The 72,089-nt window shown below is 39.0% G+C and overlaps 3 protein-coding genes, 1 long non-coding RNA gene and 1 other non-coding gene across 6 annotated transcripts; 2 read left to right on the plus strand and 3 right to left on the minus strand.

The window, feature by feature from the left end:
• The first annotated feature begins 7,540 nt into the window (after positions 1-7,540).
• Positions 7,541-10,196, plus strand: LOC110930606 (50S ribosomal protein L3, chloroplastic). Its single transcript, XM_022173943.2, has 3 exons — positions 7,541-7,984; positions 8,099-8,351; positions 9,755-10,196. Exons 1-3 carry the CDS (start codon positions 7,658-7,660, stop codon positions 10,042-10,044), a joined length of 870 nt encoding a protein of 289 aa, XP_022029635.1. The 5' UTR covers positions 7,541-7,657; the 3' UTR covers positions 10,045-10,196.
• Positions 10,197-11,994: 1,798 nt separating this feature from the next.
• LOC110930605 lies at positions 11,995-16,868 on the plus strand. The gene is made up of 9 exons (XM_022173940.2): positions 11,995-12,153; positions 13,321-13,477; positions 13,698-13,800; positions 13,880-13,939; positions 14,161-14,217; positions 14,302-14,505; positions 14,603-14,711; positions 15,685-15,899; positions 16,367-16,868. Exons 2-9 carry the CDS (start codon positions 13,362-13,364, stop codon positions 16,457-16,459), a joined length of 957 nt encoding a protein of 318 aa, XP_022029632.1. The 5' UTR covers positions 11,995-12,153; positions 13,321-13,361; the 3' UTR covers positions 16,460-16,868.
• Positions 16,869-17,745: 877 nt separating this feature from the next.
• Positions 17,746-20,962, minus strand: LOC110930603. The gene is made up of 5 exons (XM_022173939.2): positions 20,754-20,962; positions 20,634-20,683; positions 19,095-19,200; positions 18,950-19,008; positions 17,746-17,993 (listed from the first exon to the last, which is right to left on the minus strand). Exons 1-5 carry the CDS (start codon positions 20,847-20,849, stop codon positions 17,945-17,947), a joined length of 360 nt encoding a protein of 119 aa, XP_022029631.1. The 5' UTR covers positions 20,850-20,962; the 3' UTR covers positions 17,746-17,944.
• A 9,222-nt stretch (positions 20,963-30,184) lies between these two features.
• LOC110928290 lies at positions 30,185-32,811 on the minus strand. Of its 2 annotated transcripts, none has more exons than XR_002586267.2 (3): positions 32,642-32,811; positions 31,544-31,631; positions 30,185-30,316 (listed from the first exon to the last, which is right to left on the minus strand). It is a non-coding gene; the product is annotated as an uncharacterized LOC110928290 (long non-coding RNA). The 2 variants fall into 2 exon arrangements; XR_002586268.2 differs by having other exon boundaries at positions 31,544-31,626; positions 32,642-32,808.
• Positions 32,812-38,360: 5,549 nt separating this feature from the next.
• LOC118489422 lies at positions 38,361-38,467 on the minus strand. Its single transcript, XR_004887442.1, has one exon. It is a non-coding gene; the product is annotated as a small nucleolar RNA R71 (small nucleolar RNA).
• Between the last annotated feature and the right edge of the window lie 33,622 nt (positions 38,468-72,089).

The raw sequence follows: 72,089 nt of genomic DNA on the forward strand, positions 1-72,089 counted from the left end.
GAATGGAACATGACTATTCAATTTGATATTATGATAGGTACATGACTAGGTGATGTTATGCAAACGGGTTAGGTGTATGATCAAAGTGAAATGTGTACACGTGATTTTGTTTACTAGAATATGTAAAGATGTGTGACTGATTGTTCATACCCAAACTGATTGTTGCATGATAATCACATTAGGATTGGTCGATTGAGTTGGATCATACGTAACTAACTTACCGAGCAAACCAAAGGTGAGTTCACTGCTCTTTTCTAAGCATGCATCCCGGGAAGGGATATTGGGTAACGTTCCAGGGTGGAATGCAGGTTATTGGGATGTTGGTTATTACTCAGTTTCTATCATATAAGACCCCTTACATCTACCGACAGTTGCCGGGAAGGCAACGAGGTTATTAGTTGATAGCGCTATTAGGTTTGGCACCCTCACACCGTCTCAGGGAGGTCGGGCGTGAACTAATTTCCTTAAAGCATGACCAATGTTTTGATAGAGACATTGGGGTTGGGCAAACACATCTTGTAGCCATTTCGGTAATCGAGTTAATAACAACATCAAATCAAATTATTGAACTATTGAACTGTTGAACTGTTTTATACACATACCTGGTAACTAAACGCGTTAACAAAACTTTGAACTCACCAGCGTCGTCTGACACACTTGTCTGCATGCTTGTAGGTCGTTAGATGTCTTGGATGGGAACTTGCTGTCTGGAGTAGCTGGAGTGGTCATGGGTCGACTGTAGGGATTCATGTGATTGAACTATTGATATCATACATTGGTTTTTGAAACTGTTTATCATTGGTTTACTATTTGCTTCCGCTGAACATGTTGGTTTTCATTTAAATTTGTTGATGATATTTTACATTAATAATTAAGGATTTTATTTGCAACTTGTACGCGTTCAATGTAATTAGTGGCTCATTATTGGTACGTCACACGCCTAAAAGGGACATTCCCTAGGTGGTATTTTGGGGGTGTGACAAATTTCTTCAAAATTAGACTCTTCTTGAATTTTAACGTTATCGTCCTCACCTTTTTCGTTGTTTAACTCATGTGTCGGTTTTTCACTTATTTGTTCTTCCATTTTTACATTTTCAACTATCTCTACATTATTATTACAATTTGATTCTTCTCTTGCGCGGGACTCCTCTTCCCTTGTGCGAGATTCTTTTATGCAACGTTCGATAGTTTTAAGTTTTTCTATTATCCTATCGGCTATGTCGGTGATAGAGTAAGGATCGGGATCCTCAAAGCTTGAATCCGGTTGTTCGATCCTTGGTTCCTCAAAGTACCCATATGAAGTAGATGGTTCGCACCATTGTCCTTCATCGTAAGCATATGATGGATAAGGGTCGTAATTTTGTTCTTCATAGTACTCATATGAGGTGGGTTGTTCATGCCATGGTTCCTCATAATAAGTGTATGAAGGTGGTGGCTCATATCTTGAATCCTCAAAGTATGAGTATGAGGGTTCATACCTTGGTTCATCAAAATATGAGTATGAGGGAGAAGGTTCATACCTTTGGTCTTCATAAGATGTGTATGAAGTCGATGGCTCATACCTGGGCTCCTCATAATAGTTGTATGAATTGGATGGTTGAAATAAGTTACAATATTGTACCGAGTGCGGGTCACCACAATTAGTGCAATAGTCTCTCATATAATCATCCTCCTCATAGTTGTAGTTGTAGCCTCCTGAGTATTGATCCATAGGAATCACTCAACAGACCACAACTGAGTCTCGGGATCAGAAAACAGAAATAAAGACGGAAACAGAAGCTGGGCACGGCCCCGTGTTCAGGGTCTGTATCTGGGCGTTTTAATAAAAGTTACTGGTCTCGTTGAGCACGGGGGCGTGTTCAGTGAGTACGGCCCCCTGTTCAGACTCTCTATCTGGGTATCTAACTAAAAATATGCAACACGGCCCCTGTAAATGCAAACTAAACTAAAATGTAGAAAAATGTGCGCGCGTTTTAAAAAGGTTTTGAAAAACAGATTAGGCCGTCGATTTTAAACTTTCTTAAAATCCTTGTGTCCCCGGCAACGGCGCCAAAAACTTGATGTGCGTAAGTGTGTATATATTTTAGATGTATATTTTAAGCCCTTTTTACACTTTTAGCCAAGTTTTAAATTTATAAAACACGATATTTACTAACACTAAACACACATATGGGCAAGTGCACCCATCGTGGACGTAGTATAGTGTTGGTAAGATACCGAGGTCGTCCAAGGACACAAGAGCTTTTAGTACCGGTTTATCCTCAACGTCTAATCAAATCAAAATGTTAGAAAAGATTTTTAAACTAAGAAAATAAAACTAACTAAAATGCTGAAAATAAAATAAAAATAAAAACAGATAGACAAGATGAATCACTTGGATCCGACTCGTGTGTTAGGGTAACCTTTGATTATTTTCGCACTTTTGCACTTATTTAAGAGATTATCTTAGTTATTGTAGTAGGCCCCTCTTTTGAAGGTGACGTTACCCTCAACCCAGTAGTTTGAGTCAGCAAGGATACAATCCTAAAGGGTCGGATTATTGAAAGATAATTAATTAAGTTATTAATGCATAATGTGGTAGGCCCCTTTTTTGAAGGTGACGTTACCCTCAGCTAAGTAGTCTAAGTCAGCAGGGATACAGTCCTAAGTAGCTGAGTTAAAGTTTTAAAAGTAGTTTAACTTATGAGGAGATCAAAGAGTTTGGACCCCCGCCATCCAATACCTTTGGGTATTGAAGGAGGTCCTACTAAATTTGACCCAGGTCCTTTGCAGGATCTATACACTGAACAATGGCAAGACTCTTACCAAACCGTTCCCTTAACCCCCGACCAGGTAGCCAACATACCTCCATATAGACCGTGGAGATATGAATGGTGAAAATCTTTTATTTTATATAGACAGTAAAATAATGCCAAGACACCACGGACAAATGATAAGGAAGAATCACCTTCAACATAAGAAACTAGTAATTAAAGTCATTAATACAAAACCAATTAAAAATTGCAAAAGATTAAAAATAAAAAGTATTACACTAAACACTTGTCTTCACCAAGTGATGTAAGAGGCTTAGGCAAACATGGCCTTTGATTGTCAAGAACTCTTACGATCAATCTTGGATCCTGAGACGACTCACACACTCTATGATGGACAATGGATGATGGTGGTGGATGATGGTGTTATGGTTGTGGTGGGTGGTGGGTGAAGTGTGAGAGAGGCGGTGTGCCAAGGGATGAGTTGAAATGGCTCCAAACACTCCTATTTATAGGCTGAACAGAAGCTCGGGCACGGCCCCGTGGCCATCCTCGTCTCTCTCTTCATTAATTTTAATTCGCAATTACAATAAATGCGCCTGCAGGAAGTTGACCACGCCCCCGTGTCCGCTGGGCACGGCCCCGTGGTGAGCAGTAGAAGCTACTAAAGGTTTGTCTTTTCTGCTGCTACTTGGGCACGGTCCCGTGCTCGCTGAGCACGGGGCGTGTTCAGTCTTCTGTTTTCTTAGTTTTGCTTGGGAAGATATTGTTGAGGGGTCGGGCATTCCACTTTTGTTCCTTTTCTTGTATTTATGTTAGATTTAGCTGTCTTTTTGCTTCTTTTGTTAATTTGAGCTCATTTAATCCTGAAAATACAAAAGGAAGACAAAAGCACACTTTTTCCAAGATTAGTACTAAAAAAGGGTTAGTTTTATGCCACAATTGATATAATTTATATGTTGCATTTTGCGCATATCAATAAACGATGTATAAAAGATTCGTTTCATTACGATCAAAGTCTCGGATTTTACAACGATACAACGAAATACGATTACAAGGAATACAAGATTTCCAAAAATAGAAATACAAGACGAGACTTTCTAAATATGGAAAGTACGAAGAAACAGGGCGTTACAGTAAGGCCTCATGGGCCGTCATTTTCGTTTTGTACTCATTTACCTTTTATTATTTTTTACTTGACCATGATAGCATCACGTCATTTCTTTTATTCGTGACCCGAGGGTTATTTTGGTCCCGTAGACCTTTACACTGCTTATAACCCGAAGGTTATGGTGATCCCGTAGATCATCCCTTTACTTTTATCATTCTTAAAATATATTTTTGGTGTCAAAGCACCCTTTTGATGTTTAAAAGTCGTTTGTTTTCATGTTAAAATTCATTATCTTCAACCGTAGTTCATGACTACATCCGTAGTTCTTGACTATAATTTATAAACATAATAGGTCATTACTATAATAATACAGGATTCCAGGCTAGGCAGTCGTTTCCATCAACTGAGTAAAACCCTAGTTAATTCGTGCTTCATTAATTTAGTTAATTAATTTACTTTTAATTTGCAAGTTTAGGATATTTAGAAAACCCCCCAACAACTATAAAAATGTTTAGTGCCGTGTCTGTGCCAGTCTAGGTCTAGATAGAGTCTAGTTAGCGTAATTAGAGCGTCTCGTGGGTTCGATACTCAGACTTACTTTAGCTATACTGCATTTATCGGTACACTTGGCGGTTGTGTGATCTAAGTTTAGAGAGTCTGTCTTTATAAATTTAAAACTTAACGTGTCTAGTTTAGGTTAATATTAGTATTCTTATTTGAAAACTTTAGCACATCAACCACCAATGCTCCACCTCCTAAACCCATACCCACCTCCACCAAATCACCACAACCACCATAACAACACAATAGCAGGACCAAAACTCCCTATTTTCCTCCTTCCCTCCTATGCCGACAAACCCACTCCCACTCCACCATCACCAAGCACCACCTACGCCACCGAGTAACACCACCATACGCACAATAGCAGCAGACGACGACGGTAGTAGCCGGAGCCGCAGATGACAGCAGTATTTGGAGGTTGTGGTTAATAACCAATGGGGACGGAAGTCCAGTTGTCACCGGCGGCAATAACCAAAACGAGGTTAACGTTTGTTGCAGATTTGTGTGAATTTTGTTGGATTAAGTTGATTTGAATGTGTTGGTTTTTGGTTTCCGTGTGGGGAGGTTAACGTTTGATTCGAACATGTATAACCGGCATCACGTTATTGATAACTGTATTTTAAAGTTCTGTTTTTATTGGTTTTATGTAGTTGAATTTGTGGAAATGGAATTGGGGTTGATTCGGGTAAGGGTTTCTAGTAATGGTGGGGTGGAAGTTGGTAATGTTTGGTGGTGAAAGGTGGGATGGTAGTGGTTGTGAAAGGTGGATGGTGGTGGTAAAAGGTAGAGATGGTGGAGGTAATGAAGAGTGGAGAAGATGAAGTGCGTGGGTGGGGTGGGTCCCGCATAAATTTCTAAATATTAATTAGAGTGAATTGCCAAAATCGTCCCTGAGGTTTAGGATCGTTTGCTATTTTCATCCAAAATGACTTTTTTGTATCATATCGCCCTCCACGTTTGCAACTTTTTGCCATTTTCATCCAATTCACTAACATGGTTTATTTTTTTGTTGACTGAGATTTTTTTTATATTTATTCTAACAATTAAATAAAAAACAAAAAAACAATAATTATAAAACCTACCCCACCCCACCCCACTCCCCCCCCCTCTCTCTCTGTTAAGCTCTGCAACTCTCTCTCTCTCTCTCTAAACCTCATCATTATTTCATTTTTCTCAACAAACCTTCCACAAAAAATCGTAAACCACCACTTGAATCTACTGGAAACTAACCAGCACATCCACCACCATAAATTGACCACCTCCACCACTAGAAACCGACCCTACCTCCACCTCCATTGCCCACAACAACCATCAACAAACCCTTACGCTCTGTTCCCGAGTTAACTTAATGAGGGAAAAGATAAGAAAGTAAAACTGAGAAAGGAAAGGACGAGAAAGAAAAAAAAAGATGTCTTTCTCCCCATTTCCTTCCAAATCGAAAGGAAAGAAAAAAACCAAAGAATTTAGCCTAGTTTTCCTTTCATTTCCTTTCTTTTCCTTCCTTAAATGAAACTTGGGAACACGACATGTTTTATTTTCCTTCCTTAAATGAAACTCTGGAACACAAAATATTTTTACTTTCTTTTTGTTTCTTTTCCTTACCTTCCATTAGTAAACTCTGGAACACAGTGTTAAAGACTCATTTTTAAGTGGGGGGATTTTTTGCTACATGAAAATACACGCCATTCCGGCTTCCTTCTTCGGGTCCATAGAGCTCGTTTTTGACCCCTTGCCTTTGTGATTTTTAGCACTGTTGTTAGGAGACAGGATTTGGATTTGGGATTTTGTGAAATTTCCCCATCGGTTAGAGAAGGAGACGCTCATCCATCTAAATTAGGTTCAAATTAGGGACTTCATTTTTTGAAATCTGGGAGACGTCATCCTTATCGACCTAAGAATGCCATAGATTAACAGTAGGGGAGGTGGAGACATTCACAATTTTGCTTGCAGGAGAAATCGCACCATCCTCGTTCTTCAATACTTGGGCATGCTCCATAATTGGGGTCGATAGACATCCATAGTACACACCCGATTGTTGTGCAGGTTGGATTAGTGAAGTAGCAGGAGGGATAAGCAGATTTGGTAGTGAAAATTGAGGGATTTCTTCCTTAGATGAAGAATTTTCGGACATGGAAAAGAGAGGCCGCTTGAAAGAGTTTTTTTTTTAAAGAAAGAGGGTCAGAGAGAGAGACAGGTGGGTTTCAGTTGATGATGATGGGTTTCAGTTGGTTAAAGGTTTAAAAATATAGAATGGAAAATAAAAAACAGAAATAAAAGTTAAATGTTCAAATTGCCCCTTGATTAACAGAAAAAATAAACCATGTTAGTAATTTGGTTGAAAATGGCAAAAAGTTGCAAACGTGTAGGGCAATATGGTACAAAAAAAGTCATTTTGGATGAAAATGACAAATGAGCCTAAACCTCTGGGACGATTTTGACAATTTACTCTATTAATTATGTTTCTTTTTAAGTTTTTAGTTATTAATTTAACAGTAAGAGTATTTAAGTTATTTCACACCCACTTTTTTTTTGAACGGCAAATTTGGATCACTGATGGACCACTGGAGTATCATCGTGCCACCAACGGAACCACCCGATCATATCCATCTCCACTAGGCATAATGCCTATACACCAATTCAGGAGGAAACCCAATAAATATGGGAAAAACCCCCTTGTGAGAATCGAACCCAGAACCTATTGGTCTAAAATCTTATCTCACCCCCAAGATACCACTAGACTATAAAGCCATGGATATTTCACACCCACTTAATACTAAAAACTAAGTTCATCCACACTAGAGCCTATTCAAAAACGAATATGTACAAGTTAACAACTATAACGCTGTGTTCCCGAGTTAAGTTAAGGGGAGAAAAGAATGGATTCTCTCATTTTCTTTTCTTTTCTCTCCATTTCTTTCCAAATTGGAAAGATTAAGTTTAGGCAAAAAACATCTCATTTTCTCTTCTCTTCTCTCCTTTAATAAAACTCTGGAACACAACTAAAATTTTTTACTTCCAAATCTTTTCTTTTCTCTCATTTAATCAAACTCAGAAACACAGTGTAAGTGTAACTTTAAAAGTGTTCTACCTATAAATAGAGCAAACCACAAACCACAGGACTATTCAAACATTTTTCACTATTTAACAATTATATCACAGTGGATAAGAAAAGCCCATCCTTTTTCCTTCTGCACGGAAACGCTATCTCTATCTCTATTCGTCAAAACCGGTAACAATGTCCATCGTCGCCGGCCGGATTACTCCCATCAATGCCACCATGTCCCCCCAGTTCCACCGCCCCTCCCCCACCGCAATCCTCCCTCTTCGCCTCCACAAAACCCACATCTCCCTCCACTGCTCCAACTCCTCATTCCTCAACCCTATCCGTCTATCACCCGTCACCCGACCCACCACCCGGAAACCCACATCCATCCAAATGAGCATGGAGGCCGGGGTGGGTTTGATGGGCACCAAACTGGGAATGATGACGTTCTTCGAACCCACCGGAAAAGTGGTTCCGGTGACTGTTATAGGGTTTCGTGAAGGGAATGTTGTGACACAGGTATGTATGTATTAGGATAAGTAAATAAACTTTATATATATATATATATATATCAAAATATTATTATGTTTATATATACACAGAGTATACATAAAGTTTATTTATATCTCTCAGGTGAAGACGGATGAGACAGATGGGTACAATGCCGTTCAAATCGGGTACAGACGGGTCCGGGACAAGAAGCTGACTAAACCCGAGATGGGTCACTTGGAGAAATCTGGGGTGATTCCATTGAGGCATTTGCAGGAGTTCCGGTTGCCGTCAGTTGATGGGTTTGAGCCGAATCAAAAGTTGGTGTTGGAAGAGTTGTTTAAGGAAGGTGATTTGGTTGATGTGTCTGGTACCACCATTGGCAAAGGGTTTCAAGGTTATTTCTTTATCTCAAATCTTTTGTTTTTTAATTAAATTGTTTATAGATTGTAACCAATTTTGGAAAAAATTGAGGGTTTAACTGTTAATTGATCCTAAATTTACCTTTTGAAAGCCTAATCAAACGATTAGTTGCTAACAGCCTATGCTTTGATCTTTAGAACACAGTTTATATGCTGTAATGTTTTGATCAACAATTCACTTATTAAATGATGAGAAACAATTGTGGGTGTATCGGAATAACTTTCGTCAAAACCATCCAAACAGGACCGTGATCACCCCTGATTAGTACGAGTATTTGACTACACATTTGTGTAAAAAGTTGCAATTTTATGAGACAGAAAGAATGATATTTACTTGCTATTTAAGTTCAGTCACTTCTATATTTCGTTACTTTGTGTATGAGTTTTTTTTCAGATATCGAATCGTGCATTAACATCTCTGGCAATGAGTCTCGGTAGTTTGTGCTAAAGGTGGTATTTATGACCCGTTTACTTATAAATGGGTTGATTTAGGCTACGTTTTATCGTGTCCATAGTTTTAAAAAACGGCTGAGGCGTGCGCCTCAAGGCGCGCCTCGAGGTGAAACGCCCAAAAAACGATTCTGAGGCGGGGTTATGTTGTATGTGCGCCTCAGAGGGGCTGAGGCGCTAAAAAGGCTGCGCCTCAGGTGCGCCTTAGGGGTTTTTGATACTTGTTTTTGATGTTTTTGAATTTTTGTGTCAATTTCAAGCAATTTATGTCTTTTTTGTGTGTGTTTTTGATGAATTTGATGATGAATTTAGTTAGTATTATTATTTTTATAAGATATACAATTTTTATATTTATTTTTTAGTTCCACCTCGGGCTTACGCCTCGGTTCGCCTCGAGGCTTACGCCTCATGAGGCGAAGGGAAAACACCCCAAAACTCGTTTCCGTTCTTTTAAACCTTGATCGTGTCAGATGGTAAAAAAAGTTAGATAAAAATCATAAAACATGTCAAACGACAAGCGCACAAATTGCTTTATTTAAGAAGTTAGATTGACCGTAACAATATAGATTTTGTAACCATATTTAAAACACTACTTGCAAAAGGGCTTGCAGCCTAACGCTATCACGGTGTGTACTAATGGTGTTCTTCCCCGAGTGGCTGATAATTTTAGTCCCCACGGTGGACTGATATGTGTCATGCTACTATTACACTCGTGCAATAGTAGTTAATTGCTTTCAGTTAGGAGGATCTTGCATAAGTTATTTATATTATAGGTAGCGGGTCATGTTTAGTAGGATACTCCTTTTCTCTCTGAATTTTCTTTGGAGCGTGACCCCCTCTGAGGGTTGCCGTTTGCTAGGACCATGACATGTATGATTGTGTTTATTGTATTCTTATCGGGCTGGGCCTTGGTTATCTTGTTTTCCAGGTGGTATAAAGAGGCATAACTTCAAAAGAGGTCCAATGACCCACGGGTCAAAGAGTCATCGGGCTCTTGGTTCAATCGGAGCAGGAACAACACCCGGGCGCGTGTACAAAGGGAAGAAAATGCCTGGTCAAATGGGAGGAACAAAAACCAAGATCCGGAAACTTAAGATTGTCAAAATCGACACTGATTTGAGAGTTGTGATGATCAAAGGGGCGGTTCCTGGTAAGCCCGGAAATCTTATCCGAATAGCTCCTGCCAAGATCGTTGGCAAGAACATCCCAAAGAATTAGTTTGGTTTAATGTTCTCTTCGGTTTGTATGATGTTATTATTGTGAAGTTCTGTAATGTGAATTATGATTTCGAACAAGGATATGACATTGGAGTAGGGTTGTAACTGAATACTTTGAAAATTATATAATTTGTTAGAATTCATGTTATTTTATGTTTGTATTACTGGTGGTTTCTGTTTGTTTGTGAGTTTTATGTTAGGTTTCTTAATGGTTTAAATAGGTTTAGCTTAAGTATTCAGCCACAACCAAAAATATCTATTTTATCTATTATCCAACCCATCTAGTCGAATGTTTTATAATAGTTTAGTTATTTATTCACATAGTACAATGTTGAGTGGTATATAATAAATCGTTTTTTTTATTGGTGAACTTCATGTATAAGGTTACCACACTCTCCAAATCAGAGAGCCCCGTATTGCTCCACTTTGGCCAGACTACGTGTCTTCAACGGGCACACGCTGGCTTCAAAGTTTGAAGTGTAAATAACTCATATTGCGTGTTGCAAGAAAAGATACTATCTAGCGTTTGAGGGATCTTGTGTGCAAGTAAGTAAGTTAACGAATATCTTTTGCAAAATTACATAGTGTAGTATTCAATGTGATTGTGAGGGATCTTCCTCACAAAATAAAGTATTTGACACGACAAGAAGCTGCCTACTACTATAGCAACAAGGAATGTTTCACAGTGATCAGTGATTTATCACCAGGTAATGTGTGTCAGGGACACATAAGTTTTGTTGTACAATTAAGCCACCGCCTTTGTAACATCAGAGTACATTTAATGCATGCCAGGCTCAATTCTCGACTTACGAATATCTTATGTAAGTTCAGAACATGAAGTACTTCTCAGCTCTACCTAATCACAACCAATGACCAAAATTACATTACAAGTCCTAACCTACAATAATTCAAACAAGAATTATCCCATCACTACCTAATACCTATTTCTACATCATGTTGAAATACTTTTAAAATCAAAGCAATGAAATCTATGTTAAAACACGTGTAAATTCGACAGATTAGGGGAAACACATGTAATATTTTTCAAACCTATTTCTTTTTTTTTTTTTGGTATTGTTTGATCCATTAGACAATGCCTATATGTATCGAGAATATGAAATTGGAAGCTCTATAAGTAATTCTCAAGTTGTGATTGCTTCTTTTCTCACTAGAAGTTACCATTTTTCAAATATAAAATAATTCGAAAGCTTTCACTTTTGAAAACTAAGAACACAAAAATTTGGATGCTACTAAAAAGAATAGCACGATACAATAATTTCATAATGATAATTTCTGGATCAAAATAAGTAGTGGCTTTGCTCTGCCTGAGATTTACTAGGTGTGGCTAGGGCTACAAATGAACCAAACGTTCGGCGAACCGTTCGGTGGGAAGTTCGTTTGTTTATTAAATAAACGAACACGAACAAGAAATTTCGTTAAATGAACAAACATGAACATAGGTCGTGTTCGTTTGTTTATATTCGTGAACGTTCGGTAACGTGTTCGTTTGTGTTCGATAGTTCATTAGTGCTTTTGGTTTTTATATTTACTTAAATACTTCAAAATTTCGACAAATTAAATATCTAATAAGTGTCGGTGCATTATATATTCTGTTTATGAATGATTATTTGTGTTCATTTGTTTCCATTTGTGTTCATAAACATTAGTTTGTGTTCATTTGTGTTCGTCAATGTTCGTTGCTTAAAATTAACAAACGAACACAAACATAAAATCTCGTTCGATAAATGTTCGTGAACGGTTCGCGAACACATATATTTCTTCACAAACGAACACGAACAAGGTATTGTTCATGTTCGTTCGGTTCGTTTGTAGCCCTAGGTGTGGCTGATGTTATTGTTGTTTCTAAGCAATGGATGTTATAAATCAGGGGAGTATTCCGAATAATATTATACAGTAGGGACCAAATTGAAACATTTGTAAATCGGTACAAAACATCGTTTCGTCCAGTTTCCTAACTGCATCAATTGAATGGCGGAGAGTTTCTGAAAACCGATTCACGATCTCATCATCTGCCGGAAAATCGTATCCGATCTTGCAAGATCCACCTTCCTCCGTCCATCGCCACCGTATCCTCTTCAATCACCGTGAGGTAATTGCGCATCTAGATCTCCATCTGATATGAAATGTTTATGTTAACCTAGGGTTTAAATCGTATAAATTTCATCTGTTGATGTTCAGATTATTAGGTTATTTGATTGTAATTATTCAGATTATTAGGTAATTTGTTGTAAAATTGATTGTAATTATTCAGATTATTAGGTAATTTGTTGTAATTTGATAACGTCCAGTTGGCAGAGAGTGCATTGATTGGTGGATTGAGTTCTAGATTTGTTATTGAGAGTCTTTTGCTTCAGATTTGAAGTTCAGTAATGTTGTTCATTTAACATGTTGCTTTTGTCTCATGTGGAATTCTGTAAACAAGGGTTTTGATAAACTTAACCTTTGAGCTATGCTGTTATTGATCCACACTTGCATAGTTCTTTTGGATTTGCTTATAATCAATCATTCTTTTGGTGGTGCTATTTGTTGATTGTTACTTTTGGGTCTCAAATATGTTCTTTTTGGCCATTTCTTGGTTTTATACTTGGAAAATGCTATTTCAGGTTTATCTTTGCTACTTTATTATCATTTTTGTTTGCGTATTGGCATTTATATTTGCAATGCTTGATTATAGATTGCAAGAGCTAAACGCCGGTATATTTATGTGACTTCACTGAACTAAGCTGGTTTTAGCATTTTTTTTGGATGAAAATTCTCCATTCCTCCTGTTATTACAATTATCGGGTAGTAGCCATTTTAGTTTCTAAGCATCTTCTTTTACAAATAAGCTTGCTTTAAAGTTATTGCATATACTCGTTTATACTATACTGTCAGCGTGTTCTTTGCATACGAAATTTACAGCCAAGTGTTTATCAAGTACGAAGACAGAGGCCCATGTGTTAATGCCCATATATGCCAACACATTCATGCATATAGTACATTATATATACTCTAGGTAGAGAAATAAGGATTAAGTGTTGGTAAATCTTTTGTGAATGCTTGGGTCAATCTTCACTTGGGAATCTAATACATCTTAACGAGCACTAGTCACGTTTTATTTTCCTATATGTGCTGTATCCTGTATGTATGCTTGTGTTAACCCATGTACACACTCAGTAATATCTCTATTGTTATTTGGCTTCTGAACATGGAATCATTTACATCCTAGTGCTGCATCGGAATCAGCCTTGAGATTCTAATTATATATGTTTTTTAGGTACGCTCAGCTGGTCATACCTTTGTTACCAAAAGAGAGATATGAAGACAATTGCAGCAGTTCTTGTGGCGATCTTACTTGTGGTGTCTGAACTGCCACATGGGCTTACTTTCTCATCTACAACCCCTGCTTTTTTGTGGTCAAACGTCCAAGATGGGTACGCATACTTTTTTTGAAAGCATTGAAAACCATTCAATAACGTGTGTCTTGTTGAAAGTCAAACTGATCATATATTTGTTCGTCATTTTACTTTGACCATCATTGCTGGTCAAGTTTCTTAATGTTAAGCACTACATTCGTTCAATTATCTTATTCCTTTCTTATGAACCAAGTTGGCTTATGCCTTGTTATAATCTTTTACCGGTATGGAATCACAGATTGACTTCTAACAAAGTTAAGGAAGCTGTAAGCTACCAAACCCTTTCACCAAAGGAATTGGCGAAATCTGTCATGTCAGAAGGTGGCTGGTCAAACTTACTGGTAACGGTTTCTTATCTAGTTGGATTTTCCCTTATAAGTGTTTCATGTTTGCAAGCCTTATGCAGTTCTGTTTTTTCAGTGCACCAATCAGAAACCTGAAGAATCCGTTGATCTTGCAATTGTTTTTGTTGGGAGAGAGGTAGGAATATATGACAACTTTATCCTTCTTTTAGTGTCATTTACTAAACTTTGAATCCAGATTTTCATTAAGAAATGTTCATTTGCTCTCAAGTTACAAATGGACACATTTGAAATCAGTATCTACAACTATATAACTTGATATCGGGTTACTGTATTTTCGGGATTCTACCATAATTAGTAGAGTTGAGTACTTACGGGTTAGCCATTTTTTAATCACAGTCTGTTGACATTTCTGGGCGTAAAAATGAAGATCAATCGCTTCTAGACTTGCTTAAGGTAACCGCTGCATGAGTAATAAAAGTTTAATTAACCTTTGTTCTACATTCTTTTCTTGTATAAACCCTCAACTTTAATGAACAGGCCTCATTCACAAAGTCAACATTTTCTTTAGCATACCCTTATGTCTCTGCATCTGAAGAGAATAAACCTCTACAAAGTTCATTAGTTTCCGAGTTGGCAGAAACTTGTGGACTTGATGCCGGATTAAGCAAAGTTGGTATTCTGGAGTCATGTGCTGCAGAGGGTGGAAACTTTGAGAAACTTGCTGACATCAGCTCTGTCAATGTAATGATTTTTGTCTTGCTGGAATAAATAATCACATTTTTCTAGTTCTCCGTACATATTTAGTAAATAGTAATTAACCATTCATTTACAATGACAGGAATATGTAGTTTCAAGTATGGAAAAGAAGTCCAAGGGGCAGACGCCACTGGTTGTATACTGCAATGGAGCTGACTCACCGAAAGGAAGTGAGCAACCACGTTCCGAGGGTATGTCACGATGGTTCTCAATATCTACTTTTTGAGTAGAGGTGGACAAATGGTTAGACGGGAGGGTTGGGTAATGGGTCAAAACGCGTCGTTTTTATATGGGTCAAACAGATGTTGAAAACTTGAAAATTTGGGTTCCTAGATATTGAATTCATATAAGTAATTAACTAGTAAATTTCTCCCGTGCGTTGAGGCGGCGTCGAAACGTAAAGTAACGCGAATTTATGCTGTCTAATGCAAGCGTATCGTATTTGACTCGACTCGTTTCAGAACAAAATTTATGTCAGAACGTAGACCAACTGAACACGTACATAAAAAATATGCACGAAAACGTTTTATATTTGACCTGACTTACATCCTTGAAAAAAATACTTCCAGACGTAAGAAAATAGTGGTTTTTTTTAAAGTTAAAGATGGTATCGCGTTGCGGCGGCATCAAAAGATAAAGTAACTCAAATGTATACCGTCTAATGATATCATATTATATTTGACTTGACTTGACTCGTTTCCGAACAACATTTACATCAAAACGTAGACCAACTAAAAACGTACATAAAAATATGCACGGAACCAACTCATTTCCGAAAACTAACTTGAAGTTATACCGACACATACATATACATAAATAAGCACTTAAAACTCGAGGGGGTATAAGTGTAAAAACAGAAAGTTAAGGGGTTAAAGTACCCAAAAAAAAAACCAAAAAAGAAAAAAAAAAGGAAAAAAAAAGTTAACCCCAACTTGTTCTTTAATAATGTTTATATTGTGTTAAATGCTATTACATAATTTTTTTAACAAAATAATTTACGAGGTTCTATGTGTTAGAACTTAAAATATATGCTGTATGCTTATTAGTTATTGACCTCTTAGAGATAAAACATAACCTGTAAATGGGTGGAAATTGCCTTTGGTTGTGGATGAATGTGTTTATTGTCTTGTGTAAATATTGTATGACCAGTTTGTTGAAATGCAGGCGAAATTTTGTCTGAGCTCATAAGTTCGGTGGAGAAGACAGGAGCAAAATACTCTGTTTTATACGTCTCTGACCCGGTCAATGTCATCCGTTATCCTTCTTACCGCCAGGTAGACAGGTTTCTTGCAGAAAAATCTGGAAATTCATCGCGTGATTCCAATGCATGTGATGGAGTTTGCCAAATCAAATCATCATTGTTGGAAGGACTTTTCGTGGTAAGTTGACCCTCTCTCCTCACCTTTTTGACTATTAGTTAGATTTCAAATTACCTGTTTTAGATAACCAGTATAGGAATAACTGCAACTAAGGGTGTTTATAAACCGTTGAAACTGACCGAACGCCCAAAACTGAAGCAAGTCGGCCAGTTTGAGATCCAAACGGTTCGTTTTGGTTGTTTGTCGATTCATCATTCCGGTTCGGTTTTGGAACTTGGAACTAGCGTGTAAACCGAACCGCCCGTTAAACTTTGATTATTTGTGTATATGCATAGTTTTTTTCTCTTTATTTTTAAATGTATAGTTATGTATATGTATTATAGTCATGAACCAGACCATGAACACCCCTTGTTGTAACAACTATTTCTTATGATTATTTGATTATTTTGGTATCATTCAACATGTAGATCCTAATAAAAGTTTTCAAATGCTTGGGAACAATATCATTCGATTTTGTGATGTTTCAGGGACTTGTTTTGCTCATAATTTTGATCTCGGGACTTTGTTGTATGGCTGGTATCGACACCCCGACAAGATTTGAAGCTCCCCAAGAATCTTAAATCTTTCCCAAGCTTTTGCAAGCAAGATTTCGTTACTTGCGGGGCAAGTATGAAAGTGATCTCATTATATTAGTTCAGCTTTGAATGAGTTCTGTTTACGGTGTACGCTTGTCAATAATGGTTCATCTAGGACATTTCTTCAGACACTTGGTGTGCATTTTGTATTGACATAAAACCAACATGCAAAGGTAGTTAAAAACTTATAAAAACAAAGCTTCTTTGTGTCGTGAACACATAGTGGCGGAAACCGTATCGTAAAATCAAGCTGCTTTGTTTGGTTGGTATGAAGAAAATAAGTTGGAATGGGATGGGTACTTGGTTATGTTTTGTTTGCTTTCATTTCAATCTTTCATTATTTTTTTTGGATGGATATAATATTGTTGTAATAAATATTATTTATTGATTGTAATATGTCGTGTAGTATTATTACTAGTACTAAAATAATATATATGTGCTATGTAGTTACAAAAATCAAGTATGTTTTACCGTCTAATTTTGATAAAATTTATGGGTTGAACTGCTAAGTAAGGTATTGGAAACCACAAATCAAACTTGTTAGGTTGGGTGGGTTGGTCGGACCGGACCGGCTAGTTTGGTTATTTCATTGTTTAGTTTTGATAATTTAACAAGTTGAAAATGATTTTGAGAGTTGCTTAAGCAGCCTACTAGTTGCTTAACACATCACCTACTGCAGCTCTGTACGGATGACTGCCGATACAAAACACCAAGTTTATAACTATCGAACCGGGTCCAGACTGAATCTGAGGAACTTTGTCGATATCACAAGTGGGCTACACCATGACGAACTTTTTATAGCCAGGATCTCAAAAAGCCAACATTATAACTTCTCATGAAGTCGATGCATCTTTCAATAGATGTGGGATTCCAAGAGCCTTGGCCGTCTTTTATGTTTCATTGAGCGTTGAAGCTTTTGGATACGCTAGATCCATGTTTATCGACTTTACACGACAAGCATAGAGAAAGGGTTGTGTTAGGCGAACAGCAATAAGAGAATGTAATAAACAATCATGCGACGCTATGGGTTGGTCGATCAAGAGTTCAAGATTGACCTATGTACACATGCAGAACAGGATATACATTTCTTATTCAACTATTTTCTAAGGTAGAAAGTTCAACACAAGAAGATGCTAGAAAGTTAAAAGGGTCCATTGTGCACAATTCCTTCGGGTACTTCATTTATTAAACGGTCATAAATCCATTTGATTCGTCATACAATTGCGAGACACGCCTTTTGTGTTGTACGACATTCTTATGCATGTATCCTCTTAAAAAAACATGCATCCTCATTAAACAATACACAATAGATTAAGCAGCAGTTACAACAAGACAACTGGAGGAATCAGCCACCATTTTACACAAACTGTTTCTACATAAAGATTACATTTGCGAAAGGATTTAAGGTTTAGGGTTACATACGGGTGAGATTCCATGTATAACAATGTTGGTATGAAACGGTCTTGAATTTTAATCGAAAGAGCCTTTAATACCATCCAAGCTTTCTCCCAAAGACAATCTAGAAAAAGAAATCATTAGACTATAGTGTGATGAGTCTGTCTAACTAGCGTGTGCCGGTAATAAGGTGCATTTAAAACATCTTTACATTTTCTCTTCGAAATTACAAGTATTATAATCCAAGACAAACTTTCCAAGCTTCATGGAACTTGGAGGGTGTACAAGTGTCTCATGCTACCAACAATCCTAGATCAACAAGTTATGACCAGGGGTGACAATTTCTGACACAACAGGCCGTCTTCAGATTGACCTATTTAATCCACTTTGATAAAAAGGTCGACCTACCAACCCGTTTGACCCATTTTTTACCACCAAGCCGTTTAGATATATGAATTAAACAGGTTGTCTTCGGGATTTTAAGTGTGTGTGGATTATTTATGTTCAGGTTCAATGATCCAATTGACACGCATAATTACGACCATAACGTCATGAATTTGAGTGCTGAAAACTTTTTTAGTTGATATCCATGGGAGCGTGTTCAATACAAAACCAAGTTTTAAGTAGAGAACAACAAGACCGCATGAGCACTTGTGTTCGGCGCATGTAAAATATTGTGTAGAGAAAAAAAAGGAGGCGGTTATGATAGTTGAAGTGATATACATAGCTAAAAGCAGAACATGTTGTCCGGTTCTCCTGCTCCTCTACTTACCCAAGATATCCATATTATACAAATTTATTTAATAATTTAAATGCTTTAAATTTTATTCTTCAATTTTCTTTGCAATAGAACAGGTCCAATCTTATTATTCGCCTTTGGTAATTAACTTCTTGTGTTTGATAATAATACTTTTCATGTTTAACTTTAGAAGTTCACTTTAGTGTATATAAATGTTCATTTTTAATAAACTTTATGTAATTTCTCATAAACTTTTAGATGTATCGTACAAATATTCATCTCGTAATCTATTAAATAACTTGCAAATTTGTAACTAAAACCACAAGTATAACTAATCTGACCTGTGCATACAGTACTTGTACTCTTGGCTCCTCGTGTAATCTCTCTCGCCTTCTTCCAGCTGGTAAAAACATCCATCAAGCGAAAAATAAGCATATAAATTCTAGAAATTACAGAAATATATACATAAACTAAGCTTTTGCTTACAGGATCACTCTCATAAATAAGCTCAAAGCAAGCTGGAGACAAGCATTTTAATGCACAATTCTCCTTTGCAACCATTGAAGTCTTGCATTGTGCACCCCAATATCCACTTTCCAAGAAAAAAGTATACGAAAAGAGTGATATTAATAGTAATTTAATAATAATACGAGATGTGGCGATTTGAACTCATCATCAACTAGGGTCATGTATTTATCTCAAATGGGTCGAATGATCCAAATAAAAAAATAGCTAAATTACTTCTAGAGGCCGGTTATTGTACAAAATGCCTTAACGTACGCTGCGTACGAGATTCAGTATCAACATGCGAAATTTGGTTTATAACATGCGACTTTCATTTTTTTTACATGCGATTTCACTTTTTTTATGTACATGCGATTTTGAGTTTTTCTGGAACATGCGATTTCCCTTTTTTTATGTACATGCGATTTTCAGTTTTTTTGAAACATGCGATTTTCATTTTTTTGTAACATAACGTGCGATTTTCCTATCACGTACGCAGCGTACGTTAAGGCATAATGTATGATACACTTTTTCATTATTTCTAATGCATACAACCTACTAACTTACTTCATCTATAACACAATATTAATACATTTTTTAAAAAACTATTAACAAAATACGTTATAGGTCAACCCTACTAAAACTACCCATTTGATCTGATCTGATCTCCTAACCCGCCCGTTTTGCAGTCATTGAGTTTATACAAAGATAAAAAAAATTGTCGGATTATTCGTCATATATCAAGATGATCATTTATACATGAACCTTTCCAAGGAAAAAGAAATGAAATGCTGCAAGTTTGGTGGACACCTAACAATGAAACATTGCAGTTTCAAACAAGATAGCACAAAATCATTTTGGACACTTTAAACAAATCCCACATTGATTCGTCCACATGAGAGATACCGGGTCATTAAGAATGTCCATCCTTAAATACTACCAACACATTTTGCGTTTTAAAGGCGCGAGGCGCACTCAGGGCGATTTGTTGGGCCCTGGGCTTTATTTGTGCCTAGGCGCGCCTGCGCGCTCGCTTTAATAACTATGACATGAACTAACCTGAAGCATAGTTGTTAAAGGCGCGAGGCACACTTAGGGCGATTTGTTGGGCCCGGGGCTTTATTTGCGCCTGGGCGCTCGCTTTAATAACTATGTTCACAGTTAAGCGTTCTTGGGGGGGGGGGGGGGGGAACTAATTCTAGGATCGGCCCTCCTAGGAAGTTTCCACTCAGGGTACAAAAAATAAATCCGTAAGCTCCTCGTGAGCTAAACGAACAATACCGGTAAAGCACAAACCCTAAAACAAATTTTAGAACTTCTTTTTCAACTTTGAAGGTAACAATTAAGGCTATGATCTCAAGATTCAACATATTTGAAAGTAAGTATCTACTATCTAGCTATTCTTTAGGTAAAGTATAAACCCTAAAACAACACATGTAAACATTGGGGAAAAACAAACATTCAAGATCATAAAAATTACAAAATTTAAAGGGTTAATAATTTGGGTAAAATGTAACATACAGTTCAATTTCAGAGTAACAATTCTGCTTCTTTTCTCGAATCTCAGTGTCCTGAACACAGCCAATAGCATCAAGATTACAAATTAAACAAACCCAGATGAGATATTCGATGAAAACTTACAGAAATTGGGCGGGGAGATTTCTTTGCAAGAACTTCAATGGAAAATATGATGGTTACCCATATGATAATTGCTAGGGTTTTGTTAATCTTGACCATTATACTGATTAATTGATGATCAGAGAAGCTAGAACCCTAGCCCAGATGATGAACGAACTGGTCTTTTCCAATAAGGATTGGGGTAGGGATTCGGGTTCGAGATGTGGGTTGTCTTTACTTTTCATGTGACATGATACATTTATCTTTGTAGGAGTGTAAACCAGCCGAGTCGAGTTCGAGCTCGAGCTTGAGCTGAGCTCGTTTAACATATGAAAACTCGAGCGTGAGTTTGGCTCGATTCGAGCTTTATTTCTAAAGCTTGAGCTCGATTCGAAGGTAATTTTTCAAGCTCAGACTCGACTCGTTTAGTATTTATTAATTCATTTATATTAATTATAATTTTTATTATCACATATAATTTAGTTATTTTTTTTATATTTATATAAATGGTAATTATTATTATATAAATATATGTTTAATATATTAATAAGAAATTTATAAACAGAAAGCTCGTTTAGGCTCGCGAGCCGGCTCGAGCTCGATAAACGAAGCTATATATGTTTAATATATTAATAAAAAATTTATAAACAGAAAGCTCGTTTAGGCTCGCGAGCCGGCTCGAGCTCGATAAACGAAGCTCGGGCTCGTTTACTAAATGAGCTTGTTTTTAGGCTCAGGCTCGAGCTCGTTTAAGCTTGTTTAAGCTCGGCTCGTTTGAGTTTTTTTTCGAGGCGAGCTCGAGTAGCTCGCGAGTAGCTTGACTCGTTTGCACCCCAAGTCTTCGGTCTAACATCATAACATGTTTTTGCTAATGTTTTTCAAGATAAAACATAAAGGGGTTAACAAAGATACACACTAAAATTTTATTTTGACACTATATATAAGGGGTTAACAAAGATACACACTAGAAATTTTTGTTTTGACACTGTATATAAGGGGTTAACAATGGTACACACTAAAATTTTGTTTTGACACTGTATATACGACACGTAGTTTTTGTCATGTCATTTGATTCCATATAGGTTGTGTAATTTTATACTGTCCGTATATAGGGTGTCAAAACAAGATTTCAGGATGTACCTTTATTAAGCCTGACATAAATCTGGGTCTGTTTGCTGATTTTCAGTTCCCACTAGATGCGAGACCCGCCGATGCAGCGGGGGCTTTAAGATGTGTTGTCAAATTTTGGTCAACTTTTTTTACAAACAAACATAGATTACGAAACAAACTTAGAGTATCGAAATATATATACGGTTATTGATTGTTTACGTATCAAAGTACGTATCCCAAGACCACCAACACCAAGGCCAAAAACCGCAACCGAACTCTTAAAGAGACCGCGACTTCCTTCCATGGTGCACCAAGGCCAATTATGAAGCCACAAGTAGGGAAACTAACATGTGTAAGTGGCATCCTGAGGTCAACCGTAATCATGTAGTTGACATAAATTACTATGTACTTGGACCTTGTGGCACAACTAAAGAGGCGGTAGGCGGTTTCTCCGGTTACTGCATAGACATTCTTGAAGTCGTCGGGCTTGAGACCATGCAAATTAATAGGGCGACCTTGACAAATGTTGTCTTAACAGATTTGCAGTTCAAGCATTTGCCACATTCACCTAAGTAGAGTGGCATCACCACAAACCCAGGCTTGACCCGCGTCCCCATGTCTTCTCCAATGTACAAATCATGTTACATATTGAATCAACAGGGTTAACATGACAATTGTCACACCCCAACCGATGGCGGAATCATCGGGGCGCGGCACTGAGCGAAACAAATTGTCTAGAAGTTTCCATAACAACTATAATTACCAATTATTTAAAGCAACATGTCCCATATCATGTCATAAAAGATAACATAATTATTACAGACAAGATCTAGTCAAATTGTTCTGTTCCGACAACTCAGATTTCAAAATACAGACAATTGTTTATTTGTTTCTAGACCTTTCCTAGCCTCAATTTCACAGCAAGCTAAGCACATAAGCATCCTAAGCACCTGTCACATACGTTAAAGTGAAAGTCAATACACATAGTATAAAGGTGAGCATACAAGTTTGATAGATATAACAGTGTTCGAAATCGTTACGCGTAACCAGCACGTACACAGTGTAAAATGAGGCATGTTAGTTATCGACATGAACCTATCGATACCAATGACCGCGGGTTAACTGCGCAAGGCAGTTTGTAATGCATGATCACCACTGTGACCCATGTATTTAATTGTCCTTAACAACCCCTGAGTGAACAGGTGCTGAGTCCAAACTATAGTACTATCGTTGCTAAGGCAGGTAGACAGCATTCCATGTGTAAACATAACAAACAAGCATTCATTAAGCCACGTATAACATGCAGTAACGGTTAGCGTTGAAATAGTGTTGCGTTGTGTGATTGATGTGATTTGAATATAGGTAACGTATGTAACACCCAAAAGTGTGGAAGCAAAAAGGGTTCGAGTATACTCACAACGATTGATGGATTGAAGGGAGCGCTAGAGAGTAAGATTAGCCTGATCAGAACGAGAGCATAACGATAAGCGGTGCGTAAAACAGAACAAAGTGTCAGTGGGTCGAACAGCAATCCGCTCGGATGGCAATCCGATCGGGTAGCCGGTCGTTTGAGTGACAATCTGCTCGGATGGTCGTCCGATCAGGTGACCTTTCGAGTGGATTGTTACTTCCTTTGGGAAGGATGTGTTTGTGTATGATGGCTTGTCTTTTGAAGTTTTCATTGTAGCATTTTGAAAACAGAGAAGTATCTCTACCTTTCAGGTCGATCGATCGAATGGTCGTTCGATCGGGCGACAATCCGATTGGTTGGGCACTTCAGTGAGAACAAGTTCACGGCAGTTTATCGCTCGATCGGATTGTAGTCCGATCGAGTGGCAATCCACTTGTATTGAACATGTTAAAAATTGTTTAAGTTGTTGAAGTCAGAACATTACATGGTCGAGGGACAATCCGATCGGGTGGTAATCCGATCGGACAACAGTTCGTTCAATGTTCACAACTTCAAATGTTTGAAATAAAATTTAAGTATGGGGCCAAGGTACAAGCCGATCGGGTGGCAACCCGATCGGGTGACAATCCGATCGGACAACAGTCCGATTGGGCGACACTCCAACCTGGTCGACCTGATCGTCTTCTTCCTTGGTTGTTTTGATAGTTTGTCGTTTTATCGAGATGATTTGATAACGTGCTGAACAACAGAAACCTCGTCCGTGCTTGGTGATCTGCTCGGACAGGAACCACCCAAATCCGACCAGTTAACTATCCGAGACGGTGTTTCATGCTCAACCCGAAATCGGTAATCTCGTGATTGTACGGGTCCTTAGATCTTGATCGAGTCTTAGATTGTACGGGTCCTTAGTCACGAGAGCACACCGGTTTGAGTTCAAGTATTTACCTCCTTCTACTTGATTCTCTCAAACCAGGGCTCTGATACCAACTTGTAACACCCTAACACGCTTTAACTGAAAAGACGCAGCGGAAATTCGTACTATAAAATTTCTTTCAATAAACACGTTTTTGACCTACTTGCAAGTTCATTATAAAATACCTTCTTACAACTAGATTATCTTTTGTACTCATTTACATAACAGAAGCATAACTTATAACTATCAATTTACGTAATCAAGTATTCCCGTACAATCTGACTTGTGACTCGGTCTTTGATCGCTACTCCTTGTGATGAAAATCTGTGATTCGTACTACCTGCACCCACCACATACAATCGAAACATTAGCATACATTATATACAAACAAGATTCTTAATCGTGTAGTCTCGATTCGTTCTATCCACATATTCTTTCCATCCCGTTATCTTTCTAGATATAATTATTCCATCCGGGTGTCTAATCCTTAGCGAACCTCGAAGGAGAACCTGCACCACGTTTCAATCTCGAGGCACACTGTTAATATCGTCAATACTTAAGAGTATTGAAACCACGTATGCATTACATACATAACTACGTACATACATACCTACACACATTCATACATACATTACTTCATACAAAAATACCTGCTCACATACTTACATACATACATACATACATACATTACTACATATAAACATACCTACTCACATACTTACATACATACATACATTACGGCGTACAACTTACCTACTTAGGTGCTTACATACATACATACATACATACACTAATACATACAAGCATACCTACTCACATACTTAATTCATTACCCCGCGTACACGCTCACACATCCCGAACTGAATCACATGTCATAAACGCTTTTAAAATATCTTTCAGATATGTTTCGGATCTTAAAAATGAGTTTCATACTCATCCGTAACTAACCAAGCCATTTGGTAGGGTTAAGGAACATTATAAAGACTTAACGAGGCTTGGAATGGGTTCACGGGGTCCGTGTTCGAGGAAAAACGAAGAAATTACATAAACAAAACAATTGCATCAGACCTCCACCGTAAGCTACGGTGGCTACCGTAGCTTACGGTGGCCCCGAAAACCTTACGGCAGCCTTAACCTGCCTTACGGCAGAAATAACATTCCCAGCACCCACCGTAGCTTACGGTGGGCACCGTAAGCTACGGTGAAGCCCAGTTCAGCCATCATTTTAAATACTAAAACTCGCGTAACTCGTTCGTTTTGCGTCCGAATCACTTGGAACTTGTTTCTAATTGTCCGTAAAACATTTCCCTACATCTTATACTAAGAATCCTTACCCCGGGTCCTTAATCTTTACAAACTTCATCATTGCTACCTTACTTATACATGATTATTCGACCCGTTTAATACCATCAATTTCCTTTGTTATAACAATTCCTTCGTTATACTAAAATAACACTTAACTTAAAACTCACAATCATTACATATCCCTTGCATGATTCTTATCCACACATATAAATATTAGAATTCTACATTTACACTAAGAAGTGAGTCGGGATCACTTACCTTAAGCGTTAGTGTCCATGCTTGCTCCCTCGCTTCCGCTTGACCCGTTAGCTTTCCATGCTTGGTCCGTGTTAGTGTGGTTCCTATTCTTTCATGCCGTCATGCCATAATAATGTTAGTATTCATACTCATTCATATTAACATACATTTTTCCAACTCTTATCTATATTGACTTTCACTAACGCGCATACGACATGATTTGTCAACCACATAGACCATATTAATAACATCATATTAATTTCATACATAATGTTGTACAACACATACAACTACACGATCACCTAGTCACATACACAATATACACAACCAATCTACACATACTTATGCTTTTATAACTCTACATTCGACAACCGCATTATTCAACATTCACTCAATCAAAATTATCATCTTACTTATGTACACAACATAACTCCAACATTATCACTAACAATAAACTACGCATTTCACATTCGTACACATTCATTCTTAATCACCATAAATCAAGCACATCAATTACATGGCGAGCATCACATCATTGGAGCATAAGGTACAAGTTCCTAATGCATGATTTTACCAAACCATACATTCAAATCCGAGTTTTCGTATGGACTCCACCTTAAACATACTTAACTTATTATTTTGTTAACGGCTACACCATAAGCACCTTCTATACATAATTACCCACAACCTTCATACAATTTCACAATTTTGCTCTCTTAGGCATTTCATCAAACACTTGGCGGGTGTACTACTAACAAAACATTATGTACAAGCATTCTTTGCATATTCTTACTAACTCATATCAAGATCATCAAATTTCCCCTAACCTCACCTAACTTTCATCCTAGATCAAGGTCATTAACAATAATCCACAATATCCAACTCATATATATATCAAAACTATGTTTGATTTAGCACATACTACATCATCATCTTCATAGCATTACTTCTACAAGTGGGTTTTTCACAAAAACCTCAAATAACATCAAAATCGTGTATAATTCGCATTCCATACTATATCCTTAACATATAATCATGCTTGATTTCACACAATTTAAAGGATTGATCATAACCCAATTCATATAAACATCATCAAATCCAATATTACAACTTACCGTATATTTATTAGGGCTAGATGGCCAAGGAATCAAGTTCATGCATTGGATTTGAGCCTAATTTCCTTGTCAATTTGAAGCTTTCTTGAGAACTAGGGTTTCACCCCTTTTTCTTCTTCCTGATCGTTCTCACGCACACACCCATCTAGTGTGTGAGATTTTGTTTTTAATTAAATTCAGATTCATATTTGGCAATCTTAGTCCCTCATGTTCTCTCTTATCTATTTGACCCCCAATGTTTTCCATTCTTAATTTATAGCTAGCACTATCTAATCAAGTTAGATAACTTGGTTATTAGTGAAATATCCCACTTAACCAATAAATCCTACTTACTTATGCCAACCTAATAAAATGTCCAAATAAAATATTTAGACCCGAGTTTTGGGGCGTTACAAATCTACCCCCCTTAAATGAGGTTTCGTCCCCGAAACCTTTCTCATTTCCATTAGTCACTAACATCTTTCCTTAGTCTATCAACACGACCACTGGTCCATCTTAGTAACAACCCTCTATATTTTAGAACCCATCTCGGAGTTCTTATTAGTGTCGCTTTCACTAATAGCGCTAGCTTCCAACCCATTCCTTAGCTATTGGTTCATTTATCATTTTAATACCCATGTATCATGTGCATTAGATATCTTTTTGTTCACCTCAACATTCTTATTACTTTCGTCAACTATACAACCTTATTTCAAAATTTATACACACACATATATGTCTAACTTTGACTGGTACCTCATCATGATAGGTAACTACCCGTCCTTGTTTCATAAATCATTCATACAACTGACTCATTCCTAATAAGCTCTTATTATCCATACTATACTTTCACATAACATTCTCATTTCCTTGACCGTTTGCAACAGGTCAATATTCATATTTATTTGAACTTGCACTAACACTTTCATTCATATGATCCGTTTATGACGGGTCTAATACCTTCATCTCATTTCTTAAAATTACATTCTATACGTATATCATATAACATTTAGTTCTTGTTTTGTTATCGCAACAAAACTATTAATTCATAGTCACCTATACATGTTTTAGCTACAAGGTTGACATCATTTTATATTTCTATAGTTACTTGTATCATACGTACCTTTACGTTACTTTCAAATTACCCCATTCATCTGACATTACAACTACCCTTAATTCCTGCATTACTTAATCTACTTAAGTAAACATGTCGTGCAAATTCATACATTGTTGACTTTTCAGAAAGTCAATCATCTTACCTACATACTTTCATCATATGATCATGTACTCATCTAAACCTAGTCGGCCACACCAATGATACTATTTACATTTCATAATCATGGTGAAAGACACACATGTACATAAGTACATGATCAACTAATTACATATATGCACCTGTATCACCATTTCAACTCATACTAACATATTCAAAATACTATAGTTGACAATCATATTCAAAAAAACTAAAAATTTGACATAATCTTAACACCATTCCTTACTAGTAAGTTCATATTTCTCATACTTTATCTTCAACTTACCTCATTTGTCCTACATTCTATTCTTCCCAATTCATGCATCACTAAAGTTGCCTACACAAGCGCATCATATAGGTTCTTCATACGAGAGTCTAACCCATACCCGAAGGTTTCGCTCATAACTTATAAAACGTAATTCTCAATGACATGGTTCTCTCCTTATGTTAATTATAAGGAATTAACCATTCCATACTATACCATACTCCTTTCACCACTCAATTTGCAGGGCGATTTCGATTTGCTAATTCATACTTATCCGTCATAAATTAAAACACTTTACTTACCTCGATTTCATTCCATACTACAACGATCTGTAAATCAGATCTGTCCACCTTCTTCACGAGTACTAGCCAGACCAGGCTAGATTCCATTCATCCATGTAATGTGCCTCCATTCGAACACATCCCTTCACCAATTCTGTTGGTTTCATCACACCAAAGATTCTAACATTACCATTAAGAAATTTAACAGGTAGTACTTTTCATTTCTCACACAAAACTTTTTCATTCTAGTTACTTAGTTCGCCAACCTTCATAATTTAATCTTTCAAGGCCAACTAACATTTCTTATTTATCGTATATGCATCGAGGTATACATTCGTACTTCTTTCCATTCATGCTTACTTACAAAATCATTCATTACGTTATTTCGGTACTCATGACCAAGCTTACCCTTTTTATTCATACTTAAATTATTGTCTGGGTCATAGCTCGCTCTACATTACGACTCCTATGGATCGATTACTAACACATTTAACACATAATAGATTTAAAAATTCTTTCTTTCATTTTAAAACTTAAGTTTGTGTGTGTCCATTACGATCATTCTTTTGTTCGTTTCTTTGCATTTACTCATAGAACTCGTTTGACATAACTACGGTCAATTATTGACACAATTATGATGTGGTCAAATTTTATATTTTATATGTTTTAAATCCGGTTTGCGGATTCAAATGTAACATCCATACCTTTTACTACTTCTATATTTTGAATCCGTCTAGCGGTTTCTAACCTACCATTCATACACTTTCTTCCTTCTACGATTTGATTCCGTCTCACAGATTCAAGCATATCATTCCTGCATTTCATTCCTTGAATCCGTCTCGCGGATTCACACATTCCATTCATACTTTCATTCCTGAAAGTCTTACATTTCTTTTCACCCCTCCCCCACGTCCACCTACTACCTAATTCTAACGGACATACCTGTAATAATTATCACGGTCTCACGAACGTCATATGTTTCTTGTGTACTGGCCAGGTACACATTCCACATACTAGTTTCGTGCCTTCGCGTAATCGCCACCTTATGTCCGCAGAATTAAGTTTCGGCACGTGTAACATTATCAAAACTTCCTTACTCTGTCATTATTATGTTTCATTTGAAATTTTCTTTTACTTGCTTAATCACACCATTTCATGCACCAATAAGTTAAATCTACGTACCTCGGTCAATATGTCATATTATATACCTTGGTGCCGGCGCTAGACCGCATTTACAAATCATCCCTTCCAAGCAGTCATACTGACCTTACACATAACACACTGTTAGTTATCTTCGAATACATACTTAAACACATACTTACCTTGGCTTCTATCCTTAGATCTTGATCGAGTCTTAGATTGTACGGGTCCTTAGTCACGAGAGCACACCGGTTTGAGTTCAAGTATTTACCTCCTTCTACTTGATTCTCTCAAACCAGGGCTCTGATACCAACTTGTAACACCCTAACACGCTTTAACTGAAAAGACGCAGCGGAAATTCGTACTATAAAATTTCTTTCAATAAACACGTTTTTGACCTACTTGCAAGTTCATTATAAAATACCTTCTTACAACTAGATTATCTTTTGTACTCATTTACATAACAGAAGCATAACTTATAACTATCAATTTACGTAATCAAGTATTCCCGTACAATCTGACTTGTGACTCGGTCTTTGATCGCTACTCCTTGTGATGAAAATCTGTGATTCGTACTACCTGCACCCACCACATACAATCGAAACATTAGCATACATTATATACAAACAAGATTCTTAATCGTGTAGTCTCGATTCGTTCTATCCACATATTCTTTCCATCCCGTTATCTTTCTAGATATAATTATTCCATCCGGGTGTCTAATCCTTAGCGAACCTCGAAGGAGAACCTGCACCACGTTTCAATCTCGAGGCACACTGTTAATATCGTCAATACTTAAGAGTATTGAAACCACGTATGCATTACATACATAACTACGTACATACATACCTACACACATTCATACATACATTACTTCATACAAAAATACCTGCTCACATACTTACATACATACATACATACATACATACATTACTACATATAAACATACCTACTCACATACTTACATACATACATACATTACGGCGTACAACTTACCTACTTAGGTGCTTACATACATACATACATACATACACTAATACATACAAGCATACCTACTCACATACTTAATTCATTACCCCGCGTACACGCTCACACATCCCGAACTGAATCACATGTCATAAACGCTTTTAAAATATCTTTCAGATATGTTTCGGATCTTAAAAATGAGTTTCATACTCATCCGTAACTAACCAAGCCATTTGGTAGGGTTAAGGAACATTATAAAGACTTAACGAGGCTTGGAATGGGTTCACGGGGTCCGTGTTCGAGGAAAAACGAAGAAATTACATAAACAAAACAATTGCATCAGACCTCCACCGTAAGCTACGGTGGCTACCGTAGCTTACGGTGGCCCCCAAAACCTTACGGCAGCCTTAACCTGCCTTACGGCAGAAATAACATTCCCAGCACCCACCGTAGCTTACGGTGGGCACCGTAAGCTACGGTGATGCCCAGTTCAGCCATCATTTTAAATACTAAAACTCGCGTAACTCGTTCGTTTTGCGTCCGAATCACTTGGAACTTGTTTCTAATTGTCCGTAAAACATTTCCCTACATCTTATACTAAGAATCCTTACCCCGGGTCCTTAATCTTTACAAACTTCATCATTGCTACCTTACTTATACATGATTATTCGACCCGTTTAATACCATCAATTTCCTTTGTTATAACAATTCCTTCGTTATACTAAAATAACACTTAACTTAAAACTCACAATCATTACATATCCCTTGCATGATTCTTATCCACACATATAAATATTAGAATTCTACATTTACACTAAGAAGTGAGTCGGGATCACTTACCTTAAGCGTTAGTGTCCATGCTTGCTCCCTCGCTTCCGCTTGACCCGTTAGCTTTCCATGCTTGGTCCGTGTTAGTGTGGTTCCTATTCTTTCATGCCGTCATGCCATAATAATGTTAGTATTCATACTCATTCATATTAACATACATTTTTCCAACTCTTATCTATATTGACTTTCACTAACGCGCATACGACATGATTTGTCAACCACATAGACCATATTAATAACATCATATTAATTTCATACATAATGTTGTACAACACATACAACTACACGATCACCTAGTCACATACACAATATACACAACCAATCTACACATACTTATGCTTTTATAACTCTACATTCGACAACCGCATTATTCAACATTCACTCAATCAAAATTATCATCTTACTTATGTACACAACATAACTCCAACATTATCACTAACAATAAACTACGCATTTCACATTCGTACACATTCATTCTTAATCACCATAAATCAAGCACATCAATTACATGGCGAGCATCACATCATTGGAGCATAAGGTACAAGTTCCTAATGCATGATTTTACCAAACCATACATTCAAATCCGAGTTTTCGTATGGACTCCACCTTAAACATACTTAACTTATTATTTTGTTAACGGCTACACCATAAGCACCTTCTATACATAATTACCCACAACCTTCATACAATTTCACAATTTTGCTCTCTTAGGCATTTCATCAAACACTTGGCGGGTGTACTACTAACAAAACATTATGTACAAGCATTCTTTGCATATTCTTACTAACTCATATCAAGATCATCAAATTTCCCCTAACCTCACCTAACTTTCATCCTAGATCAAGGTCATTAACAATAATCCACAATATCTAACTCATATATATATATATCAAAACTATGTTTGATTTAGCACATACTACATCATCATCTTCATAGCATTACTTCTACAAGTGGGTTTTTCACAAAAACCTCAAATAACATCAAAATCGTGTATAATTCGCATTCCATACTATATCCTTAACATATAATCATGCTTGATTTCACACAATTTAAAGGATTGATCATAACCCAATTCATATAAACATCATCAAATCCAAAATTACAACTTACCGTATATTTGTTAGGGCTAGATGGCCAAGGAATCAAGTTCATGCATTGGATTTGAGCCTAATTTCCTTGTCAATTTGAAGCTTTCTTGAGAACTAGGGTTTCACCCCTTTTTCTTCTTCCTGATCGTTCTCACGCACACACCCATCTAGTGTGTGTGAGATTTTGTTTTTAATTAAATTCAGATTCATATTTGGCAATCTTAGTCCCTCATGTTCTCTCTTATCTATTTGACCCCCAATGTTTTCCATTCTTAATTTATAGCTAGCACTATCTAATCAAGTTAGAGAACTTGGTTATTAGTGAAATATCCCACTTAACCAATAAATCCTACTTACTTATGCCAACCTAATAAAATGTCCAAATAAAATATTTAGACCCGAGTTTTGGGGCGTTACAAATCATCCTTAATTGACTTGCGTCCAAGGTCTGCGATTTGATTGCGATTGAGTTTCGATTGTGTTTCGATTAATCACCTCAACATAAGCATAAATAAACATGCACAAACAACACATAAGGCACACACACACATAAAACAATATCCAGAACGCGTAATTCGAGTTACGAGCGCGATTGCGGTAAGCGATAAGCGATCAATCATGCGATAAACATCGAATAAACCTCGATTGTAAATAAGTACTCCACATAATACAACTAACGTAAACAGTTACATAGACTAACTACAAGTCAAAGAAGTCAAAACAGGAATTGAGCAAGGAGTGACAGTTCCTAATTAGCAATCTTTTCTTCCTTTGACTTCAATCTTGACTTTGACTTCAACTTTGACTTTCGAAACACGGGGTGTTACAACAATTGTCCCTATTAAACTGGGCAAATGTATCTGGAATGTGCAATGACAAAAACAATTGTAAATTTAGCAACCAAAGCTAAATAGTCCCAAGTTCGACGATCAAAACAAAACTCGTCATGAAAAATAGTCATTAGTTTTTGAAAAAGCAAAAAAAAAAAAATAACAATTAGGTTGGAAAATGATCACAAAATAGAGATCACATTAAAAACCAAAAATTCAAAGATCCCAGACCTTACAATGAAATAAGCACAATATACAACTAACTCATGTGCAATAAAGGCCTGAAGCCAAAGTTACAAATGGGTAAAGCCTAAGTATGTTGTAAATTATACTTATATATAATATAATATAATTGAAATTAAAATAATAGGTGAATAATCTATGTTGCTGAAGTAATTCCTTTATTGATGTTCAGTAAAACAATGTGTTTTTATGTTTGGTAAACCGGTTATAAGATATAACGCGTGGTATAGTTTATCATCATTGCATAAGTGTTCATAGTCTGATTGAATTTGGAGATTTTTCAAAGATTTTAAGTAATTAGAAATAATGTTTTGTAGTAACAAAAGTTTTCTAGTAACGTCGTATGAGAAACAAGTTTTGGTATGTGTCCTAATAATGTTCTGGCTACCATTAATATAAGCATATTAATCATCTTTTAAATGTTCTTGAAACCTTTTCAGGAGTCACAACGATTTGAAGTAGCCACCAACTAAAAGGTCATGACCATTTAAGTTTGAACTATTACCATTTGACAGTCTCAACCATCAATAGGTGAGACTGATCGGTGCAACCCTTGAATCGAACCACATATATTGGTTGCTATATAGTTCTATGTTTATCGAACCAAATATATTGGTTGCTACATAGTTCTATGTTTATATTTTTTCCTAAGATATAACTGAAATTTCACATTTGTATTTTATTTGCATTTTGAAATTATTCTCAACAAAGATTATGCGCTCTTTCAGGGCCCCTAAAACGCTATTGAGTTTATTTGGGTTAAATGAGAATTAGGTTATTTGTTTATATTGGCCTAAACCAAACACGATAAGTTAATAGGTTTTTAAACATATTGGGTTCATGTATCAAGCCAGTGCAAAAGTCTTGGATGATCAATTTAATAAGTTGTTATGGGCATCATATCATGGCTTTCGTCGACATCCACCACCAAAAAATATTTCATATCACTTGGGGTCATAGAGTTCGTCATGCACCTTGAGATCTTGCATCTATTGACTAACTACTATCTGCCTTATGCACATGAACATATTTGTTAACGATCAAAAGATCCAATGATAACCAGTAAAGAGTATGGCAAAAACAACAAGCCATGGGTGAGTTGCGTGGTGGTCGAAAACAGAGAGAATAAGAAAAACACTACCGACGTCTAAAAATTTAAAATAAGGAAGTGATCATAGGTACTCTTTAGTTGTCATCCTTTCCAACCCTGTTGCTCTAACTTTTCTTGTAACATCCTGAATTTCCCCACAAAGATATTTTAGCATCTTGTTGCAACGAGATTTCCGTTAATGGAGTGCCAAATGACGGGATGGTGATTATTGTGATTTAAACGATTCATGGTGACCTGATCACGATTATTTAAAAGTGGAATTATGTAACTTTGGTTAAAAGGCGAATAAAGGTAAAAACCGGTAGGAGATGGATGTAAACTAGGTGGTTAAATCACACAGAGAACCTTAAGATCGGAAAAATTCGATCCTAGTGAGTTCATGTTAGGATTTTATGGTTTACTTTAATCAAATTGTGGATGGGAGTTTGGGTAATAGTTAGAGGGGGTAATCCTAGTGAGTTCATGATAGCGTTTTATGGTTGCTTTTAAAATTATATGGGTTGTTTGGTTAAGATATTTTAACTAAATGGGTCACAATGGGTCACTTGAAATTTCATCTTGTTATTTTTGGTCAAAGCGGGTCGACAACATTAAAGAAATGGGTCGATGTGGGTTTCGAGCCGGCACAAGTATCCGCACGAGATGGGTTACGGCACGAAACAGGTTTTGGATCGGAATGGGTTCAATTCAAATTGAGTTTCGGGCTGAGACGGGTTTCGGCACGACGTAGGTTTTGGATCGGAACGGGGTCGGTTCGGGACGGGTTTTGGGCCGACACGGGTTTCTGCACGGGACGGGTTTCGAATTGCAACGGGTTTTGGGCCGACACGAGTTTCTGCACGAGACGAGTTTCGGGTCGGGACGAGTTTCGTACCGTTTCGACGCGCACCGTTCCGACGCGCACCATTTCAATGCGTACCCTTTCGACGCGAACCGTTTCGACCCGTACCGTTTCGACAGGAACTGTTTCGACCCACACAGTTGCAACATATAAATTACATCAAATAAGGCATAAAACTAACCCTTTTTAAGTACTAATGTTGGAAAAAGAGTGTTTTTGTCTTCCTTTTGTATTTTCAGGATGAAATGAGCTCAAAGTCACAAAAGAAGCAAAAAGACAGCCAATTCTAACACAAATACAAGAAAATGAATAAAAGTAGACTGCCCGAACCCTCAACGGCATCTTCCCAAGCAAAGAAGAGAAAACAGAAGCCTGAACACGCCCCGTGCTGAGCCAGCACGGGGCCGTGCCCAAGAAGCAGCAGAAAAGACAAACCTGTAGAAGCTTCTATTGCCCACCACGGGGCCGTGTCCAGTGAGCACGGGGGCGTGGCGAAAGTACAGCAGGCGCATTAATTGTAATTGCGAATTACAATTAATGAAGAGAGATAGTGTCAGACGGGCACGGGGGCGTGTCCAGCGGACACGGGGCCGTGCCCAGCCTTCTGTTCAGCCTATAAATAGGAGTGCTTGGCTTCATTCCAATCCATCCCTTGGCACACCACCTCTCTCACACTTCATCCACCACCCACCACCACCATAACACCATCATCCACCACCATCATCCATTGTCCATCGTAGAGTGTGTGAGTCGTCTCGGGATCCAAGATTGATCGTAAGAGTTCTTGACAATCAAGGCCATGTTTGCCTAAGTCTCTTACATCACTTGGTGAAGACAAGTGTTTAGTATAATGCTTTTTATTTTTAATCTTTTGCACTTTTTATTTGGTTTTGTATTAATGACTTTAATAACTAGTTACTTATGTTGAAGGTGATCTTTCCTTATCGTTTGTCCGTGGTGTCTTGGCATTATTTTACTGTCTATATAAAATAAAAGATTTTCACCATTCATATCTCCACGGTCTATATGGAGGTATGCTGGCTACCTGGTCGGGGGTTAAGGGAACGGTTTGGTAAGGGTTTTGCCCTTGTTCAGCGTTTAGAGGTCCTGCAAGGGACCTGGGTCAAATTTAGTAGGATCTCCTTCAATGCCCATAGGTATTGGATGGCGGGGATCCAAACTCTTTGACCCCCTCATAAGTTAACTACTATTAATACTATAACCCGGCTATTTAGGACTGTATCCCTGCTGACTCAGACTACTTAGTCGAGGGTAACGTCACCGCCAAAAGCGGGGCCTACCATAATTTGCATTAATAACTTAATTCATTATCTTCCAATAATCCAACCTTTTAGGATTTTATCCTTGCTGACTCAAACTACTGGGTTGAGGGTAACGTCGCCTTCAAAAGAGAGGCCTACTACAATAACTAAGATAATCTCTTAAACAAGTGCAAAAGTGCGAAAATAATCAAAGGTTATACTAATACACGAGTCGGATCCAAGTGATTCATCTTGTCTATCTGTTTTTATTTATTTTTATTTTTCAGCATTTAGTTAGTTTTTATTTTCTTAGTTTAAAATCATTTTTCTAACTTTTTGATTTGATTAGACGTTGAGGATAAACCGGTATTAAAAGCTCTTGTGTCCTTGGACGACCTCGGTATCTTACCAACACTATACTACGTCCACGATGGGTGCACTTGCCCATATGTGTGTTTAGTGTTAGTAAATATCGTGTTTTATAAATTTAAAACTTGGCTAAAGGTGTAAAAAAGGGCTTAATTATATTATAAAAATATATTACACTACACACGCATCAAGTTTTTGGCGCCGTTGCCGGGGACACAAGGATTTTAAGAAAGTTAGGAATCAACGGCTTAATCATATTTTTATTTTTCTTTTTAATTTTTTTTAGGATTTTCTTAGTTTTTCAGCTTCTGCAGAGCTCAGCACGGGCCGTGCCTGGTCGGACACGGGCCGTGCCCAGCATCGTTACTGGCAGTTTTTAGTTTTCCAAGTTACAGAAGGCTGACCACGGGGCCGTGTCGGTGTAACACGGGGCCGTGTCCAACTTCCAGTAACTGGGATCTGGAAAAACAATCACTGCAACTCCGACCACGGGCCGTGTTCACTGAACACGGGGCCGTGGTGAACCTTCTGACCAGCATTCTTTTCTGTTTTTATTGCAGGACTTGGAACCCGACGCCAATCTTACATAGTGTATGAGCTCCAGTTCTAATAAGGACATAAAAGAACCTCTAGAAGAACCCGAACGCTTTCTCAGAAAAAGATTAAAAGCTAAAAACCAAGGGAAGGTTTCGGATGATCCACCTCAAATGGCGGACCAACGTACCTTCATGGATTATCTACGACCCACCGTAGGTAACCTAGGCGCCGCTATCAATGCTCCGAATGTTGAATCTAATAACTTCGAACTTCGGCCACATCTGATACAAATGCTCCAAAACTCCGCAACCTTCCATGGGCTTGCGGACGAGGATCCTCATCTACATATTACTAATTTCTTAGAAATATGTGATACCTTTCGGATCAACGGAGCATCAAATGACGCCATCCGCCTCCGAATGTTTCCTTTCTCACTAAAAGACCGAGCAAAAGCTTGGCTCAACGCCCTCCCAGCTGGATCGGTAAACACCTGGGATGAACTAGCCCAAAAATTTCTATATAAGTATTTCCCTCCCGCTAAAACTGCTAAATTAATGACTGAAATTAATACATATTCACAAGAGGACGGGGAATCCTTATATGAAACTTGGGAAAGGTTCAAGGAGTTATTACGCAGGTGTCCACATCACGGCCTTGCGATATGGCAACAAGTATCCACTTTCTATAATGGATTGTTGCCACACACAAGGCAGACACATGATTCTAGCTCCGGGGGACTTTTAGGTAATCGACGCCCGCATGAAATATATAACCAAATTGAGGAAATTGCTCAAACCAATTTTCAATGGCACACCCCCCGAGGCAATAAAACTATTGCCCCGGGCGCCCATAAGGTCGATGAAAGCACCTCTTTACAAGCCCAAATCGAGGCACTTTCTTCAAAAATAAAAAAATTGGAAATGACAAAAACAGTCTCGGTTATGGCTTGTGAAGGGTGTGGTGGGTCACATGAAAATTGGAGTTGTATGAAAGAAACGGACGATCAACAAGAAATGGTAAACTACATTGATAATAGACCTAGGCCGTCGGGTCCCCCAACGGGAACTTACAACCAAGGATGGCGAAACCACCCAAACCTTGGTTGGAGAGAACCCGGCAATAGTAGTAACCAACAAACCCAACGAACAAACTTTCAGCAACCAAGAAATGAGTCACAAAATTTCACTCAACAACAAAGTGGACGAGAAAGGCTTGAAGATACTGTATCTCGCCTCATCTCCGACACTGAAAAGAAAAACTCGGAAAGATTTCTACAATTAGAATCAAATTTTAGAAATCAACAAGCTAGTATTCAAAACATAGAAAAACAATTAAATCAAATAGCTCAAAATTTTGCCGAGAGACCGCAAGGCGCATTACCTAGCAATACCGAAACAAACCCAAAAGCGCAAGTTCACCTCATCACGCTACGAAACCGCACCGTAGGGCCTACAGAAGCACCGCCACCAACAGAAGAAACGGTACCCACACCTCTGCAGGAAAAGAACTCCCCTCCATCGCCAGAACCTACCAAGGCTCCTCGAGTTCCGTACCCCGATAGGTTAATTCGTCAAAAGACCAATGAGCAATTCGCGAAGTTCGAAAGTCTATTAAAGCAATTGCATGTCAATATTCCTTTTATTGAGGTCCTAACCCAAATGCCAAAATACTCTAAGTTCATGAGGGACTTCCTCACTCATAAAAAGAAAATTGAAAATTTGCAATTAGTCAATTTAGGCGAAGAATGCTCTACCCTCGTACTCAATAAACTTCCTCAAAAGAAAATCGATCCTGGAAGCTTCACGATTCCCTGCTCAATAGGGGAGTCCCCCGTTCGTAATGCCCTAGCCGACCTTGGAGCTAGCATTAACCTCATGCCCTCATCAATGTTTAAAAGACTCGGCCTGGGAACCACGAGTCCTACAAAAATGAGCATACAACTCGCTGATCGATCCATCAAATTCCCGCAAGGTGTCATTGAAAATGTCTTGGTAAAGGTAGACAGATTCATCTATCCAGCCGACTTTGTCATACTCGATATGGAGGAAGACACCGAGGTCCCCCTCATACTAGGGAGACCATTTCTTGCCACCGCACAAGCAGTGGTAGATATGAATGACGGAACACTCACCTTGAGGTATGGGGATGATGAAGTAAAATTCGGGGTTGGGAAGAGAATAGAGGACGACGACCCGGTCAACTACATGAAGGTTATTGATTCGAGCTTGGATGCTGCTCTCCGACGGTGTAACATGGGACGCAAAGCATCCCACTCAGAAAATATATAACCTCACATTGGGTCTAGCCAAGGACCCTTATAAACGTGGCGCACCACGGAGGCATTCCGCGGAACTATCCTTAGTTTAATTTAATCTTTTAGTTTTAATTTGCAGGAATAAAACACACTAGTGGTAATGGATGAAAAAAAGGAACGAGAAAAATGGCCCCATGCACAAAGAACGAGGCAACCCGACACAAATTTCCTTTACAGAAGGCTCAACACGGGCCTTGCTCAACCAACACGGCCCCGTGCTGAGCCACCTGCAGAAAAATCGCCCAGTTCAGGTAACTGGACACGGGCCGTGTTCACCAGACACGCCCCCGTGTCCAGGCTTCTGTCTCATTTCTTTAATTTCTGTTACTGGCACCTGACCACGGGGCCGTGTCCGGTCCCCACGGGGCCGTGTCCAGACTGCCAGTAACATAAATCTTTGCTTTTTAACACCACATTACACATCCAATCAACCTAAAAATTTATTTTTGGGACACATTGAGGAAAATGTGTAATTTAAGTGTGGGGGGGGGGGGAAGCTAACACTTTGAAATTTTGCAAGTCCTAACAACAAGCCTTACACAAAACTCTATTGGAACCGCTAAACACCCCAAATTTTTTCAAAAATTTTCATTTTTTCTTACTTGTCTAAAGTTTAAGTTGGGAATCACAAGATTAATAAGGTTATATTTTTATAAAATTTACAACCGAAAGCGTCGTGATAACAAGAACCAACATAAGAAAACTATGAAACGGCATAACAAGTCTAGTTAAAATTTGATTATAAATACTTGATCACATTAAAAACCCATTCTCACAAAAGTGAGTTTTGAGCCTTTATTGAGCATACAAATTTACATCTTTAGACTAAATGCTCATTTTTCGTTTCTTGTGTGAATAGCCGCTTGGTTCTTACAACTCTAGAACTTGCCACGACGATTCATTCCCGGTCCTTACCAACTTAAACCCAAGTAAGTAAATGATGGAGGCATTAGGACTAACCATTTTTCTTTCTACACCATTATTTTTCATTTTTTTTACCACCTACCCAAAATCCCCCTAGTTAACCCCTTTGAGCCTAAACCTTTCGTTTCTTTACCCTAAACCCTTTTTACCCACCAAAAACCCTTTTTATTTTTCACCCCTTATTTTAGTAACAAGCTCGGTTTTTCGCAAGCTCGTTCTTTTATGTGACTAAAAAAAAAATTATATGATGATGAAGTTGAAAACAAACAAAGCTATACAAACAAAAGCTTGTTTGGAGAAATACTTCAAAATAAAAAGTCACTAAAAATTGTGTTACGAAAACCGACGCTTTTTACGCTTTTCGCCCTTTTACTAACCACTAACCCAACCACCCACCTTTAGCCCAAGCCTAACCCTTCACCCAAAAAGTCCTCTTGATATTTACAAAGGTATAAAGTTAAAAAGGAGGAGGATTGATTGCTTGGCAAGCCTATGGAAGGCGTAAGCTCCATGCCGCTCTCGAGTGATTCACTAAAAAAATACACCTTCGGCCGAGTGTTGAGTGATTTCTCCCGTGAGGTATGTGAACTTGTATATAAATAAAATTTTAAAAAGGCATGTTATGCCCAAATAAGTAATTTATCCTATGAAGCGTTCTAAATAAATCATAACGAATAGGATTGTAAATAAATAAAAATAAAACCCAAAAAGATCTTGGATTCCCGACACTCTATGACAAGCCAAAAACCTTCTTTTCTACCTATTCCATTTGGGAGTGTAAGCCACATTTAAAGAGTTTTGCTTGAGGACAAGCAAAAGTTCAAGTGTGGGGGTATTTGATGTGTGTAAAATGCAACATATAAATTACATCAAATAAGGCATAAAACTAACCCTTTTTAATTACTAATGTTGGAAAAAGAGTGTTTTTGTCTTCCTTTTGTATTTTCAGGATGAAATGAGCTCAAAGTCACAAAAGAAGCAAAAAGACAGCCAATTCTAACACAAATACAAGAAAAGGAATAAAAGTAGACTGCCCGAACCCTCAACGGCATCTTCCCAAGCAAAGAAGAGAAAACAGAAGCCTGAACACGCCCCGTGCTCAGCCAGCACGGGGCCGTGCCCAAGAAGCAGCAGAAAAGACAAACCTGTAGAAGCTTCTATTGCCCACCACGGGGCCGTGTCCAGTGAGCACGGGGGCGTGGCGAAAGTACAGCAGGCGCATTAATTATAATTGCGAATTACAATTAATGAAGAGAGATAGTGTCAGACGGGCACGGGGGCGTGTCCAGCGGACACGGGGCCGTGCCCAGCCTTCTGTTCAGCCTATAAATAGGAGTGCTTGGCTTCATTCCAATCCATCCCTTGGCACACCACCTCTCTCACACTTCATCCACCACCCACCACCACCATAACACCATCATCCACCACCATCATCCATTGTCCATCGTAGAGTGTGTGAGTCGTCTCGGGATCCAAGATTGATCGTAAGAGTTCTTGACAATCATGGCCATGTTTGCCTAAGTCTCTTACATCACTTGGTGAAGACAAGTGTTTAGTATAATACTTTTTATTTTTAATCTTTTGCACTTTTTATTTGGTTTTGTATTAATGACTTTAATAACTAGTTACTTATGTTGAAGGTGATATTTCCTTATCGTTTGTCCGTGGTGTCTTGGCATTATTTTACTGTCTATATAAAATAAAAGATTTTCACCATTCATATCTCCACGGTCTATATGGAGGTATGTTGGCTACCTGGTCGGGGGTTAAGGGAACGGTTTGGTAAGGGTCTTGCCCTTGTTCAGCGTTTAGAGGTCCTGCAAGGGACCTGGGTCAAATTTAGTAGGATCTCCTTCAATGCCCATAGGTATTGGATGGCGGGGATCCAAACTCTTTGACCCCTCATAAGTTAACTACTATTAATACTATAACCCGGCTATTTAGGACTGTATCCCTGCTGACTCAGACTACTTAGTCGAGGGTAACGTCACCGCCAAAAGCGGGGCCTACCATAATTTGCATTAATAACTTAATTCATTATCTTCCAATAATCCAACCTTTTAGGATTGTATCCTTGCTGACTCAAACTACTGGGTTGAGGGTAACGTCGCCTTCAAAAGAAAGGCCTACTACAATAACTAAGATAATCTCTTAAACAAGTGCAAAAGTGCGAAAATAATCAAAGGTTATACTAATACACGAGTCGGATCCAAGTGATTCATCTTGTCTATCTGTTTTTATTTATTTTTATTTTTCAGCATTTAATTAGTTTTTATTTTCTTAGTTTAAAATCATTTTTCTAACTTTTTGATTTGATTAGACGTTGAGGATAAACCGGTATTAAAAGCTCTTGTGTCCTTGGACGACCTCGGTATCTTACCAACACTATACTACGTCCACGATGGGTGCACTTGCCCATATGTGTGTTTAGTGTTAGTAAATATCGTGTTTTATAAATTTAAAACTTGGCTAAAGGTGTAAAAAAGGGCTTAATTATATTATAAAAATATATTACACTACACACGCATCAACGATACGTAGTTTTTTCGTGTCATTTGATTCCATATAGACTGTATAATCTTATACCATTGATATATAGGGTGTCAAAACAAAATTTTAGGATGTAAAAGTGTTTCTGGTCATTGAGAATTGTTCGTATCTCCATTGAACTGTGAATGCCATTTAAATAGGGATCAAGGATACAAAGATAATTACAAAATATTTGAATATATATCCCTATCTAATACCACTATAAGTATCTCTAAACATATTATTATTTACGGTATCTAATAGTCCCCCGCAGTTGAAGCGTGATGAAGATGAACGCGTAAACTGGATCTAAAATCTTCAAAGAGAGTTCGGGGAAGACCTTTGGTGAAGATATCTGCAAACTGAGATGTTGAGGGCACATGGAGAACTTTGACATGACCAATTTGTACTTTTTCACGAACAAAATGAATATCCATTTCAACATGCTTTGTACATTGATGCTGAACAGGATTTGATGAAAGGTATACTGCAGAGATGTTATCACAATAAACAACCGACGCCTTAGAAAGTGGAACACGCAACTCTAAAAGGAGGTTCATGAGCCAGCTAGTTTCTGCAACCGCATTAGCCACCCCCCGATATTCAGCCTCCGCACTAGAACGTGACATAACATTTTGTCTTTTTGAAGACCAAGATATTAAGTTATCTCCTAGGAAAATGCAATAACCAGAAGTAGATCTACGAGAATCCGGACATCCACCCCAATCCGCATCTGTGTACGCAACAAGAGATGACGAGGAGGATGCCGTCAAGTGTAAGCCGAAGCCAATAGTTCCTTGGAGATAACGAATTATCCATTTCGAAAAATTAAAATGTGGTTCCCGAGGCGCATGCATGAATAAGCAAGCCTGTTGAACTGCGTACGTAATATCGGGGCGGGTAAATGTAAGATACTGAAGTGCTCCTGCTAAGCATCGGTATAGTGTGGCATCTGGAATGAGGGTACCTTCATCAACACTAAGTTTAGAACATGTATCACATGGTGTTGAACAAGGTTTGCAACCTGTCATGTTAGCCCGATGCAAAATATCTCTGGTATATTGTTCCTGAGATAAGAATAAACCATGTGAGTCACGTTTAACCGAAATTCCCAAAAAATGGTGTAGAGGCCCTAAGTCCGTCATGGCAAACTCCCGAGATAACATAGAGATGATCGACGAAAGTGTATACGAATCCAATGTTGTAATGACAATGCCGTCGACATATAATAATATATAAGCCAATGACGAGCCTCGCTGAAAACTAAAAAGTGACGAATCACATATGCTGTTGCGAAAACCATGTGACAGTAGATGGTTTGAAAACCTGGTGTACCAGGCCCTTGGTGCCTGTTTTACCCCATATAAAGACCGTTTTAATCGACAAACATAATCCGGTCGTTGTTTATCAACAAATCCTGGTGGCTGATGCATAAAAACCGTTTCTTCCAAATAACCATGCAAAAAGGCGTTTTTGACATCTAGCTGGTGGATTGGCCATTTGCGAGAAACCGCTAAACTCAAAACGGTTCAGATGGATGCTGGTTTGACTACGGCACTGAAAGTATCGTGACAATCAATGCCGACCGTTTGAGAATTACCGTTAGCCACAAGGCGTGCCTTGTAGCGCTCTAGCGTGCCATCGGATTTGAACTTATGTCGAAACAGCCACATGCAACGAACAATTGGTAGCCCGGTTGGCCGTGGTACCAACTCCCATGTCTGATTAACCTGCAAAGCATTAAACTCATTGTATATAGCCTTTTGCCAACTTGGATCATAAGGGCTTTAAGGTGGGACGTTGGAATAGGCGATATAGCATTAGACTGGGCGGTAAGGTTAAATTTTGGGTTCGGTTTTGTGATGCCCGACTTGGACCGAGTGGTCATATGATGGGTCGGTATAACAGTGGGCTGTTGTTGTTGGCTGGGTAGTTGTTGGGCCGACCGAGAAGTAGATGCTGTGGGCTGGTCATTAATTGGGGACGGTGGGGTATTAGCTGGGTTGGGAGTTTGAGAGTGGGCCGTTGAGTGTGGGCTAGGAGGGTTGGAATTATTATAGTTGTTAGGTGGGCCAAGTTGAGCAAAGTGAGGTAGTGGCTGTTGAGGAAAAAAACAAACAGTCATCCTCGTCAAAAAATTATATGCATCCGGTGGAACGGGATCGTTTGATGGGAAATCAAGTTCATTAAAAACGACGTGCCTGGAAATGTGAACTCGACCGGTGAGCGGGTCTAAGCACCTGTACCCTCGAAAGTTAGCAGGATACCCCAAAAAGATACAACGTATAGACCTGGAAGAGAGTTTATGAGGCTGAGTGGCAGATGTGTTTGGATAACATGCGCACCCAAAAACTCGTAAATGGTCATACGTGGGATGTCGTTGATAAAAGGCAAAGGCGGGGGTGAGATGGTTCAATTTTGTTGTAGGTAAAATATTGTGAAGGTAAGCAGCACAGTGAAGTGCCTCTACCCTGTAAATGGGTGGAAGACTGGCTTGGGTTAGGAGAGCCCGGATGATATTGTTGAGACGTCTAATCATCTGTTCAGCTTTGCCATTTTGTGGGGAGGTTTGGGGGCAAGAGAAACAGAGAACCATACCGTGTTGGGTGGCAAAATTTTTGAAATGGTGATAGTTGAATTATGCTCCTGCCATCCTTGATTCAAAGAAAAACCTCCTCGACCTCTGTAGCCCCTGCCGCGACCCCGGTTTCCACGACCCCGACCTCTGGGTCTGTTCGGATTATAATACGATGATGGTGGGTAGCAGGTAGCATCAGGTGGGTTTGGCTGAGGGACGGTTTAGGTGGTGTTCGAGGGTGGCGGTGGTTGTTCGGTAGTAGTCGCAGCCGGTGTAGCGGGCGACACGAGAACCGTGGTGTTGGAATTCTGCCTTGCCTGTTGCCTTTGCTGTTCTTTTTGTAAACTGTGGCGAGCGTCATCCCAAGACGGAGAGGTCTGGTTAATGAGAGCCGCAGTGACATCGTACTCGGACGGTAGCCCTCGTACGAGTTGCATTACGAGACGGGGTTCACTAACAGGGAAGCCTACGTCGCCGAGTTGATCGGCTAAATCTTTCAACTTCTGGCAATAGTCGTCTAATGAAGCACAAGACCCGGGGGTAAGATTGGTGAAGTCGTGTTCCAACGTTGTAGCGCGCGAGCCTTTGTTGTTCAAAAAAATTCATTCAAGCTTTAGCCAGACATAGCTGGCCGATGCATCGGTTTCAAGGACCCTGATTAAATATTCATCCGAAAGTGTGGCATAGATCCACTGAAGAATTAGCGCGTCAATCTCTTGCCATGATTGATAGTTTTCGTTGCCGTCGCTGGGTGATGTGGTGCCATCAATGTGCTCCAAAACCTTGTAGGCTTTGGCGTGGAATTTGAAGAGTTTCACCCATGATGAATACGTGACCTTTGATCCATCTAACGTGCGAACTTTGTTTTGGATATTTGCCACCGTGTAGGCCAGATGAAGGTGGGAGGTTGTCGGTTCGTTGTCTCCCATAGCAGCTTGTCGAAACAAAGCTCGTTGTTTGGCAGAAGGCGATCGGCGATATTGAAGGTGGGACGACAATGGAGATTTTGGAATTAGGGTTTTATCGAGCCAACGCTCTGATACCATAAAAGTGTTTATGGTTATTAAGAATTGTTCGTATCTCCATTGAACTATGAATGCCCTTTAAATAGGGATCAAGGATACAAAGATAATTATTTACGGTATCTAATAGCATGTACCTTTATTAAGCCCTACATAAATCTGAGTCTGTCTGTTGATTTTTGGTTCCAAATGAAATTAAAATGAGAGGTGGGTAATCTATGTTACTGAAGTAATTTCATTACTTCGTATTCAATAAAACAGTTTGTTTTATGTTTCGTGAACCGGTTTTAAGATATAATGCGTGGTATACTTTAATAGTTTATCATCATTGCATAAGTGTTCATAATCTGATTGAACTTGTGGATTTTTCAAAGATTTTAAGTAATTAGAAGTAATGTTTTGTACTAACAAAAGTTTTCGGGGAATGTGGTATGAGAAACAAGTTTTGGTATGTGTCCTAATGATGTTCTGGCTACCATTATATACAAGTATATTAACTACCTTTTAAATGTTTATGAAACCTCTTCGAATAGTCACCATCACGAAGAGTCACAACGATTTGTTAGTAGCCACCAACTAAATGGTCATGACCATCTAAGTTTAAACTACTACCATTTGACAATTTCAACCATCAATAGGTGAGATTAATTGGTGCAACCCTTGAATCGAAGCACATATATTGGTTGCTACACAACTATATGTTTATATTTTTTTTCCTAAGATATGAATGAAATTGTTCTCAACAAAGATTATGCGCTCTTTCAGGGCCCCTAAAACGCTATTGAGTTTATTTGGGTTAAATGAGAATTGGGTTATTTGTTTATATGGGCCTAAACCAAACACGATAAGTTAATAGGTTTTTAAACATATTGGGTTCATGTATCAAGACAACGGTGCAAAAGCCTTGGATGATCAATTTAATAAGTTGTTATGGGTGTCATAGCATGGCTTTCGTCGACATCCACCACAATAACAGATTTCATATCACATGGGGTCATAGAGTTCGTCATGCACCTTGAGATCTTGCATCTGTTGACTAACTACTAACCAACTTTATGCACATGTACATATTCGTTAACAACCAAAATATCCAATGAGAACCAGTAAAAAGAGTATGGCAGAAACAACAAGCCATGGGTGAGTTGCATGGTGGTCGAAAAGAGAGAGAATATGTAACGCCCAAAAATTTTCTTTTAAATTACTTAAATAATAACTTACTTTTTCTAAGGAAATTCGAGCATGGCCCATTCGTAATAGGAGCGGTCCCCTGTTTTTCACATTTAAAATATAGGTTTAACACGACACTTTTAAAAGGACATATTATATACCATCAAAAAACTATGACATGCATACGAAATCCGTTGAGTTCAAAATACATAATGGGAACTAAGTTATTAACTACTAGATTTAGACAAGTAACCAAAACATTAAGCGTTGTCTTCTTTACATAATTAGCGGAACGTGAGGTGGGCCTTGAAGTGTGTTCGAACCGGGCGAAGCTTGAAAGCTAAACTTGAGATTTACCTACATAACCACAACAAAGCAAGCTCGTTAAAACTAAATTTCCTTCTTTAAATTCAAGAATCTAACTTATGGACTTGTAACCATTATGACATTCGCAACTTGTAAACTACTACATACTTTCATTCTTACTCACAAGTGTGTTCAAATGGAACTCCATACCATTCCTTCTAGTCTTACAATCTCATCCTTCGACCCGTTTATAAAAAGGGTCAACATATATACCAATTTCCATACTCGATTCAATTGACACATCTAATGTTAAACATAACAATATAGTAAAATTATGAATTGTACAAGTAGCGTACCTCGGTCTTGATTCCCTTGTTGCTTCACTTGGCTCGAACTTTCTTCCTTAACGCCTACATATAACCATTCATTCCTTTAATTTATGTTTCATACTCAATTACACATATCGATCGATAAAACATCATACAATTTACTCATGCTTCATAAACATATTCAATTCATATAAAGTTTATGGCTTACAAGACTAACATTTTCATTGAGGCATTTTGTCAAACACTTGGTGTGCACATTATCAACAAAGCACAAGGTACAAGTATTTATAGCATAACTCTACTTATTCACCTTCTAATTTAACAAGAATCAATCAAGTTCATAGCTTTCTTTCATCCTACACCATCTTAACTAATTTTTCTATTTCTATTCAAGATCATGTATAAATTTTCATCTAATAGCATACATGCAAAACATTAGGTTTATGATTTCTTCACAACAATTGGGTAATACACTTAAATCATTCAATCAATCAGAAATCAAGCACAATTTTTGAACCATTATGAAACCCTAACTCTCAGTTACATATAATTTCCACATAATTTCATGATCGGGTTAAAACCCACTTTCTACAATTCATCCAAAACAGAAAATTCGACTTACCGCTTGTTGTACTAGCTTAGATAGTTAAGGTTTCGAGTTCATGCATTAGTTTGGGCTCCTAATCTCTTTCAATTCTTGAGAATTTCATGAAGTTAGGGTTTGTCTCCTCCCCCCCCCATTGCTCTGATCGATCTACACCATCACACCAGGGTGTGTGTTTTTGTTTTTCTTTTATTTATTTGTTTTTAGTAAACTTCCAACCCTTTTAACAAGTTTAGTCCTTCTAATTACTTAGATATTTTATTTGTCATATAACCCTCCTTCTAATCAAGTTACTAACATATACATACTTAACTAGGTTAAATATAACATGACTAGACATCTTAAGTAACATAAATAAATTGCATATTTTGGGGTGTTACAGAATAAGTAAAACACTACAGACGTCTAAAAATTTAAAATGAGGAAGGGATCATAGGTACTCTTTAGTCGTCATCCTTTCGATCCTTGTTGCTTTAACTTTCCTTGTAACATCCTGAATTTTCCCACCAAGATATTTTAGCGTCTTGTTTAAACGAGGTTTCCATTAATGGAGCGTCAAATGACGGGATAGCGATTATTGTGATTTATACGATTCATGGTGACCTGATCATGATTATTTAAAAGTGGAATTATGTAACTTTGGTTAAAAGACGAATAAAGGTAAAACCGGTAGGAGATGGGTGTAAACTAGGTGATTAAATCACATAGAGAACCTTAAGATCGGAAAAATTAGATCTTAGTGAGTTCATCATAGGGTTTTATGGTTTACTTTAATCAAATTGTGGATGGGAGTTTGGGTCATAATGGTGAAGGAATTCAAGCAAAACAATGAAATCCGACGAATTTCAGAGATTTCGGCAATTATTTGGGGATTCCGACCGGAAGTGGCAAAGCGGTGCTAGTAGGTTCGACGAGACGGTTTCTTGGAAGTTTGAATCGCCAAAATAGAGTTCGTTTGATATGGTTTCGAACCCCGCGAATGCAAATGCACAAAACTGGAAGTTCCAGCCACTATTCTATTTCCCATCGGCGGCTGGTGGGGCTGGTAGAATTCGCCGACCCGGTCGCGTGGGCGCTTTAATCACTTAGTTCTCAGTTCTTATTATATGGTTTCGAGCTACTCAAATGCAAGGGCATGAAAAAGGATATTTCGACAGATTGTTCTGCTTTTCGGCTGCAGTGGCGACAACCGGCAACGATAATTGTCTAGTAACTGGCATGTTGAGACAAGTTCGTGGGTTCTTGAATCACCTAATAGGAGTTTGTTTTTGGTTATTTTTGTTCAAGGATTACATACCACACGCGCCAGCACCCATAATTTTTGTTCATTTGGGTTCAGAAAAGTACGTAGCGAAGGTATAGTCTCATAGAACCCAGTATTCACTGTTGTGTACTACTTTGGGATGTGGGAAAATTATCGGGGGTGACACTTAAAAAGGTATTTTGAAAATGTTATTTTTATGGTATAAAGGTGTGTGTCGAACCTATTGAGTTATACGGTTCAGCTTGGGCTACAGATTGATGGTGGAGGTTTTGGGGAACCACCTTAGAGTTTGAAGGGGTATGGTCCCAAAACCCGCGCTGACCAATTAGGTCGCGCACAGGACCATACTCCTATTTTACTAATCTGGCATCTTTATCAACCCCGCGCCGACTAATTAGGTTAAACCTAGGTCACGTGCGAGGTCAAAGCAAAGACAAACCCAGATTCCATACTTAGCTCCCTGTATAATGGCCATCACTTTCCGGACCTTGCATCGGCTACATGGGACTCCCCCATGGGTCGCGCAGAGGACAGAAGCGTAGGTCATCTTTGGGCAAGTAATAACGGTAGGAGTGGCAGAGCAGTGGACCAATGAGCGTCCAACAGGCTGTATTCGATCGTGCTCCATGATTTACAATTGTACAAGAGATAGGAGAGTACACAAGGATGCATACGTGGCACCAATCAGCATGCGCCCACATCAGCTCTACAATCTCCACTCAGCCGCCGATGGCAGGAAGACAACAAGGACAACAGTCAGGACACGTGGATCCATTCAACGTGCGCCAACTCCGTCCTCACCCAGAAGCACTAACGGTTGCAGCAGAGGGGACAAGAAGGATATTCCTTGTTGTCGACTCCAGGCCCAAGGCCCATCAGCCAATCTCCTTCTTTACTACTCCGGCTATAAATAAGTGCCTTCACCTACAGGTTATTCATTCTGTTCTCTGCTCTCTCACTATTAATCACACACTTATTTCCTCAAAACGCATACTTATTCTCACACCGGAGAATGGTTAAGAGGAGAACCCCCATATTCCCCTCCTCTTAACGAGCTTAACAGGGTGTTTAGTGTTTTGCAGGAAGATCACGGCTACAGCTTGGAAAGGATTAAGAAGATTAACCTTATTTGTTGAGGCACATACCACAAACTAATCACCAGATTAGTTTGGTGTTTTTCATTGGCGCCCACCAATTTTTTACAATCACTTTCATCTTCTTTTTTCTGAGCTTTTCTGTTCTCTCGATCAATGGTTGATCAGGGAATACCAGATTTCGGTTTTGGTACACGCTTTCAAATGGGAACGAGGGAGGACACTTCGCGCGTCCAAAACCTTCCCATTGACAAGTTTACCGAGGGTGAAACAACAAACGTTGGGGGACCCCGCATAAGTGGTGTTCGCATCACGCAAACGGCTACCCCCAACAAGTCACGGTGTTGGTCCATGATCTCCAGAACCTTCGAGCATATCTATGTTGTTGGGTTTTACCAGAAGGGGAAACTCTCACCTCTTGGTATGCCAAGCAACAGGCAACCTTGAATCTCGTGTATTCACAATTACATGTTTATATTTTTTTTCCTATGATCTTACTGAAATTGCACATTTGTATTTTATTTGCATTTTGAAATAGTAACATGGTATGAGAAACAAGTTTTGGTATGTGCCTTAATGATGTCCCGGCAACCATTATATACAAGTATATTAACTACCTTTTAAATGTTCATGAAACCTCTTCGAATAGTCACCATTACGAAAAGTCACAACGATTTGTTATAGCTACCAACTAAACGGTCATGACCATCTAAGTTTGAACTATTACCATTTGACAATTTCAACCATCAATAGGTGAGATTGATCGGTGCAACCCTTGAATTGAAGCACACATATTGGTTGCTACACAGCTATATGTTCATATTTTTTCCTAAGATATGCCTGAAATTACACATTTGTATTTTATTGCATTTTAAAATTATTCTCAACAAAGATTATGCGCTCTTTCAGATGAGAATTGGGTTTATTTGGGTTAAATGAGAATTGGGTTAAATGAGAATTGGGTTATTTGTTTATATGGGCCAAAACCAAACACGATAAGTTAATAGGTTTATAAACATATCGCATTCATGTATCAAGATGGTGCAAAAGTCTTGGATGATCAATTTAGTAAGTTGTTATGGGCGTCATATCATGGCTTTCGTCGACGTCCACCACCACAACAGATTTCATATCACATGGGGTCATAGAGTCGTCATGTACATTGAGATCTTGCATCTATTGACCAACTACTAACCGCTGATGTGCGTGAAGTGTGCTAGATTTTTAACGTATATTTTTAAGCCCTTTTACACTTTTTAGCCAAGTTTTAAATTTATAAAACACGATATTACTAACACTAAACACACATATGGGCAAGTGCACCCATCGTGGACGTAGTATAGTGTTGGTAAGATACCGAGGTCGTCCAAGGACACAAGAGCTTTTAGTACCGGTTTATCCTCAACGACTAATCAAATCAAAAAGTTAGAAAAAGGTTTTTAAATTAGAAAAATAAAACTAACTAAAATGCTGAAAAAGAAAATAAAAGTAAAAACAGATAGACAAGATGAATTACTTGGATCCGACTAGTGTGTAGTGTAACCTTTGATTATTTCCGCACTTTTGCACTTTTTAAGAGATTATCTTAGTTATTGTAGTAGACCCCTCTTTTGAAGGTGACGTTACCCTCAACCCAGTAGTTTGAGTCAGCAAGGATACAATCCTAAAGAGTCGGATTATTGAAAGATAATTAATTAAGTTATTAATGCATAATATGGTCGGCCCTCTTTTGAAGGTGACGTTACCCTCGGCTAAGTAGTCTGAGTCAGCAGGGATACAGTCCTAAGTAGCCGGGTTAAAGTTTTAATAGTAGCTTACTTATGAGGGGATCAAAGAGTTTCGACCCCCGCCATCCAATACCGGTGGGTATTGAAGGAGGTCCTACTAAATTTGACCCAGGTCCTTTGCAGGATCTATACACTGAACAATGGCAAGACTTGTCACACCCCCATTTCCACGTGTCCCCGGTGGGCCCGGTGTGGGGTACAGTGACGTAGTTGGCATCGTCATAGACAATCAACACAATATAATAATGCACAGCGGAAGCAGAATAGAAACATTTCAACTTTTAAATAAAGTGTAATAATAAATATCACAATAGTTGAAATGGATCCACAGGCGGATCGAATGAAAATAGAAATAAATAGTTCAACAGATAATTGTCGTCCGAGCTTGCGAGACTATAGTGGACGCTCTTAGGAAACAACCAGCCTATTTCCGTATAGTACCTGCACTTAATCTTTTGGGAAAAATACGTCAGTTTACACTGGTAAATACAAATCGACTGACTCATTTTGAAAATGATTTAAAATTTATTTAAATGCACAAGGCATAAATATTTTATTAACTTGGGATAATTATATAATATAAACTTGTGAACGAATTACATGCACTTATATCTCTGGTGGCCCGGGATCTACTGTCCGGGCTAGAGATTTAATTGACACACCACATCAAAGAGTTATACACGACGGGTGTACGCCTACACCCCGTGCTCTGGTCGTGGCCATCTCGTAAGATAATGCCAAGGATATCCGGGACACGGTCAATAACCCCCCAAAGCCTTTAAGTAAGACAAAACTGTTTAAACGAAGTCGCACAAGCTATTCAAGACTGTACACCTATAAGGCGCAGGACTTGTGCGCCCGATCAAGCGGTATTTTAAATACCGTACCCCAAGCCCGTATAGGGAAAATAAGTCAAAATGTATTTACCTGAGCAAGTATAAGTCACAAACGATAAGTGGTGGTAGCTTTTACCGGGCCTCCTAATCTGGAACAAAGGTTTATAATTAACCTATTAGATTCCTAACGGGTCTTTTATTTAAGCCTAAGCTTTGACCGGTTAGTTTTAGGAATGATACGGTTTACGCACGATTAAGCGAAAGACCGGATAGAATGTGATTTAGATCCGACAAGTTTGAATACTTGTATATCATGGGTATACTAAATACATTCTGGATTTTGAGATAAAAATGATGACGTTTGACCCGGTTCGGTCAATTTACGCAAACTGGTTACGTAAACCGAACCGAACGCGAAAAGGGCGTTACGGGTAGCCAAAAGATTCAAATGCAAGTTCCCTGAGATAATATGCTCAAAATATGATATTATATCAGTAAGTTATGTTCTATATTGCCCGGAATAATTTTAAACCCAATTTATGCCTTAGAAGGGCATTTTGGTCATTTAAAAGATAATAAAAGGGTAAATTTAGAAATCTGAGTTTCGGGTCTGGTTCATACAGTAAATATACTTAATATAACATATTATATCAGTAGGGTATGACCCATATATCAAATTTGTCATTTAAAACCAAACTATGCACCGTAGGGGTATTTTAGTAATTTCACAAGGGCTAAAAGTGCCAAAACTGGAAATCTGAGTTCATATACTTATACCTACTGTTTTTATATGAAAATATGCTAAACACATCAGTAGGTATAGGTCTTATATGTTTAAAACAAGTATAACGCTTACTATGCGTTTAAAACGCTAAATATGCGATTTAAGGGCGTTTTCGGGTTTTCACAATAAATCTGAGATTTTTATATTTCCAGAATACTTAAAATAATTTATTCATCATATAAAATCAGTAGAAAAAGGTTTCGGGTCAAAAGGATGTGTAAAACTCATTTTATGGCTAAAACGGTCAAAACCGACATAAGCCGAAATGACTAGGTGATCTAGGATCCGTTCAGCCAAAAATTAATTAAAACTCATCGAAATTCCCAGAATATTATAATACATCAGTTGGTAAAAAGTTTTGTACCAAAACGTGGCCAGAAACGGGTTCTACGCGAAAAGGACCGTTTATGTAAATTTATAATATAGTTTTACGCTAATGGCCATAACTCACAATCTGGACCACCAACTGATCCGAAATTTTCGGTGCAAGTTCATATATTAAAAATAAAGATTTCTATCCTTTCACTTTTCCAAAAATCCCGTTTTAAATCAAAAAGGGCAAAATAGTCAACTTTATGCATAAACCGGAAACATGCATTCGAATAGGCTAAGCATAGACTCAATCAAAGAAATTCCAGAAAGTTTAACCAAAATAAAAATAGTCAAAAATACTTTCCAATACAGATCTCGAACATGCATGTACGAATCCGAATCGATAGTCTACGAAATAATCGTTTTACAAGACTTTCGGTTCCGATTCGTGGCTTTACTATAGATTGTCGAGTTGATGATGATTGAAACACATTCTTATATATATTACAAGTTATTTTTAATGATCAATCAGGTTGCATGTCATCTATATCATTAATCATGTCATTTTTCACAAAAATCGCTTCTGTTGACTTTTTAGAAATAGGTTTGACTCGACATTAAGCATGCATGTAGTGGGAATCAGTTAGTACCCTTTAGAGGGTTTGTTTCCCACATAAATACCAATCTATAACAAGTTTCAATTCGAGAAATGACTGAAAGAAATCCGTTTAATCAGAAGTCAAAGGTTATGAACACCCAGTTTGACTTTTATCAATAAACACAACAAGAACGGATTAAAGAACGAATTGAAGGCTTACAAAGGTCCTAAAGATGTTTAGTGGACACTAGAAGTCGGCCTTGATGATCAGATTTCCTCCAGAGAGCTTGCTTGAAGTTCTTGAATGTTGAGAGCACTTGTTCTTCAATTGCAATTGACCAAAATGAGATCAAAACTTGATTTAAACCCATAATTTCGAGGCCACTGTAGTTGTAGGCATGCAAGACATGCCATTGGTGCATTTGGAGGCGAAACCAGCTGTTAGGCACCCAAAATCGGACTCAAATAACCCATTTTCGAATTTCTGCACGCTGGGCAACCCACGCGGCCCGCTTGGGCTTTCCCAGGCGGGTCGCCTGACCCTGGTTCAGCCAAAACAAGTTTCAAACTTGGCAGCTTTGACCCCTGAACTTGTACGCGATGTTTCGGCTACTTTTCTCGACCCGTAAACCCCCAAACTTGGTTTTTAAGAACCTTAGGACTTTTACCAACATGGCAATGCCCTCGGATAACTTTGCGCTCAACCGAAAAGCCCTGAAATTCGACGTTGACGCTTTTAGTCCCTTAAGTACGGTTTTGGCCATAACTTTCTCATACGTTAACGAAACTTCATGAAATTTTTACCACATATTCTAGTGAGTATATTTTAGCTATACAAAGCTTCGGGTCTGCCAAAAGTTCACTCAGAGGTATAAATTAAACATGTTGACACTTTTGGCCCCTATAGTTTACAATACCTCACTTTTGTGCAATTTCCGCGTCGTATGATCCATGAACCATCCGTTTAAGGTTATAAACATTATGTGGGGTTATCATAGAGCCTATTTATCCATTGTTGACACTTTGGACCCTTACGTTCCATAGTTTTCACTGTTTGTCACTTTTAGTCCCTCTAAAGTATGTTTTCACATAACGGAACCTTATGACACGTGTCAAGACATTATTGGACGAAATTTTTCGAGGTGTTACATCCTCACCCCCTTAAAAGAAATCTCGACCCCGAGATTTATTCAAACAAATGGGGATATTTTTCTTTCATCGTGGATTCCACTTCCCACGTGTATTCGGGTCCTCTACGGGCATCCCATTTGACCTTAACAATAGGCACGTGCTTCCTTCGAAGCTTCTTTACCTGTCGATCCTCAATCGACAAAGGTTTTTCAACAAACTTTAGACTCTCGTCTATGTGTATATCTGTATGCGGTATAACCAGTGAATCGTCAGCGAAACACTTCTTCAAATTACAGATGTGAAACACATTATGAATGGCACTAAGCTCTTCAGGCAAGTTTAACTTGTAAGCGACTGCCCCGACACGTTCGATTATCTCGAAAGGTCCTATGTATCTTGGGCTTAGCTTGCCTTTCTTTCCAAATCGCATTACACCTTTCCAAGGTGATACCTTAAGCAACACTTTTTCACCCACATCGAAGTGAAAATCTTTGCGCTTAGGATCCGCATAACTTTTCTGCCTGTCCCTGGCAGCTTTCAAACGATCACGGATCTGAACGATTTTATCCGTCGTCTCAAAGACGATATCTGGTCCAGACAATTGGACATCTCCAACTTCTGCCCAACAAATGGGCGATCTACATTTTCTACCGTAAAGGGCCTCAAAAGGCGCAGCCTTTATGCTGGAATGGTAGCTGTTGTTGTAGGAGAATTCAATCAGTGGTAGGTTCTTATCCCAACTACCACCTAAGTCGATCGCACATGCACGAAGCATGTCTTCCAAGGTTTGAATTGTACGCTCACTCTGACCATCAGTCTGAGGATGATAAGCCGTACTAAAATTCAAACGAGTGCCCAACGACTGTTGGAAACTCTTCCAAAAATGTGACGTATATCTAGTATCTCTATCAGAGATAATAGATATAGGTATACCGTGTAGCGCTACTATCTTATCGACGTATAATTGAGCTAACATATCTGAGCTATACGTCTCTTTGATGGGTAGAAAATGAGCTGACTTAGTCAGTCTGTCTACTATGACCCATATGGTATCATTTCCCTTTTTCGTCTTCGGCAACTTGGTGATAAAATCCATTGTCACCATTTCCCATTTCCACTTGGGAATTTCAGGTTGCTGAAGCAAACCTGACGGCTTTTGATGCTCAGCCTTGACTTGAGCACAAGTCAAACATTTGGCCACATACTCGGCCACGGACTTCTTCAAACCAATCCACCAGTAGTTTGGTTTCAAATCCTGGTACATCTTATCAGCTCCAGGATGAACGGAATATTTAGAGCTGTGGGCTTCCTGGAGGATAACATCCCGAAGTCCTCCATATACTGGAACCCATATTCGTCCGTTTAGTCGTAACATTCCATCCTTGTCGTGGGATAATTGCTCCTCAGTTACTCCCAACTTTTCTGCAGGATAGTTAGCTTCCAGCACAGCTTCCTTCTGTGCAGCTAACACCCTTTCATTCAAATTATTCCTTATTTCAATGCGCTTGGCATTGATTCTGATCGGTTTAACCCTTTCCTTTCTACTTACGGCGTCGGCAACCACATTTGCCTTGCCTGGATGGTATCTTATCTCACAGTCATAATCATTGAGGGTTTCCATCCATCGCCTTTGTCGCATGTTCAATTCCTTCTGATTGAACAGATGCTGAAGACTCTTGTGATCCGAATAAATTATGCACTTGGTTCCATACAAGTAATGTCTCCATAGCTTCAAAGCAAATACAACTGCACCCAATTCCAAATCGTGGGTGGTGTAGTTCTTCTCATGCACTTTGAGCTGTCGAGAAGCGTAGGCAATGACTTTGCCTTTCTGCATGAGTACGCAACCCATGCCCGTATGCGATGCATCACAATACACCACAAATTCATCTATACCATCGGGCAATGTCAACACTGGCGCATTGCTCAGCTTCTGCTTCAGAATGTCAAAGGATTCCTGCTGCTTAGGGCCCCAATCAAACTTAATCTTCTTACGGGTCAACGAAGTTAGGGGCGCAGCAATCCTTGAGAAGTTCTCGATGAATCTCCTATAATATCCTGCCAATCCGAGGAAACTGCGAATCTCGGTAGGAGTCTTCGGCTCCTGCCAATTCATGATTGCTTCGACTTTAGCGGGATCTACTTGGATACCATGCTCGCTTACAACATGTCCAAGAAACTGGACTTCTCGAAGCCAAAATTCACACTTCGAGAATTTGGCATAAAGCTTCTCTTGATACAGGAGTTTGAGAATACAACGAAGGTGTTTCTCATGATCAGCTTGGCTCTTCGAGTAGATAAGAATGTCATCAATGAAGACGATGACGAACTTATCTAACTAAGGTTTGCAGACGCGATCCATGAGGTCCATGAACGCGGCTGGTGCGTTAGTGAGCCCAAACGGCATCACTAGGAACTCGTAATGTCCATAACGAGTCCTAAACGCTGTCTTGTGTACGTCTTCCTCCTTGACCTTCAACTGATGATAACCTGACCTCAGGTCAATCTTGGAGAAATAACTTGCTCCTTGCAACTGATCGAATAGATCGTCGATCCTGGGTAACGGATACCGATTCTTGATAGTGACCTTGTTAAGCTCACGATAATCGATGCACAGACGCATCGAACCATCCTTCTTTTTAACGAACAAGATTGGCGCTCCCCAAGGAGATGAGCTAGGTCTAATAAAACCTTTGGCTAAAAGCTCATCCAACTGCGTCCTCAACTCCTTCATCTCCGTTGGTGCCAATCGGTATGGTGCTCTTGCTACAGGTGCAGCACCTGGAATAATGTCTATCCGGAACTCTACTTGTCTATCCGGTGGCAATCCGGGTAGTTCTTCAGGAAACACTTCAGGGTATTCCGAAATAACAGGAATATCTTCAATCTTCGGCTTCGGCTCATCTATGGTAACTTGTGCCATATAAATGACACATCCCTTCTGCATGCATCTGGATGCCTTGAGCATGGACACTTGCTCGGGCAATCCATGCTGGGTATCTCCTTGAATAGTAAGTGACTCACCAGACGGAGTCTTAACTATTACTTGCTTTCTGTTGCACAGAATCTGGGCTTGGTTACTCGACAACCAATCCATGCCTATCACTATGTCGAATCCAGCTAGCCTAAAGGGAAGCAAGGATAACGGGAAAGAATGATTCCTAATGGATATAACACATCCATCTAGCACAGTCGAGGCGGTTTCTAAGGTTCCATCGGCTAATTCCACCTCATATTTTACACTTAAGGTTTTAACAGGAAGGTTCAACAGTTTACAAAACTTATCATCTACAAACGACTTATCAGCCCCCGAATCAAACAAGACTCTAGCAAAAACATCATTTACAAGAAACGTACCGGTAATGACGTTATCGTCAAGGACGGCTTCCTTTGCGTCCATTCGGAAGACTCTCGCGTTAGTCTTCTTCCCTTCATCAGCCTTCTTTGCAAGCTTTGGACAGTTGGGCCGAATGTGCCCTTTCTCGTTGCAACCAAAACACGTTGCATCCTTCATCTTCTTGCAATCCACAGCTTTATGATCCGTGGACTTGCAGATTCCACATCGTTTCTCCGAAGACTGGGATTTTGTTTCAAACCGACACCTCCCAAAGTGGTGTCTCCTACAAATCTTGCATCTGGGTTTCTCACCCGACTGATGATCACTTTTCCTAGACCCCGACCCTTTCCTGTGGTCGTTGTTCCCTCTATGTCGCTTTTCGGATCTTCGTGAGGTGTCATCCTCACGTTTCCGTTTGTTCTCCTCAGAGCTCTTCATGGCTCTCAATCTAACCACGTCTTGAGTGAGGGAGAGGGATAGATCCGCTACGGATCGAAATGTTGTAGGTCTTGAAGCTTTAACACTCGCCTTTATTTCCGGTGTCAGACCCCCGATAAATCGAGCAATCCTACGCGGCTCCGGGGTCACCAAGTAAGGCACTAAACGGGACAACGTATTGAACGTAGTAAGATACGCTTGACAATCGAGGTTCTTCATAACCAAGGATACAAAATCCGATTCGATTCGCTCGACCTCGTGCTGCGGACAGAAGTTCTCTTTAATCAGGGCCACAAACTGTTCCCATGACAAACCGTACAGTGTGGCCTTACCGGCAGCTTGTAGGAGTGACTTCCACCATGCTAACGCATCTCCTTTGAATGACTGGGACACGTACTTCACGACGTCCCTATCAGCACACCCGCTGATATCAACTACAGTGTCCATTTCGTCAATCCACGTCATGCAGTCGACGGCTCCTTTTTCCCCAGTGAAATCTCTGGGCTTGTAAGATACAAAGTATTTGTACGTACAGGACCTGCTGTACGTGTCACGTTTCAGTTCAATCTCCTGCTTTGGGACGCTGCTGTGGTTGGAGGAATGATTATCATCCTCGGCTTTCTTCGGCTCACTCTTTTTAGACGGCGGCTTACTATGAGCCCCAGAATGAGTCTTAGCCTTGACATGCGTCACTGAGCGGGTTCTACTCTGAGTACCACTAGATTCTTTGAACTGCCTATCCATAGCCTTGGCGACAACATTATCTATCAGTGCTTGCAATTCTGCACCGGTAACGTGAATCTTTGCATTATCTGAGCGTTCCCCAGAATGACTGTTGGTTTCTTCCGATTTGGCCATCGTAGCTTTAAGCTACAATAAAGGACAAGGTCTTATTTAGAACCTAACAGTATTATCGTTCTAGACGATTTATTAACCATGGTATCAAAAACCTTAGCAGTTAATTTAATAAATTTCATTCAGGTTCTTAATAGCAATCAAGGAATGAAATATATATATATTGGCACCATAGGCCTAGTCACAACGGACAATTACTAAATTATAAATTTAGATTTTTATAGGATTATAAATTGTATAATTAAACAAATAATCCTTTACTAGACAGAGAGTCATAAGCCACAACTGTCACTATATAACATAGTTATAACCCGTAGGTATCAAGCCGTTAATAGACTTGTGTACAGATATAATCTGTAGATAATTCATTTCTTGGCAGGGAGTTATAAACCACAACTGCCACTATATGACATAGTCATAACCCGTAGGTATCAAGTCATTAATAGACTTGTATACAGATAAAATCTGTAGATAATTCTTTACTAGGCAGGGAGTCATAGACCACAACTGCCACTATATGACATAGTCATAACCCGTAGGTATCAAGTCATTAACAGACTTGTATACAGATAAAATCTGTAGATAATTTATAAAAAAAAAACGGTGGGTCGTGTGATTCTACAGATCACGCTTAGCCCAGAATGTTAACATGTTTTCAGATGTTAACAGGGAGTTGAATCTTTTCAACCAGGTTTTACCGTCACGGCCAGGCCTGTTAATAAGGCATTCAAGCTAGGTTATACCTTACTAAGATTCTTATAAAATGGCAAATCAAATAAAAATTGATAATTTCCATTATTAATGTTAAATTCATGCACATAATTAAATAAGAAATTCAAATTAACCATTTCAAATTTTTAACAAAGTACTAGTACATCTATGCCCTAAACGGGACTTTGAAATAACATAACTAGCATGAATAACATGCCCGCGCAGGGGCTAAACAAGTACAACAATAACAAAATAAAATAAAACAAACCCACGCAGGGGTTAACAGGATAACATACCCACACAGGGGTAGAGAGAGATAGATATACCCACGCAGGGGTAGAGTACTGGAATAAATGTCCACGCAGGGACATGAGTACATGAAATGATAATCGAAGGATTCAACGATCCTTCTTGCTCTTACCCTTGAGCAAATCGAATACCTTCTTAAACATGCCGCTGGTGCGTCGGCGATCCTCTCGTATATTGTGCTGAAACTCGCGTCGCATGCTATCAATCCCCTGCAGGATCTCCTGAACCTGCGGCGGCGACATCATAGGCGCCGGTGGTGGTGGCTGGTAGTGCTGCGGCTGCGGCGGCTGGTAAGGCTGCGGCTGCGGTGGCTGCTGGTAACCCGGAGGGTAACCAAAAGTAGACTGCCCAGCAGTCCAAGTGTCTCCCAATGGACCGCTAGGAGGGAGTGAGCTGTAGTTCACAGCTTGCCAATAAGGGTCTCCCGTGTAATCATAACCCTGAGGGAATACATGCTCGAACGGGTTGAACTGAGCGGCACTAGCATAAGCCGGAATCGGCTCTCCAAAATTCTGCGGCGGCAGAGGCGGGATCGGAACAGAAGTAACCTCCGATACGGGATGCTGAGACTCCCCTGTCTCGGACTCCCTGGGTAGAGACGTGTAGCGGCTGCTACTAACACGTGGAGGGGTGCCTATGCGAATCCCTCCGCGCGTAGACATGCGCGCATTCCTCCTCGGCCTCTGAGGTGGAGGAGGTAAAACTGGCGGCGGCGGTGGTGACGGAGTGATCACGTCACGCCACAGGGCCTCAGAAAGGTCCTGCGGTAGAGGCGGCTGCTGCTTGAGCTGCTGCTGCTGCGAGTGGTGCTGCGAGTGCACCGGCGAACCATGGAGCGATTGGAGCATCGGAGTACCATGGAGTGATTGAAGCATCGGAGAGTTGTGGCTAGGGGTGAAGTACCAATCATGCTGCTTAAACCTCTCCTGAAAGCTGTCCCCACCATTATAGGGTGATCCCCTAAATGGCGACCCATCCGATATCTCAATCGGATGGTTAGGCGTACCTGATGGTGGTAGCGACGGGTCCGTATCCTCGTCTACGTCCATCTCGTGCTCTCCCGGAAAATGGTCCTCCGGCCCGAGTGGGTTGTGGCCCACTGGCTCCTCCACATAAGCATTAGGGTTATATAAACCCTGGTAGGCTGGCGCTGGATACTGCTGCGGTGACTGGTGCAATGGTATGTACGATCCATGCGAACCATGGGGCCCGTTCTCCGAGTGGGGCCCAAACGAGTGGGGTAAAGACGGTGAAGTGCTGGCGGACGCCGAGTGTCTAGCAGGCTCGGCGAAAGACCTCCAAAGGTCGTTGGCGGCTGTGTTGTGTGTGGCGGATGGTGCTCGCCTATGTGAGGGCCCTGCCTCATGGTCGTGAGACGTAGCAAATCTCCTCGACCTCTCATTCGTGGCGGCATAGTGATCCTGTCAAAAGTCAAACAAGTTGCACAACGAAATATATAAGACAATGCAATAATAAATAAAAATAAATTAAACGAAAAGTTGAACATTTCCTAAGTTCTTTGTCTAGACTCGAAAATCGAGGATTGTGCAATTGTGTAACTGAGATTAAACACATTAGGATAGTGTTTAATTCACTCAGCATTGGCTCTGATACCAACCTGTCACACCCCCATTTCCACGTGTCCCCGGTGGGCCCGGTGTGGGGTACAGTGACGTAGTTGGCATCGTCATAGACAATCAACACAATATAATAATGCACAGCGGAAGCAGAATAGAAACATTTCAACTTTTAAATAAAGTGTAATAATAAATATCACAATAGTTGAAATGGATCCACAGGCGGATCGAATGAAAATAGAAATAAATAGTTCAACAGATAATTGTCGTCCGAGCTTGCGAGACTATAGTGGACGCTCTTAGGAAACAACCAGCCTATTTCCGTATAGTACCTGCACTTAATCTTTTGGGAAAAATACGTCAGTTTACACTGGTAAATACAAATCGACTGACTCATTTTGAAAATGATTTAAAATTTATTTAAATGCACAAGGCATAAATATTTTATTAACTTGGGATAATTATATAATATAAACTTGTGAACGAATTACATGCACTTATATCTCTGGTGGCCCGGGATCTACTGTCCGGGCTAGAGATTTAATTGACACACCACATCAAAGAGTTATACACGACGGGTGTACGCCTACACCCCGTGCTCTGGTCGTGGCCATCTCGTAAGATAATGCCAAGGATATCCGGGACACGGTCAATAACCCCCCAAAGCCTTTAAGTAAGACAAAACTGTTTAAACGAAGTCGCACAAGCTATTCAAGACTGTACACCTATAAGGCGCAGGACTTGTGCGCCCGATCAAGCGGTATTTTAAATACCGTACCCCAAGCCCGTATAGGGAAAATAAGTCAAAATGTATTTACCTGAGCAAGTATAAGTCACAAACGATAAGTGGTGGTAGCTTTTACCGGGCCTCCTAATCTGGAACAAAGGTTTATAATTAACCTATTAGATTCCTAACGGGTCTTTTATTTAAGCCTAAGCTTTGACCGGTTAGCTTTAGGAATGATACGGTTTACGCACGATTAAGCGAAAGACCGGATAGAATGTGATTTAGATCCGACAAGTTTGAATACTTGTATATCATGGGTATACTAAATACATTCTGGATTTTGAGATAAAAATGATGACGTTTGACCCGGTTCGGTCAATTTACGCAAACTGGTTACGTAAACCGAACCGAACGCGAAAAGGGCGTTACGGGTAGCCAAAAGATTCAAATGCAAGTTCCCTGAGATAATATGCTCAAAATATGATATTATATCAGTAAGTTATGTTCTATATTGCCCGGAATAATTTTAAACCCAATTTATGCCTTAGAAGGGCATTTTGGTCATTTAAAAGATAATAAAAGGGTAAATTTAGAAATCTGAGTTTCGGGTCTGGTTCATACAGTAAATATACTTAATATAACATATTATATCAGTAGGGTATGACCCATATATCAAATTTGTCATTTAAAACCAAACTATGCACCGTAGGGGTATTTTAGTAATTTCACAAGGGCTAAAAGTGCCAAAACTGGAAATCTGAGTTCATATACTTATACCTACTGTTTTTATATGAAAATATGCTAAACACATCAGTAGGTATAGGTCTTATATGTTTAAAACAAGTATAACGCTTACTATGCGTTTAAAACGCTAAATATGCGATTTAAGGGCGTTTTCGGGTTTTCACAATAAATCTGAGATTTTTATATTTCCAGAATACTTAAAATAATTTATTCATCATATAAAATCAGTAGAAAAAGGTTTCGGGTCAAAAGGATGTGTAAAACTCATTTTATGGCTAAAACGGTCAAAACCGACATAAGCCGAAATGACTAGGTGATCTAGGATCCGTTCAGCCAAAAATTAATTAAAACTCATCGAAATTCCCAGAATATTATAATACATCAGTTGGTAAAAAGTTTTGTACCAAAACGTGGCCAGAAACGGGTTCTACGCGAAAAGGACCGTTTATGTAAATTTATAATATAGTTTTACGCTAATGGCCATAACTCACAATCTGGACCACCAACTGATCCGAAATTTTCGGTGCAAGTTCATATATTAAAAATAAAGATTTCTATCCTTTCACTTTTCCAAAAATCCCGTTTTAAATCAAAAAGGGCAAAATAGTCAACTTTATGCATAAACCGGAAACATGCATTCGAATAGGCTAAGCATAGACTCAATCAAAGAAATTCCAGAAAGTTTAACCAAAATAAAAATAGTCAAAAATACTTTCCAATACAGATCTCGAACATGCATGTACGAATCCGAATCGATAGTCTACGAAATAATCGTTTTACAAGACTTTCGGTTCCGATTCGTGGCTTTACTATAGATTGTCGAGTTGATGATGATTGAAACACATTCTTATATATATTACAAGTTATTTTTAATGATCAATCAGGTTGCATGTCATCTATATCATTAATCATGTCATTTTTCACAAAAATCGCTTCTGTTGACTTTTTAGAAATAGGTTTGACTCGACATTAAGCATGCATGTAGTGGGAATCAGTTAGTACCCTTTAGAGGGTTTGTTTCCCACATAAATACCAATCTATAACAAGTTTCAATTCGAGAAATGACTGAAAGAAATCCGTTTAATCAGAAGTCAAAGGTTATGAACACCCAGTTTGACTTTTATCAATAAACACAACAAGAACGGATTAAAGAACGAATTGAAGGCTTACAAAGGTCCTAAAGATGTTTAGTGGACACTAGAAGTCGGCCTTGATGATCAGATTTCCTCCAGAGAGCTTGCTTGAAGTTCTTGAATGTTGAGAGCACTTGTTCTTCAATTGCAATTGACCAAAATGAGATCAAAACTTGATTTAAACCCATAATTTCGAGGCCACTGTAGTTGTAGGCATGCAAGACATGCCATTGGTGCATTTGGAGGCGAAACCAGCTGTTAGGCACCCAAAATCGGACTCAAATAACCCATTTTCGAATTTCTGCACGCTGGGCAACCCACGCGGCCCGCTTGGGCTTTCCCAGGCGGGTCGCCTGACCCTGGTTCAGCCAAAACAAGTTTCAAACTTGGCAGCTTTGACCCCTGAACTTGTACGCGATGTTTCGGCTACTTTTCTCGACCCGTAAACCCCCAAACTTGGTTTTTAAGAACCTTAGGACTTTTACCAACATGGCAATGCCCTCGGATAACTTTGCGCTCAACCGAAAAGCCCTGAAATTCGACGTTGACGCTTTTAGTCCCTTAAGTACGGTTTTGGCCATAACTTTCTCATACGTTAACGAAACTTCATGAAATTTTTACCACATATTCTAGTGAGTATATTTTAGCTATACAAAGCTTCGGGTCTGCCAAAAGTTCACTCAGAGGTATAAATTAAACATGTTGACACTTTTGGCCCCTATAGTTTACAATACCTCACTTTTGTGCAATTTCCGCGTCGTATGATCCATGAACCATCCGTTTAAGGTTATAAACATTATGTGGGGTTATCATAGAGCCTATTTATCCATTGTTGACACTTTGGACCCTTACGTTCCATAGTTTTCACTGTTTGTCACTTTTAGTCCCTCTAAAGTATGTTTTCACATAACGGAACCTTATGACACGTGTCAAGACATTATTGGACGAAATTTTTCGAGGTGTTACAAGACTCTTACCAAACCGTTCTCTTAACCCCCGACCAGGTAGCCAACATATCTCCATATAGATCGTGGAGATATGAATGGTGAAAATCTTTTATTTTATATAGACAGTAAAATAATGCCAAGACACCACGGACAAACGATAAGGAAGAATCACCTTCAACATAAGAAACTAGTTATTAAAGTCATTAATACATAACCAAATAAAAAGTGCGAAAAGATTAAAAATAAAAAGTATTACACTAAACACTTTTCTTCACCAAGTGATGTAAGAGACTTAGGCAAACATGGCCTTTGATTGTCAAGAACTCTTACGATCAATCTTGGATCCCGAGACGACTCACACACTCTATGATGGATGATGGTGGTGGATGATGTTGTTGTGATGGTGGTGGGTGGTGGGTGGTGGGTGGTGGGTGGTGGGTGAAGTGTGAGAGAGGTGGTGTGCCAAGGGATGGTTTGCAAATGAGCCAAGCACCCCTATTTATAGCCTGAACAGAAGCTCGGGCACGGCCTCGTGTCCATCCTCCTTCTCTTTCTTCATTAATTGCAGTTTGTCTACATTAGTTGACCACGCCCCCGTGTCCGCTGAGCACGACCCCGTGTGCAGAAGCTTATCTGTACTATCAAGATTTCCCTAAATTCTGCGAATCTTAGAGTTGACCACGGCCCCGTGTCCCCTGAGCACGGCCCCGTGGTGGGCGATAGAAGCTTCTACAACTTTTTCTTTTCTGCTGACACTTGGGCACGCCCCTGTGCTCATTGAGCACGGGGTGTGTTCAGCCTTCTGTTCTCTTGTTTTGCTTGAGAAGATGTTGTCGGGGAGGTCGGGCATGCCACGTTTGTTCCTTTTCTTGTATTTATTTTAGATTTAGCTGCCTTTTTGCTTCTTTTGTTCATTTGAGCTCCTTTAATCCTGAAAATACAAAAGGAAGACAAAAACACGCTTTTTCCAACATTAGTACAAAAAAAGGGTTGGTTTTATGCCACAATTGATGTAATTTATATGTTGCATTTTGTGCACATCAAATACCCCCCACACTTGAATCTTTGCTTGTCCTCAAGCAAAACTCTTTATAATGTGGCTTTACACTCCCAAATGGAATGGGTAGAAGAGAAGGTTTTTGGGCTTGTCATAGAGTGTCGGGATTTCCAAGATTCTTTATTAAGTTTTATTTTTATTTATTTACAATCCTATTCGTCATGATTTATTTAAAACATTTCGTAAGATAAATTACTTATTAGGGCATAACATGCCTTTTTAATATTCCATTTATATACAAGTTCACATACCTCACGGGGGATCACTCAACACTCGGCCGAAGATGTATTTTAGTGAATCACTCGAGAGCGGCATGGAACTAACTCCTACCATAAGCTTGCCAAGCAATCAATCCTTCTCCTTTTTAACTATACACCTTTGTAAATATCAAGAGGACTTTTGGGGTGAAGGGTTAGGCCTGGGCTAAAGGTGGGTGGTTGGGTTAGTGGTTAGTAAAAAGGGCGAAAGGCGTAAAAAGCATCAGTTTTCATAAGACTTGTTATTTTTCATAACTTTTTATTTTGATGAAGCATTTCTTTCAAACAAAGTTCTTTTTGATAGACTTGTTTGTTTATTTCTTTTGGCTTCGTCATCATCATTTTTTTTCATAAGCAAGTCATAAGAAAAACCGAGCCTTGTTACTAAAATAAAGGGTTTAAAATGAAAAAAAGGGTTTTGGTGAGTAAAAGGGTGTTTGTTTTAGGTTAAGAAATGAAAAGGTTTAGGCTCAAAGGGGTTAACTAGGGGGATTTTGGGTAGGTGGTAAAAAAAAGAAAAATAATGGTGTAGAAATAAAAAGGGTTAGTCCTAATGCCTCCATCATTTACTTACTCGGGTTTAAGTTGGTAAGGGCCGGGAATGTATCGTCGTGGCAAATTCTAGAGTCGTAAGAACCAAGCGGCTATTCACAGAAGAAACGAAAAATGAGCATTTTTAAAGATATGTATTTGTATGCTCAATAAAGGCTCAAAACTCACTTTTTTTGTGGGAATGGGTTTTTATGTGATCAAGTATATATAATCAAATTTTAACTAAACTTGTCATGTCGTTTCATAATTTTTTTATGTTGGTTCTTTTTATCACGACGCTATCGGTTGTAAATTTGTAAAAATATAACCTTTTTAGAACTTGAATTTCCTAACTTAAACCTATGCAAGTAAAAAAAAATGAAAAATTTTTGAAAAAAATTTGGGGTGATTAGCGGTTCCAATAGAGTTTTGTGTAAGGCTTGTATTTAGGACTTGCAAGATTCAAGGCTTTAGCATCCTCCCACACTTCAATTATACATTGTCCTCAATGTGTCCCAAAAATAACTTTTTAGGTTGATTGAATGTCTAAAAAGGTGTGAAAAAGCAAAATTTTATGTTACTGGGCGTCTGGACACGGCCCCGTGTTCAGATCGCCAGTAACAGAAATTGTTAAAAAGAAACAGAAGCCTGGGCACGGGGGCGTGTTCAGTGAGCACGCCCCGTGTCTAGTTACCTGAACTGGGCATTTCTTGCAGATTATGCAGCACGGGGCCGTGTTGGGCGGGCACGACCCGTGCTGAACTTGCTGTAATGAAGAAAATTTTGTCGGATGGCTCTGTTTTTGTGCATGGGGTGCTGGTGCGAGTTTCCCTTGTATCCTTCACCATCCCGAGTGTGTTTTATTCCTGAAAATTAAAACTAAACTAGAAAACATAAAAATTAATCTAAACTAAGGATAGTCCCGCGGAATGCCTCCGTGGTGCGCCAAGTTCATAAGGGTCCTTGGCTAGACCCAAAGCCTGGTCATATGTTACCCAAGTGGGATGTTTTGCATCCCATGCTACACCGTCGGAGAACATCATCCAAACTTGAGTCGGTGACCTTCATGTAGTTGTCCGGGTCTTCGTCTTCTACTCTTTTTCCAACTCCAAACTTCATTTCCTCGTCCCTAATCCGCAATGTTAGTGTTCCATCATTCATATCTACCACTGCTTGGGCCGTAGCTAGGAATGGCCTCCCTAGGATGAGTGGTACTTCGGTATCTTCCTCCATATCTAGTATGACAAAATCGGCTGGAAAGACAAATTCGCCGACTTTGACCAATAGATTTTCAGTGACACCTTGTGGATATTTGACGGATCTATCGGCGAGTTGTATGCTTATTTTTGTATGGCTTGTTTTCCCTAAGCCGAGTCGGTTGAACATTGATGAGGGCATGAGGTTGATGCTTGCCCCGAGATCGGCTAGTGCATTACGAATGGGGGATTCCCCAATCGAGCAAGGAATTGTGAAGCTTCCGGGGTCAAGCTTCTTTTGCGGAAGTTTGTTGAGTCGTGAGGTAGAGCATTCTTCGCCTAAATTAACTAATTGCAATGATTCAATTTTCCTTTTATGAGTGAGGAATTCCCTCATGAATTTTGAATATTTAGGCATTTGAGTTAGGACTTCAATAAATGGAATATTAACATGCAATTGTTTTAGTAAATTTTCGAACTTTGCAAATTGCTCATCGGTCTTTTGACGAATTAACCGACTGGGGTATGGAACCGGAGGAGTCTTAGTAGGCCCTTGAATTGGTAGAGAAGCCTTCTCTTGTTGGGGCGGAGTTGTGGTTTGGCTTCTTTCAGTTGGCGGTAATGGAGCCTCTTCAGAGTTGTGGTTTGGCTTCTTTGAGATGGACTTGTGCTTTTGGGTTGGTTTCGGTATTACTTGGTAACGCGCCTTGTGGTCTCTCGGAGAAATTCTGAGCTATTTGATTTAATTGCTTTTCAATGTTTTGTATAATAGCTTGTTGATTTCTAAAATTCGATTCCAATTATTGAAATCGATCCGAGTTTTTCTTTTCGGTGTCGGAGATGAGGCGAGATACAGTATCTTCAAGCCTTTCTCTTCCA

The sequence above is a fragment of the Helianthus annuus genome, chromosome 17 (genome assembly GCF_002127325.2).
Source record: "Helianthus annuus cultivar XRQ/B chromosome 17, HanXRQr2.0-SUNRISE, whole genome shotgun sequence".
NCBI classification, from domain to species: Eukaryota; Viridiplantae; Streptophyta; class Magnoliopsida; order Asterales; family Asteraceae; genus Helianthus; species Helianthus annuus.

Coding starts and splice junctions, on each gene's coding strand:
- LOC110930606 (XM_022173943.2), top strand. CDS start 7,658: ATGTCCATCGTCGCCGGCCGGATTACTCCCATCAATGCCACCATGTCC. Junction 7,985..8,098: donor AAGGGAATGTTGTGACACAG/GTATGTATGTAT, acceptor TATATCTCTCAG/GTGAAGACGGATGAGACAGA. Junction 8,352..9,754: donor CATTGGCAAAGGGTTTCAAG/GTTATTTCTTTA, acceptor CTTGTTTTCCAG/GTGGTATAAAGAGGCATAAC.
- LOC110930605 (XM_022173940.2), top strand. CDS start 13,362: ATGAAGACAATTGCAGCAGTTCTTGTGGCGATCTTACTTGTGGTGTCT. Junction 13,478..13,697: donor TGGTCAAACGTCCAAGATGG/GTACGCATACTT, acceptor ATGGAATCACAG/ATTGACTTCTAACAAAGTTA. Junction 14,218..14,301: donor CGCTTCTAGACTTGCTTAAG/GTAACCGCTGCA, acceptor TTTAATGAACAG/GCCTCATTCACAAAGTCAAC.
- LOC110930603 (XM_022173939.2), bottom strand. CDS start 20,849: ATGGTCAAGATTAACAAAACCCTAGCAATTATCATATGGGTAACCATC. Junction 19,201..20,633: donor TGTTACTCTGAAATTGAACT/GTATGTTACATT, acceptor TTTCTTGGAAAG/TGGATATTGGGGTGCACAAT. Junction 19,009..19,094: donor TTATTTATGAGAGTGATCCT/GTAAGCAAAAGC, acceptor TGTTTTTACCAG/CTGGAAGAAGGCGAGAGAGA.